The sequence below is a fragment of the Pinus tabuliformis genome, chromosome 6 (assembly GCF_031772625.1).
Source record: "Pinus tabuliformis cultivar Carrire ecotype Pingquan chromosome 6, CPIR1, whole genome shotgun sequence".
In the NCBI taxonomy this organism is placed as follows: Eukaryota; Viridiplantae; Streptophyta; class Pinopsida; order Pinales; family Pinaceae; genus Pinus; species Pinus tabuliformis.
Window position 1 is genome coordinate 1,402,374,091 of NC_142292.1, and position 72,089 is coordinate 1,402,446,179.

A 72,089-nucleotide genomic window follows, 5' to 3' on the forward strand; every position below is an offset into this window, starting at 1 on the left:
TTTGGTGAAGCTCAAACTAGTGAGATAACTATCGATCTGAATGCACCAAGATCGGGGTGCTTGTTTGAGACTGTACAATACTCGTTTAAGTCTACATACATGACACTCCTGATCAAATGTATCAAAACCTTCTAGTTGCTCGATGTACACTTCCTCCTCAATAAAACTATTGAGAAATGTTGTTTTTACATCCATATGGTGGATCTTCCACCCCATCTGCGCAACCAGTGCAAGAATTGATCTAATGGATGAATACCTTGCTACGAGAGAAAAGGTTTCCTCATAGTCAAGTCCCTCAACTTGAGATAATAATTTGGCCACAAATATGGCCTTATACTTCTCTATGCTTCCATTTGTTTCAAGCTTGACCTTGAAGATCCATCTCGAACCCACAATTGATTTATCGATTAGTCTTGGGACCACTTCCCAAACATTGTTCTTCGTGATGGATTCATATCCTTCCACCATAGCATCAACCCAAATTGGTTGCTCAACTACTTCCTCAAAAGAGGATAGTTCATTCTCTACAAGCTCAAGCATTAGAGCGATGTAGCCAGTGTACCTCTCAGGTGACCTCTTTTTCCTACGAAAATTTGAAGGAGCTCCCACATTCTCCCTCGCATCCTACACCAATCTATCAACTTCCCTAGTTCTTTTTCTACATTCTCTGGATGGTTCTTCTTGAGTGGATGTCTCCACTTGTCCTCCTCTCTGATCCTCCAATTGTGGCTAATCCACAACTTCATGAGGCTCCTCCTTTGGAGCTAAAATCTACTCTTCTCGTTGGATCTGAAGCTCCCTCTCAAGAGAGCACCTCATTGATTTAACCTCATCAAACTTTACATCCCTTTGCACAATTGTGATTCTGGGGGAAGGTAAGTACACCCGATAATTGTGTGGTGTTTCAGTGTGACCCACAAAAACTCCCAACTCTGGTGTTCGCTCAAGTTTCTTCCTTGAATCTTTGGAGACATGGCAATAAACACAGGCTCCAAAATTTCTAAAGTGAGACAATTTGACTTTCTCCCCAAGAAAGCCTCCTCTAGCATTCTGTTGTGGGTTGTGGGGTGTTGTGATCTCTCTTTGAATGCCTTATTTCACACAAAAATCCTTGAATTCATTCGAAACATACTCACCTCCATTATCCTTCTCAAAGCCTTCACCTTCTTCTTGGTCTCTTTCTCAACTAGTTCGTTGAATTATAGAAACTTTGAGAATGTCTCACCCTTCTTTCGCATGAAGAAGATCCAGAACTTCCTTAAGAAATCATCAATAAAAATAACATAGTACTTATGTCTGGCAGTGGATACTGTCGAGAAGGGTCCACAAATATCATAGGGACTCTTCCCAATATTGCATGCGCTTTTCTATCTCGATCATGGAATGTGGATTTCATACAACTTTCCAAGGTACAACCCTTGGAGGCATCCTGTTGCTCAAGTGATCCTTGCTGCATAATTTTTAAGGCACCATGATGCAAATGGCCTAATCTCCTATGCTAGATCTCACTGACATCATGACTTTTAACTTTCTCTACCTTACTACTTAATGCAACACAATCTTCCACATCAAGTTTATACAAGTTCTTCACACGAACCCTGATCTGCTTCACCTTTCCAGTAGCTATGTGCCTCAGAAAGGCTTTACCTTTATTGAATATTACATCATAGCCATAATCTTCCAAAACTGCTACAAAGATGAGGTTCTTCTTTAGGCCTGGAACAAACATGACATATTTGAGGTGAAGAGGGGATCTTGACTCCCTCTTAAAGGTTACTGTACCAATCTTGGTAGCATTGTACCTTCCATCATCCCCAAGCTCAATATGTATATGGAGATCTTTCTCCTCTAGGTCACTGAAAAACTCTCTACATGTTGTCATGTGGAATGAGGCACTTGAGTCCAAGTACCACACACTTCCCATCACAGTGTTGGTCATGCATGTGATGAGGGTAAAGTTTAGCTCGAACTATGATCCTCCTGAGTTCTTCTTGCTATAATTTTTGTGTGGACACTTTGTAGCATAATCCCTAAATTCATGAAAATTGAAGCATTTTACTTTGGACAAGTATTTCTTCTTGCCACCTTGGCTAGATTCTGGTTTGGTTTGAGATTCTTCCCTTTGCATTTATTTACCGTTCCAACCAATGCAAAATTTTCTTCATCCTCTCCCTTGGATGAACTTCCATCTCTAGTATTTCTCCTGGTCTCTTCTTGTACCAAATCATACCATAAGTGTTCCAAATTCAGTAACTTATCCCTTCTGTTCACCGAGTCCTGGTAGTTATGCTAGCTTTTGGGAAGGCATAGAAGAGCTAGGCTCACCAGGTCATCTTCTGCAACATTCACACCAACCCCTTCAAGATCATATCGAAATTGTGTAAACCTGGTGAGATACTGTGGAATAGTATCATTCTTCAGCATCTTGATATTTCAAAGTTTGTCTTTGAGGGTCAATTTTCTATGGTCACTGCTATTCTCGAATATCTCTGTCAGTGCCTTCCACATTGTGAAAGGAGTTTCTTTTCCATGGATATTTGAGACAATGTGGTCTCGCAGTCTCTCCAAGATTATTCTCCTTGCCATGGCTACATATTTCTTCCATTGGGCTAGGTTCTGGGCATTAGTTGATCCTGGTTTTAGAATGTATGTCTTGACATATTCTATAAATCCATTGTCATCAAGCACTTCCTCCATGCAATCCTTCCAGGCAATGAAATTCGAGCTACCTTCCAAGGCATACTCTAATCTCAGTCCATTGAAGGTCATTCTCCTAACTCTAAAGAACTCATGCTACAATGAAGCTGCAAATTCGAACCTCTTGAGGAAAAACTTCAAAATTCTTGTACTAATGTGAATCCCACTCTGATACCATGTAGAAATATGGTTATATAATTTATTTATTTTTGCATGTGGTTCACGAGCACCCTGGTCAGTGAGTGATCGCTACGTCCACGGAAAAATCTGGGCGATAGCATCGCCCCTCGACCTACTGCAAGACCTAACCCCAAGGGCTTCGGGTGGATTCGACCCTGTGACCTCCCGATGGAGAGGCACGGTTTTTGACCAACTGAGCTAACCCTTGGGGCTAATATGGTTATATAATTACAACTACTTAAGAAATTAAATCTAAATCAAGATACAACTCTACTCTACTACTCTGCGGAAATTAATTCACAATTTAGACCAACATTCGCAAACATGCATCAATCACATACACAAGTACATATATTTATCTAAGGTAAACCAATTGGTTAAAACCCCTTAAGCCTGCTTGCATTAATCATATGAATAGAGAATATATTACAGTTGCTTGCTCTCTTTGAGCTCAACCTGCAAGTGAATAACCTTTATCTCTGCTTAAATTAGAAACTCTGACCATGAATTAGTCAATTTTTTCCTCTGCTTGAGCCCATATTTCCTTTCACAAATCCTAAGGAACTAGGTCCCTATTTTTTAGGAATTTACCTCTAATTGATTGCGCAATACTCAAGGTTGGATTTGTGACTGCATGCAAAACTTGTACACTCAAGGCTAGCCTACAACTGATGTTACACTACCTTGGAATCTTCAACATAGTTGGGGAACTCGAATAATCTGCATGCACTATCTAGTTTTGATTGATTGATCAGTTACATGGATGATCACAGAGTTAGAATGTTGTCCCACTGCGCAACTGACCTGCAAATATTTCTATCAATAGTTAGAACTAGTTTAACTGAATACAACTGGAAATAATTGAACTGGATTCCTACAAATTAGTAATCACATATCCATAACTGAACTCCAATCCCTCTAACTATAATTTACTGAGCTAACTGAGTGATAAGAGCCATGTCACCTCAGTTAACTACCTCCAAGTTGCCTGTTGATGTGGAAATTCAAATTTTCTCAATTTGACCAAGGAAAAGTCAAATTGAGACATTCTTGATACACTTCTCAACACTCTTACATATTACAACACCTCTGGAACACTAATAGTGGAACTTGGAATTATAGAGAACCCGTAGATGCTTTTGTCAATTTCCTTATAAAATTACTTTTTCCTGCAAATTAGGGTTTTGATTCATAGTCTTTCATTTCAACATTGTGCTTTTCCATTCATTGAAGATAGCATAGAAGTTTGAAAGTGTGCTTTATTTCGTTGCAATTAGCATATACTTGCATGCCATTTCTTTTTCTACAATTCATTTTATGCAATTGTATTTTTCCTATAGGATAGCTTAGTTAGCTCGGTATTTTTGTATCAACCCTTCATTTCAATGCTTCCACATGCATAAAGATCAACAAGAGAAAAAGATAATTATTGTTGTACATATAGTGTTGACCCCTCTTAAGTTTGTACGAACCTTTTGTTGATAATTAAATTTGGGACCCTTAGGATTTGCAACATTATTATTCCAATACTAAGGGCCATAATATTGCATAGAAATCAACTTCCATTCTAATGTCCCCAAAAGAATAGGCTTACTGTAGGAAACATATACAAGATCTATTGGAGAAGAAGTTGGTTGGAAAAATCAAGATCATGTGGCCTTCCCCAACCTTCTATGTCAACAAGAATTCATAGGAGAAACAAGGTAAGCCAAGGTTAGTCATAAATTTCAAAAAAAAAGAAGCACTATTACCAGTTAGGTCTACAATACCTAATAAAGGGCTACTAGTTCACAAGATCAAATGATGTAATGTGTTTAGCAAATTTGATCTAAAGAGTGGGTTCTAGAAAGTAGGAGTAAATCTAGAAGATAAGTTCAAAACTACTTTTCTAGTTCCTCATGGCCAACACTAATGACAAGTTATGCCTTTCAATCTTAAGAATGCTATATTCAACTTTCAAAAATGGATGAAAGATATTTTCAATTATTTGGAATTCATTATTGTATGCATTGATGATTTTCTTATTTACTTGAAATATTTGAAATAACATATAAATAAATAAATATATATATATATATATTTGGAAATTTTTTATTAGAAGGTTTGAGGAACATGGATTAGTCCTATCTGATAAAAAGATTGAAATTGGGAAGACCATAATGGAAATCCTAGGTCTTATCATAGTATAAGGAGAAATCGAACTCCAAGTGCATGTACTACAAAATCTTGTTGCATTCCCTAATGAGATTAGAGATAAGAAACAACTACAATGGTTTCTTGGTTCCCTTAACTATTAGATACTTTTATGAAGAAAAAGGAGAAGATGCAACCTATTTATACAAGAGATTGAAAAAATAAGATCCTCCATGGACATAAGAAATGACAAAATAAATCCAAAGAATCAAATTCAAGATAAAATCCTTGACTTCCCTCAACTTACCAGAGGATCATCTTCCTTATATTATAGAAACAAATGGTTCTAATATTTCATGTTTATGGGAATTGCTCCAAGTAAGGAGTATGTTATCACAAAATCAAGCACTGAAGGGCTGCTGATCAGTAGACTCTGTGTAACTGTTTCAGACCAGACTTTTGACTAAGGCTTAGCCTCCTTAGCCTGAGAGGGCTCTCTCACAGATTATGAATATTTACTAATGACAAGAAAAGATGGCTAACTCTTATAAGACACATGAAAAATAAGCTGGCTGGACAATATTGAATTGATTCCCATTGGGCTTATGGAGTCTCTCATATCTCAGCAAACAAAAACACTATCTTTTCATAGAAATCAGGGCACTTTACATCTAAATGTTCAAACATAACTTTGAAACCACAGTTTGCCAAGGCATACAGGAAGTCAGAGCATGATTCATGAGTTCTGAGTGATTATGCATTAACAAAACTGTAAAAGAACCTTAAAGAAAGAATACCATCACACATTTGAACAAGAAGATCCATTGTGAATCCTGAGAAGAAAACACAGTCATTTGCATTACTGAAATTTGTTTATACATAAACCAAAAACAGTCTTCTCCAAAACATCCAACCATTTCTCTATCTCTGTTTCAGCTATTTATAAAGTTCTTCTACCTGACTCCCCTTCATCTGAGGGGAACTCGAAGTCCTTTTCTAATGACACCTATTCATCTTTAAACTAACTAATAAAAGTCACTTACTACTAACTGACAGCTCTAGAAACCTAAAACCACTAGGATTCTAATCCTACATCATGTTGGACATAGTATTTATTACAATCAAGATTCATTCTCTGCCAAGTGGATTACTATAGCTGTAGCTTTGATGGCTTTAATTACAATGAACTTCGTTCTTTGACATCTGCTCTCCTTCTCGCGGTAGCTGTGATAGCATGAGAAGAGTATGCAATGAACAAGCTAGCTTTGGATACTGGATGCATTAATGGTTCAATAGTATTCGGATAAAACCCCTGTTTTTCCTGTCTTTGTCTTCCACCACTCTTCGAAAATGTAGCAGCATGTCCCCAGCTCTTTAATAACCCAAGGTATGGAACGCTGCCATGTTTCTTATGTGTTGTAGGCTGTATTGATGGACAGGTGTGCAAGCCAAAACAATACTCCTCGTATGCAATTCTTTCCAAACCCTAATGACCGGTAATAAAGTGCCTTTATAGCAGTATCTTAACAGAAGTTGTTTACTGTTGAATATGTCACAGCTTTGATAGAAACCTTTATTAAGATTCATTCACTAGTCTCTCGACCTCCTAATACTTTCTACAGCAATTTTGACATCCTGTCTTTCAAGCCATTGATCAATTTGAGAGATGCCCTAAGCTGCAAAACAGTTTCTCGAATATCACCAAGTTTGCTGAAATCTCCTTTAGCTACAAGGCTGTTCAGAGCTGTTATTTTATTGGCAACATCCTTGTTGATGTCTTGTGATAGGACATTCTCAAACACTCCAAATGGTAGAACAACTGACATTGGAACTTTGACCCATGAAGGTACCTTTCCTCTCAAATATGCAATATTAAAAGATTTAGATCCCACCAGTTCACCATTAAATTCATCAGCTGACACTGCATATGTTCCAGCAAAATGCTTCTTCTTTAAAATGATTCTTGGGGTCTGCTCATTTGAAGATGACAATATTGCACAACCTCCTTGCAGGTTCCTGCTCGCACTGAAACATGGGATAGAACATCTGGCATATCAGCTGTCAGAACAGCAACCACACCATCTGGAATTTCTTTCTGTGTCTTGTCATTATCCAAATTTGAGTAATCTAAATGAAGCCTCAAACCCTTCAATCCAGCTAACCTAGCATAATTCACAGCTGCCACGAGATCACTATCTGTTGCAAGTAAAACTTTATCACCTTCATCATCCTCATACAGAATCTGAGGCAGATGAGCCGAATCAATGTCATCTCCCACTTGTTGAATCATTGCAGATATGAGCTCTGTCAAACTCTCACAGTTAAACCTATGAACCCGGCCTTTTTGATCCTCTAATTTAAAAGGGCAAAGGAATTTCCTAGGTTCAGAGATGGATAAGCAGCTTTTGCCATTTCTGTTGTCTCAGAAGCCATCCTTGCAGATGCATCGCTGTGGGAATCCTCATAATCTTCTGCTAGCTCTAATGCCAGAGTTGAATCCCAAAACTTCTGCATCATTGAACCTGCCATGTCATTTCCAACTGCTCCAGAGCTTCACACAGTGGCCATTGCTGCATTGGTAATTTGCAACACGTCTATACAGGCCACAACGAATCCATCTCTATCCACAACCGGCAGGTGTAAGAATTTGCCATCATGCAAAGTCATACAAAAAGAGCCGCATTCCATTCGTTACCTTCTCAACCAGCTCTTTGTGCGCCTTAGGCAACCCAAAAACACGATAATCGGAAACAGTCCTCCTTTGTTTTCGAGTTGCACATAAATATTAGCCCTTGAATGTCTTCCTTCACGCCACCAGCTGTGAATATTTGTCTTGAGTCCAACATAATGATATATTTGCCGACGGGGCATTAATTCGCCATTATCCACCAGGGTTCCGACATCTGAGTTCCGCTGCATCTAAAAGGCATGACTTTCAAAAAGTATGAGACCGTGTACAAGTCTTTGAGCGATTTTTACAGAATAATTAACCCTCATAACTCACACGTTACACCTAAGCTGAATGAGTCTCGGCACCCCATTAGATTGCGGGGCTTCTGAATTGTGTAACGTCGGCACCGCCCTGAATTTCTTAACACCTTTTTTCAAGAGATAAATTACAATGGTTTTCACATCCTCGTTCACTTCATAAAGGCCATCGCATATAGGGGTTCAAAACATTTCTCGCTTGAACTTATCCTCTAACAACAACGCATATATGCACAATATGCGAGCTCTTTTAATCTCTCATCCCCCAGGCATGATTCGATCAAAGTGATTGTAGATGGAAAATCATTTGGAAATGCGATAATAAGCTTTTCTGCTAAGCTTAAGGCAGCTACCTTGAGCTATGGTGTTTCTGAATGGAACAGACACTCTAAAATATCCCTGTAGTCCTTTGTCAAGTGGGAACTTGTTGGCATGTATTGACCAAGGCTTTTTTGTAGCTGCTACTCTTAAGTCTATTGGAAGATTTTCTGCTTGCACAAGCTCTCTCAGAAAAGGAACATGACACCCTGGGACAGAATGTCCATCTAGAAACATCTAAGCATAATGGCCAACTGCATCTTCTTCCATTGCTCTTAGTTCATCCTGCTTTGAGTAACACGGCCAGGACCTTGGGTGCCCACTTAATGATTTGTTTCTTGACATCTGTCTCTGTTGACTCCAAATCAGAGTAGAAGCGGCCCTCAGCTAAAAGTGCATTTTCAATTTGCTGATCCTGCTGTGCTTTTATAGCAGCTTTCACTTGATCCCTGTCTATATTTTTCCCTTGAAGACTACTAAAGCCGAGGCCAGCACCAATTGTCAATCTGTGTGGATCAACAAGAGAATTGTGGTGGTTTCCACGATGATAGCTAAGCCGGATAGGAGGAGAATCGGTACCATAACTACCATGAAATATGTTGATAGGCTCTGTACTGTATAAACAAATATGAATGGGATGATTATATATCTCCAACATTGCCTGGATTTCCAAATTATTACCATAGACCTTGTCTCTCCTTTTCTCTTGGAAAAAGCTGTGAAGCTTTCTGTGACAAATTGAGAGAAGTGATCTCTCTCTTTCTCCATATAGTCAATGCACATCTGTCTTGTGACATCATACACCTCTGGGTCACCATAAACCTGATCAGCAACTGCACGAAAAAGGCAATTACCATCTGCTATCATGCGCCTCACTTCAAGCCCCTTTGATGCCAACAGAGCCTGCACGTGTCAAGACCGATATGTAAAACCTTACACATGCTATTCCCGTAAAATTCTTGCAGAAAATATGACAGCTGGGATGAGATGTGCTATGGATCAGCACGAATTCCCCATTTTGTAGCGCAGTTAGTACAAAGTCGGTGTTTTCCGCTACGAAATCACGAAAACAGGTTGCGCTGCGAAACTGCTAAAGGATTTATGCGCACCGAAAACACTTTGTCCTTAAGCTAGTCTGAGCAATTTTGGCAACAGAATTTTCATTGATAACAAAGTAAAAAGGAGGAAATATGTATTCATGCATCAATAACTTTCAAAGATGTAGGAACCAAGTATCCCCCAAGCCTCAAATAAATTATGGTTGTAAAAAAGAGCATATTTAGATTTAGGTTCTTCCTCAAACTTTTGAAATTCATTGTACACATAGATTTAACGCACATGGAAGGAATGTTACGAAATGGAAGGATTGTAGAATAGGGAAATAATAGAATATTTAGATGGATTTTTTGGCTTGATGGTTATGGCTTTGACATACATTATAAACCTAGCAAAGAAAATAGTATCGTTGATATGCTCACTAGAGAAGCTTTTCAAAACTCAATATTTATCAAAGTCATTATAGAAAAAGAAATAGGGAAGCAAGTTGTGGATAAAACATCTTATGTAGAAAACAAGTGTGACAAAGGAACCTAAGTGCATTTTTTGTTGGAATTACTTTACACAAGCAATAAAAGAGTGTTTGAAGCTTAGTAGGATTTTAGAAAAATAGTTATATAATTATGATTTAGAAAATAATTATAGGTATTTTTCTTGGAATATAGACTTTGTAATCCATCTATTAGAACATGAACCATATATAGGTCAAATAATAATAGAGTTTCTAGATAATCATTGGGATTATGGTGACCATTGTGAGATCATCAAGTTTCTAAAATAAAGGAGATCAATATATATAGTTTTATATTGCTCTACAGTAGCTCATTTCCTTATCACTTCATGGTTTGCAATATTCTTGTCAGTATTTCACCATATGGTGTTCTAGAGTTAAAATGTCTCCAGAAATATATAGAAATAAGTGATGTTATATTTTAAGGTGCTCATAATTATCATTGGTATTATTTCTAAGTGAACTTCCTCAGAATTAGCATGGACTTGGTTGTTGAAGACCTACAAACTGGAGGAAAATGATGGCATGCATAATCATGTTTTGTTTCCAAGTTCATGCAAGACTATGGCCCTTGAGAACACATGGCTTTACCTCTTTGTAGAGGATTTTATCAGCTTCCTCCAGTGAATCTACATTTGTTTCCCAATGAATCTAATTCTAAAGATATACAAAATACTAGATATCTCCATCTTACTTACTTAGATCTTGAAAGATATTGATACCATACTCCTAAATGAAGTGTGGTGGAATGATATTTTTCTTTATACATAAAGATAATTATATTATAAAGTAGTTTTCAGAATTTGGTCCCCATATGGTCAGGCCTCTTGTTAGAGAATACAGTAGGGAAGTTAATAATTCAATTTCTCCTTAACTTTAATAATTGCTTGTGAACTTACTTTATCTTCTTATGTTTCTCCAAGCTAGGGCAAAACCCCTCCAAGGGGAAAACCCAGAAAATCTCTTATCTTCTTATAGAATCTGCTTCAAATGAGAAAACCTGGACCCAAAAATCAAGACCAAGACCTCCTCCTAGCACCAATTCAACCCTCCAAAAAAGCCTTCCAATAAGGTTAAAGTCACACTGAGTCAACAAGAATCAAAACCTTTCAGAGTTGCACCAAACTCGAGATTTAAGCCCCCAACTACTATATTTTAGACCTGCAGTAGGTCTGCAATTTCATTTCCTGCAGAAACTCAGTATCTTCACATGTGTGAGAGAAATTAGGCAAAACCTTGACCAAAAACTTAATTTTTCTTCCTTCTAGCTGCAACTTCATTTTTCCTTGCCTTTCTCAACTTCCTCCTTGAATTTTGCACTTCAGATCAAACTTATTGATTGTATATCGAATTGGTTTCCAAATTAGGTTGATCAACTTCTATTTATATACATTTTTGGAGGTCGAATAGCCCTCTCAGGCCGACTTGTCTCTGGTAGGGCCCACTTGTTCTAGGAGGCTTATTTTGACTTTCTTGACTCAAAATAAAAATAAAAAAATTTATGATATGTCTTTCCCAAATGGATCTTATATACATTACATTGACTCTCTTGACTCATTCAAATAAATATTATGACATGAAAAACTCTAGAAGCATGAAGAACATGCTTTACCTAGAAGACCAATCAAAAGAAACATGAAACTCATGCTTTAAAATTAATATTTTTCTCCTTTTTCTTGTTACATAATATATACATATTGAAATGAGTACAGTGACAGTTATGAAGTCCGAAACTAGTTACATTTCCCAACACACTCTCTTAATTAGGGAGGTATTCATAATTGTACAATCGGTACAAGGTTATTCTCAAGATTAAGAGTTCTCATAAGAAGAGTCGGATTGGCAAGCCATCTTAAAGCATCAACGTCATGACCAACATTGTCAACATAGTAAGGCCTTAACATGACAAGCTCTTTCTTATACAAGAGAATAATGTTGGGAGCATTTACATGAGATACCACACTACCTATTCAAGGCACATACCCCATCTAGATGTTCACTAAGAATGTCCTTTAAGGACCATTCTTATCTTGGATTCCCAATCCTTAGCAAATATCGATCATTGTCAACCACTCTTGTATGGATACCTATCCAATCCTCAAAGAATGTCAATCCATTTCCTATCTTGGATTTTTATATCCTTAAGGAAATCACAAATGCTTATCTAATCCTCCATTCTCCATTATCCCTCCATGGCCTTCACTTAGACTTATGGTTGTTAGTCCTGGTCAAGTGCATGACACGTGAAGGAGAGAATACGAATGTGATGTTTATCATCACTCCCTCTCAACCAGAGATTAAATCCCCATTCCCTCTTGATTAGGGAATAGATATTCGCTCCTATTTAAGGAAACTTCTTTATGCCCTCTCAAATATAAAGGATATTCGTAACTTCCTTTCGATTGGGAAGTCATAACCACAAACTCTTTAACTTGTCTTCATAAATGTATCAACTATCAGTTTTTCATGGAGATAGTTGCATGGCTCTGTTGATCAGAAAAAATGTCCTCCGTCAACATTAGGGGAGACCACTTGGTCGGGAACTTAAAGCAGCTCCTTTTCCGTTCAATCTGGCGGTTCCAACTGGTTAGGCTCTAGTTACCCTTAAACATAAATCTAATATAGTCTAAAAATAATGTAACCTAAACTAATTAATCTATTTACATCATACTATGATACATTTCCTTTATATCAATCTTTAAAGATGTAAATTAAAGGAATAGATCAACATAAAGGTTTGATCGAATTAAAGGCTGATCAAACCAAAATCTATTGATTTATTTGCCTCTTTAAGATAGGAATTGATGTAGAGCTAAAAATACAAATGAAAGACTAATCTAAAACATAAAATCCTATCTCGAACTAGAATGGGATAGCCCTCCCAATCCAAGAGAAAATTAAATAAAACAAGGGGAAGGACTAGTTTATGAATGAATTCATAATTAATATTCGATAATGAATTCCAAAATAGTTTGTAAACTCATAAAAGGTTAAAACATCTATGTAAATGAATCTACTTCAAAAATATTTATTAATCTAAGTCCATCTAAAAGCCTAAATTCATATTAAACATAATTCATTATAAAATTTGTATTAATCAAAAGAAATAGTTCATTTCAATTAATACATATAAAAGCAAAATACGGTTATAAATGAATAATAAATAGTTATCATTCACCACAAGTATAATTCAATGAATTAAATATGATTTTGATCTCATTCAACCTCTTGGAGATAGCTCATGCAAGACTCCAGCAACATATAACAATATGACTCAAAAATAGTGTTAGAGATCAAAGAAACATACTACTTAGAATGTATATCAAAACCAATTATAAAATTTGCCAAAAATATAAAAAATTAGCATTCTGGTAATAGTACACAAGAATGGGAATTTATTAAACAATGTCAAAATTACATTACAAATGCACAGTCCTAGAGCAGCTTAGACCCATAGTAAAACTTCCTGCAATAGTGAAAAGCAATTATAACATAGCCAGAAACCCTCTTTCAATCTCTACAACAACTCTCTCTGTGTTAAACAGTAGTGCATAAGCACAAATTAAATCATGGCAGAGCTCCCCTGTGGTGGATCACGACCACCCCCCTCCAAATAAGATTGAATTAAGAGGTATTTATATAAGATTTGCAGAGCTAGCAGTCTCCCCTGATTCTCTTAACAACAAAGTAATAAAAGTAAATGAATGGAGTCATTTTTTTGCAGTTGGAACTTTCTAGAAGAATATAGATTACCACAGTTAAATATTGTTAAGAAGATCACCCAGTTTGGTTAGCGCTCTGATAAGATTGTATAGCTTCCTTCGCACTGATAGTTGGAACTCACAGGCATGGTGATCTTTTAGTAACAGCTTCAACCACCTCTTCTCATTTTAATTTTTCTTTGTGCCACCTGAAGGAGTTTCTTTGACTGGATTTGTTTCTTCTTCAGCCCTGGAAGCCTCTTTGTCAAACAAAAAACATATTCAATGGTAAATAGTTGGTATTTTTATTAAGATAGCGAAAAAAAATAGATTAAACTATAAAAATGCATTAAACTATACTTATTCCAAGAGACCTTTTTAAATTAATTAAGTTTCTTTTACTTATACATGGCAAGAGTTGAGTGGTATCAGAGGTAAGCTCATCGGAACTTTTAAAATGAGACAAAATGAAATACTTGTGATATTGGGCGGCTCCAACATGGATCAAATCCGATGTCACATTCAACTCCCTTTAATAGCTCTATCGAGTCCATTATATCGGAGGTCTTGTATCAGATATTTGATATTGGAGGTTGAAAGGAGTGATAGTCAATAGGAAGTTTTGATATGGATAGGAGGGGTTTATCGGAGAATCGAAGTATTGGGAATATCAAAGATTGGAGATATGAGGATATCAGAATATCGACAAGGAACCATATCCGAGTATCGGTGAGGAACCATATCAGAGGTCGAAATGACATGGATATCGGAATATCGGCGGAGTGATATATCAGAGGTTTTTTAAAATGTGTTTCAAAACAAAACCTCGATATAGTTAGCTCTGATAAACAAGAGCGGAAGTAGTCACATGCAATGTAAAGGGAGGTAGGAATAATATAATGGAATGTGGGTCCTCATAATACTTCAGCCACTTTATAATATATATCACAAAAACCCATATTCGTTTGTTTGTATTAAAGCCATTTGTCATATGGTTCTGAGTTTATATTTGTATGTTTATTAAAAAGGGCTAAGCCACTTACCACATTATAATATGGTTATTATGTATGAATCTTGGTCTCGGGGGTTATGTTTTATTAATATAATCCCTTAAAAACAAAATAATAATTACAAGTTTATTAACTTTAGAGAAATGAATATTTCAATTAACTTAAAAGCCTAAATAGTAAAACTAAGGCTAAATTCGCAAACCATAAGATGAAACAAGCATTAATGAAAAAGATGACTAGGCTAAACTGAAGCAATAAACACTCAAAGCCTAAATGGATGCAAAAGGGTCCCCATATTTATTATTATTATAACAATAAAATAAAATGGGGTTATTGTTTTTTTACTACAACAATGGCGACACACTAGGGAGAAGGAGTTATCTTTGTTGTAAAGATTCGGAACCTAGTTTAAAAGTTAAGGAATTGTTAGTTAGATGATTCAAAATTCCAAATTTAGATACCCTAACAGTTCCATCTCTGTTATGCACCATTAATATATTAAAATCATATCCATTATTGTTCATAAACTTATAAGAATTTACGCCATGAATCTAGTGTATTCAGTAAATTTATATGTACAACTGTCAACTTAATCGGAAATTAGTTTTCAAGTAAACAAGATAATCAAGTAAAATACACTATTAATTTAACTTCCATACCATAGGCATGGCCATTGCTGCCAGCAAGGGTCTATAGCCTTGAAAATGATGCCTTTTAACCCTTTTAGGTGTCAGTGTCCCATCTATTAGGAATAAATGCATATTTACAAAAGCTCATCTTAAACGTATTTGAATGTCAACAGAAGATCATTGTCTTGGCTTGGTAACCATATAACGGCATGCCATTCACGATATCTAGCATGGTGAACAAGTCGGATCGTGATGAGACCTCTTGTCTCTCAACCTTGTGGTCGAAAGCCATTACCTTGGCTTGGTGACCAATAATGGTAATGCCGAAATGCTAGAACTTATGATCATGGTAGGTCAGCTTGTGATGAGACCTCCTATCCTTCAATTGACCATTTTTTTCTTTTGGTTTGACTATGGTTACTGTTAATCTCATAGAGATTACTTAATAGATGGGGTAGCATACTGCTCCTTAAAAGAAAGGGATGGTGTAAAAAGCTTTAAGCTAACTACTATTCACTTGACTAAATTTGTTCACCAAAAGAACTAATGACCTTAAGTAATTTTTGTTAAATGTGTTTTACTTTCTTTAAAGATATAGGTTAAAGATAGTTCATTAACAAATCACAGAAAGATTTAAACTCAAAGAACAAAAAACCAGGGACTCTACTGGTTAGGAAAGATGAAAATGAACATAAACAAAATCATTTTCATTGAAGTGATCCTTAGAGATTAGGTTCTGTTAATATAAATTAGATCATAAAAATGACTCGCCCAATGATTATGCGAAGTTGAAAGAGAAAACATTACTCCATTTTATTGTAAAATGCCATGAAAATACAATCCATCTAAGCCTAAAATGCTTATCAAAATCAGAAAGAAGGCAATCAAGAGAATGAACCTTGAGATACATCTCACAAGATAATATAGATAATTAACATAAAAATATTATTGAAATGATGATTATGTTGATTTTATCTTGTAGGGTGATTTGTTAATAAAGCTATTTTATTTCAAATCATACTTATTGATTTAGAGTTAGTGTTGTATTTTTGGACGAGAATTTTCTTACTTTTGCAAATATTGCTTAAGAATAGTGGGTGAGTCTTTATATATTAAGTTTTAAAAACAAGACCAACAATTGATTTCAACCAAAATGTAAGCAAAATTAGAAAGGGGAAACTCCCTAATGTCATATGATGATTGTTCTTTCGAAATGTTAGTTTCCAGCAAAGCTTAATCAAATTCATGGGAACCTGCAAGAAGAACAACGAAATATAAGAAAGAAATAATGATTAAAAGAGAAAAGAAAAGTTGAAATAAAGCTCAAACCAGATGACGATGAACATATAAATGTGTATGTGGAAGAATTCGATCTTAATTTTACCTGATGAATCTTCATTTTCTCCCATGTATTAATCAAAGTTCAAAACCATCTTCTTATTCAATTTAAATCTACTTCTAAACTAGTTCTAATCCTAATCTAAAAAGTAGACTAAAACTAAGTGAAAGTGTGCTTCCAATGAAGCCATTCAAGAATATTATTTTTTGCATGAATATATACATCAAACATTAGTATCAAAAACTTAAATCTACTTAAACCAACAGAAATAAATATGAAAACATTATGTACAACTATTGTTAATGTATGTACAAGAAGTAACTTATTTACATTCTCCCTCTCTTGGAGATTTTCTTCCAACCAGATCTCGATGGGATCATAAAAATATGGATGGAAATTAGTTAGAGATTGGAAGTGATATGAGAAGAGGATAACAGGTCAGATTGTGAAAATATTCTTTTAAATGCTATGACCTGCATCAAATTGTTAGTTTTATGTACATATGATGAAATGTTAGATGGTTGGTCATGTTGTAAAGGTACACACTTGAGTACAAGTTTATGTTGGCAATGCCTTTGAGAGGGAAAAAAATATTGATATGAGTTGAACATCGGACAAAATTGGAAGAGTATTGGTTCTTGATGTTCAGAAATAAAGTTCTGAATTTCAACTTTATCATTTTCCTTTAATGTATCTCGTGCATGTGCAATATCAAATAGTTTAACATAACAACATAGAATATCAAAGAATTGAAAATAAAAGAAGAAAAAAAAATAAAAAAACCAATCACTACTTACATTATAATTACAAGGTCAACTCTGGGACCAAAAAGGTTTGCCACTAGAAGAGTGTTCTAACAAAATTTCATCAAAACAAGTTCCCAAAGAAGAATTAGAATGAATTACGTTAGAAACCTATAAATCAGTTTCATCAAAATGTTCATAATCTAATTCGTGTTCAGCCAGAGAAGACAAAATTAAAGTGTGTGAATCTTCTTGATTGAAATATGTTTTTAAAATTGATTCTCTTTGTAAAAGATGAGAATCCTCGTCACGAACATTCGGGTAATCATCGTATATTACTTCCCTTTCCTGAGAATTATATGATTGATCTGAATTAACAACATCATTAAAAATGTGGGAGGAAAGTTCAGAAACAAAGTTAGTGAACAAAGAATTATCATTTGAATGAATGACAATCTCGAGGTGTTCAGAACTAGTTATAAGTCTAGCTTCAACTGAAGGATTATGAAGGCCATTATTTAATGTAATATGATGTGAAAATATATCTGGATACATAAAATAATGATTGCCAAAATATAATGACGGCTAAAAATGTTCATCATAGTAATTCACAACATTATTATCAACATTATAATCTTTGCTGAATGAATCCCTTTCAGTTGTGGAGGTAGAAACTAGTTCTAAATTTACCTTAAGAGAAGATAGATTTACGTGTTCATTATTCAAATCGTGTTCTTGATTAATTTCAATTGGGCCTTCTTGATGTTCACAGTAATTATTTGTTTGAACTTCGCCTTCAAATTTTATTCTATAATCGATTTCAAACATTGGAAAGAAATCAAAACAATTTTTGGAAGAAAAACGTTGTAATGTATTGTCATGTTTATTTACATGCTCAATAGTTGCAGATTCAAGATTAACTAATGAACTTGATGTATCTTTTTCTTCATTTACAGATTTAGTATCTTCATCATTAGAAGAAAAAAGATAAGTGAAATGGTCAATCAAATATTCGTCTGAAGATTCACCTTCATACATGCACAAATTTTCCAATTCAAAACACAAATTGTCATAATTATAATTTTGATGAGCCATTAGAAATACCTTCATGAAATAATTCCATGAATGAATTGATCTTGCTGGAAATACTTTGAACCATTTGCGAATACGTCCTTGAAAATCCAGAGTAAACAACCTGCAGATCTCATTATCATTAATAATATTATAAGACTCACATTTATCTACAAGACAATAAAGATGATCCAAGGCATAAATTTTATTCTCGCCATCAAACTTCAAACTAGACAAGGACTCATCTGCCTCTTGGACATGCCCCTAGTAGGTTTACATGAGTTGAAAGCATGACCCAATGTAGGAATGCATAGAAAATCCCTTGATTGGTTAAAGGATTTTTAGAACAAAACTCCAATCAGAAAATGAATCCTTGGCCCTCCTTCTAGCCAAAAATGTTGATCGACAAAAATGTCCTCCATCAACATTAGGGGAGACCACCCGGTCGAGAACTTAAAGAAGCTCCTTTTTCGTTGAATTTGGTGGTTCCAACTGGTTAGGGCTAGTTACCCTTAATCATAAACCTAATATAATCTAAAACTACTACAACCTAAACTAATAATTAAACTATTTACATCATATTATGTTACATTTCCTTTATATCAATCTTTAAAGATGTAAATTAAAGGAATAGGTCAACACAAAGGTTTGATCGAATTAAAGGTTGATCAAACCAGAATCTATTGATTTATTTACCTCTTTAAGAGAGGACTTGATGTAGAGCTAAATATACAAATTCAAGACTAATCTAAAACATAAAATCCTATCTCGGACTAGAATGGGATAGCCCTCTCCCAATCCAAGAGAAAATTAAATAAAACAGGGTGAAGGACTAGTTTATGAATGAATTCATAATTAATATTCAATTATGAATTCCAAAATAGTTTGTAAACTCATAAAAGGTTAAAACAACTATGTAAATGAATCTAATTTAATAAATAGTTATTAAGGTAAGTCCATCTACAAGCCTGAATTCATATTAAACATAATTCATTATAAAATTTGTATTAATCAAAAGAAATAGTTCATTTCAATTAATACATATAAAAATAAAAATACACTTGTAAATGAATAATAAATAGTTATCATTCACCACAAGTATAATTCAATGAATTAAGTATGATTTGATCTCATTCTGCCTCTTGGAGATAGCTCCTGCAAGACTTCAACAAAATATCACAATATGACTCAATAATAGTGTTAGAGATCAAAGAAACATACTACTTAGAATGTAAATCAAAACCAATTATAAAACTTTGACAAAAATATAAAAATTTAACATTCTGGTAATAGTACACAAGAATGAAAATTTATTAAACAGTGTCAAAATTACATTACAAATGTGCAGTCTTGGGGCAGCTTAGACCCATAGTAAAACTTCTTCCAATTGTGCAAAGCAATTATAAAAGAGCCAGAAACTCTCTTTCAATCTCCACAACAACTCTCTTTGTGCTAAACAGTAGTGTATAAGCACAAATTAAATCATAGCAAAGGGCCCCTGTGATGGATGACGACCTCCCCCCTCCAAACAAGATCGAATTCAGGGGTATTTATACATGATTTACAGAGCTATCAGTCTCCCCCGATTCTCTCAACAACAAAGTAATAAAGGTAAATGAATGGGGTTGTTTTTCTGCAGTTGGAACTTTTTGGAAGAATATAGATTGCCACAATTAAAGGTTATTAAGAAGATCACCCAGTTTGGTTAGTTTGGTACAGCTTCCTTCACACTTACAAGTGGAATTCACAGGCATGGTGATCTTTTAGTAACAACTTCAACCACCCCTTCTCATTTTAAGTTTGATTTGTGTCACCTGGAGGAGTTTCTTTGACTAGATCTATTTCTTCTTCGGCCTTGGAAGCCTCTTTGTCAAACAAAAAACAGAGTCAATGGTAAATAGTTGGCATTTTTATTAAAATAACAAAAACATAGAGTAAACTATAAAAATGTGTTAAACTATACTTATGCCAAGAAACATTTTTAAATTAATTAAGTGGCTTTTACATATACGTAGCAAGAGCTGAGTGGTATCGCAAGTAAGCTCATCGAAACTTTTAAAATGATACAAAACGAAACAATTTCAATATTGGGCCGCTTCGATATGGAGTGGATCTGATGTCACATTCAACTCCTTTTAATAGCTTTATCAGGTCCATTATATCGGAGGTCTTGAATCAGATATTTGATATTGGAGGTTGAAAGGAGTGAAAACCGATAGGAGGTTCTAATATGGATAGGAAGGGTTCATCAAAGAATTGGAGGATTGGGAATATCGGAGATCGGAGATATGAGGATATCGGAATATCGGCAAGGAACCATATCAGAGTATCCGCGAGAAACCATATCGGAGGTCAGAGCGACATGGATATCAGATTATCGGCAGAGTGATATATCGGAGGTTTTTTAAAATGTGTTCTGAAACAAAACCCCGATATGGGTAGCCCTTATAAACGGGAGTGGAAGAAGTCACGTGTAATGTAAAGGGAGGCGGGAATAATGTAATGGAATGTGGGTCCTCCATAATACTTCAGCCACTTTATAATATATATCCCTGAAACCTATATTCGTTTGTTTGTATTAAAGTCGTTTGTCATATGGTTCCAAGTTTATATTCGCATGTTTATTAAAAATGGCTAAGCCACTTACCACATTATAATATGGTTAACTCTATTATGTATGAATATTGGTCTTGGGGGCTATGTTTTATTAATATAATCCCTTAAAAACAAAAGAATAATTACAAGTTTATTAACTTTAGAAAAATGAATATTTTAATTAACTTAAAAGTTTAAATAGTAAAACTAAGGATAAATTCGCAAACCCTAAGGGAAGATGAAATGAGCGTTAATGAAAAAGATGACTAGGCTAAACTAAAGCAATAAACACTGAAATCCTAAATGGATGCAAAAGGGTCCCCATATTTATTATTATGATAATAATAAAATAAAATGGGGGTGTTGTTTTTTTTTCACTACAATACGCTCCTTTCTTCCTTTGTATCTCATCATGTTGAGCTTCTTTCTTCCTGGATGTTGTGGAGCCATCCTCTTCCTTCAATCTGGTGACAAGATTCAGGCTGTCAACCTTTCACATCACTTTCCTTTAGTCATCATCAATGAAGGAATTTTATTGAGCCTATCATTGCTCCCTCTAAATATGAGAGTGATCTTTGTTGATGTAGGAACATGATCATCAAGTTATCTTCTTATACTGCTACCTTTCAATCCCAAGATGATGATATAGACATCTTGACTTCATAATCTTTTAAGGATTACCAAAACCAAACACTCAATCCATATGTTCTTTGAATTGAGTTTACTACCAATAGTTGAACTTGCCTCAACTGTTATCATGCATTCTTGGAATATCCTTCCAGGTAGCAAAACAATATGTTAATCAGATAACAAATATCAAAATATTAATATTAGACTTACCTTATCATGATGGCCCCTTTCATCAAGGTATTTTCTTCTTTGATATCAACATCCTTTCACATGATCCTTCTCCATATTGTACAAGAATAAACGTGCCCATGGAACAAGCTTGATTATCAAGCTATAATATATTCCTTGGAGTTTTCATTGTTAACTCCCTTTTCTTTCTTTCGGAGACTGTGTTTCATGTTGATCAATATTGTTGTATTTATACCATGCAATCTTTTGATAGATTCTTGATCTCCATCCATTCCAAAGTATGTAAAAATTCTTCTTTTGATCATCATACAGTCATATGGTAGGCTTATTGAGCACACTTTTATAATCAACTCTTTCTTCAAGATAATTATAGATATGAATCTTACCCTAGAAGATAGTTACTTTAAAAATATGCATAGCTTTTATTTTCATATAATCATCTAGCCATCCCTTCTTGAACGAGCTTGCTTCTTGTACTTTATGGAGATAGGTTTCTTCTCCAAGAAAGACTTTCATTATGTCTTTCATACTGCAATTTTGACTAGCTACATTCCTTCATCATTTAAGAGTATTGTTTCTGTACTAGATGGAATATATACCAGTCATAATGTTTCTTCCAAGAATCTTACAAAATGATGATTCTTATAGGATCTTGATGATCCCTCTGTTGGGTCCCTATAATACTAGTGATTACCCCATTACTATTGTAGTTATACCCCTTATTTATATTTTTGTGCCCCTATTACCCCCATATTGTTATTTCTGTGCCCCATAGAAGCCCTCTATTGTTATTTTTGTGGCTTTATATTATTATTGTTAGGTCGGCTGGATTATATTGTGACTCCTTAGACTCCTATATATAGAAAGGAGGTTTTGTCATTTGTATCATCCAAGAATTGTTCATTTATGTAATGTAAAGGAGGTTGCCCCCTTGAAGAGGCTGAATTCTAAGGCGTTGATCTATCTTTTCTATCTTTTCTTGAGTTGGTTTCATAACATTTGGTATTGGAGCTTTGGATTCTAGGGTTTCGCTGCTCCAAACAGGTCATCGTGGCATTTTTGTTATAACTTTTTTTCTGTGACGTTTCAGAAGTCGCAAAAAAAACCCATTTGAGAAGAAATAGCGTTGAACCTTGGGTCCGAATTTCATATATTTTCGCCCAATAATTGCGGAGATATGCTCTGAGGAATTTGGTCTTTTTATAGACTCCTGAATTACATTCAAAACAGGTGACCTAGGGAAAATCGTCATAACTTTCTCTCTGGGGATCAGATTGAAATTTCGTAAGAAGGTACAGAAAGAGGACGGACTGTAGTTTCTTTTATATATTTTTCAGAACCAAAGGTCGAAAATTGTACACGTGGCACTTCATACAAGTTCACTCTTCTGGAAAGGTCTATAATCAGGTCATCTTGGGAGATTGTGCATAACTCTTTCTTGGAGAATCCAATTTGGATCAGCCTGGTGGCATTGGAAAGAGGACACAAAGAGCTACTACAGGTCACAATTTCAGAACTAGATGATTGGAAAGTACAGAGATACATCAGAGGCAATATCAAGCTCCTACAAAGTGAAAAAAGGTGTGTAGATTTTTTTAAATTTTTGCTTAAGCTTGGTTTGAAAATTTATTTTGAAGGAATTCAAAGGGAATAGTAGAGCATTATTATCGGTAACTGATGCCTCGAGGAAAGAAAATGCAAACACCTAGTAAGGAACCTGAAAGCTCTAGCATGACTCATGAAGAAGAGGAAGAAATGCAACATGATATATCAAAATTACAAGACCAAGTGCAACAACTGTCCCTTGCACAAAAAGGAACAGAATCTAAGATGGATGGTTTAAAGAAAGATGTAGAAGCTAAGATGGATGGTTTAAAGAAAGGTTTAGAAGCTAAGATGGACTGTTTAAAGAAAGGCGTAGAAGCTAAGATGGATGGCATGGAAGCTAAGGTGAATGGCATGGACGCTAAAATTGATGGAATGGATGATAGGATGGAAGAATTGAAGATAAATATGAATAAGTTGCTACAAGAAATGGTCACTAAGGATGAAAGAGTACTAAAGGAAACTCATGATGAGAACAAAAGAAATGTTAATCATGATTCCATAGACTCTAATGTTGGATCGAAGACTCACCATGTTCCAAAAATCGATATGAGGAAGTTTGATGGCAAGGATCCCGCCACATGGATATTACAGATGGAGCAATTCTTCGATCTCAATAATGTGCAAAACACACAAAAGGTACGTATGGCAACTTTATATTTGGAACCAAATCAGTTTGTATGGTATCAATGGCTTTGTTCTCGTAAACAGTTTATCACTTGGGCAATTTTTACGGAAGAATTGATAGCACATTATGAGGATACAAAAAGCAACACTTTTTTTAGCCAATTGATAAGTCTCAAACAAAAGGGTTCAATAATGGAGCACATTGAGGAGTTCCAAAAATTGAACATAAGGGTAAAAGATATTCCAGAGGAGCATAGGATTGATGTGTTCATAGGGTCTTTAAAGGATAATATCCAACATGATGTGCGCCTTTGGGAACTTGATTCATTAGAGAAGGCATTCAGGTTAGCAAGAAAAATGGAAAGCAAAATTATGGCAACTATGAAGCATACCATTCACAACTATAAAAACGGAAGTGTGGTTGCCCATAGTCTTCCACAACCTACAAGGTTGACACCACAACAATTGGAAGAAAAAAGAGCAAAAGGGCTTTGTTACAATTGTGATAGCAAATACACAAAAGGTCATAAGTGTGCTGAGAAGAAATTATTCTACATAGATTGTGAAGAGGAAGAAGAAAAGGAGCAAGAAAGGTCAAAAGAAGAAGATATATGTCGGGTCCCTATAATACTAGTGATTACCCCATTACTATTGTAGTTATACCCCTTATTTATATTGTTGTGCCCCTATTACCCCCATATTGTTATTTCTATGCCCCATAGAATCCCTCTATTGTTATTTTTGTGGCTTTATATTATTATTGTTAGGTCGGCTGGATTACATGGTGACTCCTTAGACTCCTATATATAGAAAGGAGGTTTTGTCATTTGTATCATACAAGAATTGTTCATTTATGTAATGTAAGGGAGGTTGCCCCCTCGAAGAGGCTGAATTCTAAGTCGTGGATCTTGTTAGATACCTATAGTAATAGGTTTCATATTTCATGATTGATTATTGAAAATCCAAATATGCTCTGCTTTGCTACTACAAAGATCCCATATTTCCAGAAAATCAGAGGTGTGTGAACTATTTCAAATATTGAGGACCTTATTACAATTTTTTGGGTGATTCAACAGTTCAAACTGGATCATGCCATGTTTCAATTTTGAGTTGTAGAATAGAGAAAGAAGTCTGTCCAAACAGCTTAATCTTGGCAGACAAATAGTTCAGGTAGAGAAACAAAGGTTCCCAAAAGTCTAATCTGGGACCTTGGAAGAGATAAGGGTAGAAGTAGATAGGGAGAAAAGGAAAAAAGCTAAAGAAAAGAAAAGGCAATTGAGGGTTGCAAGTCCAAATGTACCCTCCAAGAAGAAATAAAATGCTAGGCAAGTAGCTGGGTAGGTAGCAGGGGTTGCAGAAAGGTATCCCTATCATTGCAAGGTTGATGATGGTGGGCAGCAAGGCAAAAGATTACAGCTGGAAGCATGACTAATTTCCCTCACTCCCCTCCAATTTCATTTCTAACATTCCCTCACTAGCCTGAGATTCATGGAAAAGACTAAGTTTTCATAGTGGTTCTTGATCTTTAAAAGCCACATTTCTTATCTAAAGTTCTTTTCATTTTGATCTACTCTTGAAACCAAGCTTGTTTCATACAAACTCAATGATTTCCACATCCACTTACCTCCTCCTCCACAACTAACACTAACCCTATTGTACAAATCCCTTATATCGCCTTTCTCCCTAATATTACTAACACCAAGGTGTATAAATCCCAGCATTATCTACATATTCTCCTTTTGGCATTATAGCCAAGTAAATGGTCCAAGGAGACTTCAGTCCACCTGGGACTGTGGTCAACCTTGTCTTGGATGTGCTCTGACCCCTGGTTATGAGCAGAAATCCTGTCCCTCAAGCCCTTACCGTCTCTCTGCTGAAAGCGCACAGAAAACCCCCTTTTCCTATGAAAACCCCTGAAAAGGCCCAAAAAACCCAAAACTGCGAAAAAACCCACTTGCCTATAGTCCTCCGCCCAAAAATTAAACTGAATATTTTATTGCGCTGGCGGGACCCCTCCCCAACATGCTCGACCAGTCGGAAGGCCCGCCAGCCGTCAGATCTCCAGCGCCCAGATCTAAGGGTGGGCGGTCAATTTCAGATCTCGATGTGCCGACATTTAGCGTCCGGGGAAAGCGGTTTTACCTATCCCGTACAATGGACGCGTGGCGGGCGGTAAGGTTGTTCGGAGCCCTCCTCCCACTTACCGCCTTTGCCCAAAGGTGGTGCGGGGAACCCACTTACCGCCACCCCGTATACCGCTACCCCACACGTCATGCCTACACGTCATGTCCACGCCGCTCTGACGTCACCCCGCCGGTGCCCGCCCCATCGTCCCTTGGTCCTCCACGCGGGCCCGCCTTTGCGCCCGCCCGCCACCGTGTCCTGCCGACCTGGCTAACACCTCAGCATCCACGTCACCCCTCACCTGGGCCCCGCCATGACGTCATGCTGACGTCATCGGCGGAAAAGCGCCAAATTCATACTTTTGCCAAATTTACCGTTTTAAACGGCTAAACGCATATTTTTCGCTTATTTTGCATGCGAAGCTGAACTAGCCGTTGTCAAGCCTGCTGCCGCGAAATCTTGCATTCAGCCATCAAATTCGACAAGTAAACCGTTCAAAGTTCGAGGCTTGACTGCATTAAGCCTTTGCAACCCAGCCCGCAAGCTTCCAGGTCGATTTGCCAGGTATTTTGCCGTCTTCTCCCATTCTGCCCGTGAATTCCAATTTTCTGCAAAATCACCATTAAAGTCTGCTAAAAACTCTAAATTTAGCTCTACCTAAGCACCCAAATCAGACATAAGCAACCTGTGCCATCCATTAGCCCCAATTTAGCTCTGTACAAACCAGCTCGCGGGTTAAAACTGCAGAAATCGCCCTGAAGTACCCGGCATTGTTCCTTTTTGCCAAGTACTGGTTACCTACGCTCTTCCTGTACAAATACTAATACCTCAGTAAGCATTCCCTTAGACAATCCACATTCCTGAAAATCATCAGTACTTTGCTAGCTTCAGAACAACTTCACACCAGAAGAAGACATCACATCAATTGCACCTACCTGCTGCTCAAAGTCTTCAAGAGATTCATCAAAGCTCTGCATCCTACTGCACACTTTCAGACTGTATCATGGCAGCATCTGCATCCTCCTCCCTCAGTGTCACTCCACTGAGTCAAACCAATAAGGAACTGGAAGCTATGCCATTAGTTGACAAAGACTGTCTCATAAATGATTTTGAGGGAAACAGAAACTTTTTGAAGACCTTCACCACATTAAGGGAAGACTATAAGGCAGGACTTGGTACAGATGGGATATGGGAGTCAAACCTGCCCTATTACTGCCTCCCAGCTGTGAATGTTTTCCCTGAAATCATTCACTTATGTGCTCAAAATTATGATCAGAAGCACAGAGCTGTCAACACTCAACTAGGGAGGATTTTGTTCTATATAAACGCTGACACCATCAACAAAATGCTGCACTTTGAACAGACAGAGTTATTAGTCCCTTTCTCCATGAGATCTTTAATGGAAGCAGGTGAGAAGATGACCAGTGAAGAGCTGCAGAAGGTCACCAGGAACTACATGTGGCCTGAGAACCAGCCTACAGGGCCACCTCCTTATCCACATGAGCACTTCAATGACTCAGGCAGGCTGCTCCTGGACATGATAGCCTATGTGCTAGGCTACCAGAACAGCAAGCATGTGGATCTAGCCATGCTCGTAATGCTATCTGCCTACAGCCCACGACAACCCCCTGCCCGAAAGTACAACTTTGCCAAGTTCATAGCCAATAGGATCCATGATCAATTGTGCAAACTGGACAGACAAGGAGTCTTTAGATATTCAGCATACATCTACCACCTGTTCATGTATCATCACTCTCAAGCTTTCCCATGCTACATCAGAAGGCTGGACAGCAAAGGGGAGAGAAGATCAGTCATATTCTGGACCTCAGTCTATCATGAAATCACAAATTCACCCTACAGCTATTGTGAATTTGTAGATCAGTTTGTATACCCAGTCTCCAGCATACTTATGAAATCCCCTCCACCTAGAATATCAAATGAGATCAAGAAAGCTTTACAGCTTTCTAAGAAGTACAAAATAGGTGATTGGTACCTATATGAACACCACACTGTGTTCAGAGTGTATGGGTGTGAGCTCTGTCCATACAGACTACCCAAGTATGTTCCCATGAGATTATTTGCCTTGGAATATTACAGGCAATTAATCCAGTCAGACCTCACTCACTTCCACAGCTCAAAGAAAAAAGCACACCTTAACTACAAAAATGAGCTGGGCCCTTTTATCATGAATAAGAAGGAAGGATGGGAGGCTGCAGATTCGATCCTAAAAGACAAATATAAGTTGTCTTACAGTTTCCGGTGGGTCCCATATGACCCTCAAGGTTTCATCACTGCCAGGAGAACAAAGTACAGACTCCTAGCCATCAAACACTGCCACTATCCACATCTAGAACAGTATGCAAACTTACAAGAGTGGCAGTTGGATACCCTTGTTGAGAGCTTGTCTGAAGAGGAAAAAATAGCTAAAAATATGAAAGAACTTGAAAAAACTATTGACCTGGACTATGTGACCCAGGTACCTTTCAGGCTGCCTCAAACATCAGGAGGAGGAACCTCAGTTACCAGGACAGCGCCGCCAACAACAGCACCAGGCTTGGATAAGGGAAAGGGAAAAATGGACGCTGAAGATGAAGCAAAAAAGCAGCAGTCAGAGCAGGGAAAGCAACAACCAGAGCAAGAAACAGGGCAGCAAGAAGAACAAACCGGTCTGCCACAAACTGGGCTGCCAGAAACCACCTTATTGCAGACACCACCCCCTCAAGTGGAGCCCCTAACCACTTCAATTTTACAGACCCCGGCACATGAAGAAAGGGGGACCAAAAGACAAAGAGAAGAGTCCACTCCCCTCAGTGGATCCTCCCAACAACCAGAAGCTAAAAGGCAGAGGGCAGACTCCCCAGAAGTAGAAGACATTACTGAAGATGTCTTCAATGATACAGCCAAGGATAGGGAGGGCAGCCAACACACAGGGACTAGCTCCTTTCAGCAGGAGCAGAATTTACAACTTGGCTTGGAGGTATCATCTTCTTCTCAACAAAGCCAGAAGCTCAAAGGTGCTAAGGCCACCTTCAAAGAAATCAAGGCAGCAAATGAACTATTGAGGGCTGAGGTTTACAAACAATTTATAGATGCCACTCCAGCCCAACAAGAAAGATTGATGTCGGTCTACGACTTCAAAGAGGAGAAGATGATATTCAGCCATTTCAAACCTAAGGGGCCCAACCCAATGTCCACTGCTGATTTCATCAAAACAAGGGTGGAGGTCTTGGCCAAAGACATACATCCTATGGACCAAATTGAGCTCCATAAGCAGACTGGAGAAATGGTCTATGCCACCTTGGTAGATAAGGCCACACTAGCTCATGAGCTGAAAGAATCCTTGAAGCACACAAATACTCAACTGGATTTTGAGAGATTGTCTTCCAGGGCCAAGGATAACAGGATAAAATCTCTTGAAGAGATTATTGTTGATCTAGGGCATAACCCTAGTGACCCAACCGGGGTAAAAGCCCTCCTGAAGAAAAAAGAGGATGATCTCAATGCCATGAAGAGGAGATTGAAGCTGTCACCTACAGAACATCCTCAGACAGTTGAACTGCAAAAAGAAAAACAAGTTGATCAACAACTTGATCTACTATTGCAGCAGGATCAAAGGATCCAAGAGCTAGAGGAGGAGCTGGAGAAGTCATTACAGGACAAACAGGGAGAATCCACACTACCAACTCCCCCAACAGATTCTACAGCAGCAACAGGCTCTGGGGCAGCAGTGGCCCCTACAACAGCAAATACAGTTGACCAGCCCAGCATAGAAGGACTAACTAAGGCTGTTAAGCAAATGGAGCTACAAGCAGATGAGATAAGGAAGGCAAAAGAAAAACTGGCAGAGATAGATGCCAAGTATGACCAGTCTAAAATGACAGTGGCAGAACAGGGCAGACAGATCAAGACCCAAAAGGACAGAATCAAAGCCTTGGAGAAAGAGCTTGATCTCAAAAACACCATGGCTGAGATCAAGAGGATCTTATGGAATAAAATCACCCAAAGCATGATTAAACAGTGGAAATCACTCAAAACAATCCATGAACATATGGATTTAATTGTGCAAGCTCAGATAGATATCCAGAGGGCTAAGACAGCACTAGGAAATAGACCTGAACAAGCTAGCCAACTGATAGACTTTCTGAACAGGCAAGACAAAGATGAGCTGGCAGCAGTTGGAATCACCAACAGAACGGAGGCCATCCTTATGACCAAAAAGGTGCTAACACTCAGAGGATATGTGCAGACAGCAGAAAGGAGGAGCTATGAGATACAGACTGAAGTTGAAGACTTCAAGCTCAGAATGGGGATGCTACAGGCAAGAGGAATGCCTAGCCTATTGAGCGGTACAGGGAAATTGATCAACAGAGATCAATTTACAAATAGGATGGCCGCGTACATAGAAAATCAAATCACTGCATCCAGCAGTGCTTCTGAAGAAACTGTTCCTCCTACAGGACAGAGTTTGTACACTCAGCTTGAAGGGTCATTTTTTATTGAAAATGAAGTTAATCATCTATTTGAAACTCCTCCCAGTTTTTTCAAATACACAGAGCTTGATGAGACATTGATTAAAATGCGAAGGCATCAAATGCCCAAGGAGGACTGGTGGCAAGCCATGCTCCAGATTCTGCCACAGTAGTTTCAAAACTCCAGGTCCAAAGCCAGCTCAGGTCACCGCAAGACAAGTATAAAGTGGTCGGTGACTGGAAAATATCTAAAAAGTGATTCATCACTAACAGTGACAGCTAGCCACATTTTGAAACACACGCCTTCAGCCGACTACAACTGCTACAAATTCAACAGCATCTGACAGATTTTGACAGCTAAAGGACTAAGAGCTATTACTGCATTTACTTCTTCATTTACTTCTTTGGCTACTGCTCACTAGCAGTTGGCAGCATATTTATGAGGCATTTACTCTTCTTTCAGATATTTTTCCAAATGTAAATCTGTATATATACCCCCCTTAGTAACGCATAAGGGGTTGCTGGAATTTTCTCTTGGATAACTTCCATCTGCTGTAATATTTTCAGAGAATTAATACAAAGGAGGAATGGAACTTCCAGAAGTTTGGTGTATTTGATGTCTGGTGGTGAAGGATGCATGTTACAGGATTCCATGGGTGTCGCATAAAACTATAAGTATTTTCAAATCTTCTGTTATGTGTTTTTTGAGTCTTTTGTTCTCTTTGGTTGTTTAAATGTCTTACACTTGATAGTAAGGTAAAAGAATAGTTTCAGGATTTAATCAAGCATTACCCTGAACTCAAACCTGAACTGTCGTCTATGTTTTCTTCAGAAACAGTAATAGAAATTGCAATTCTTAACTGCTGCACTTCAATCTGTCTCTTTGCTGTAACAGACTATTCCCAGGGATTCAAATTATTGCCCCTGTGACCTCTGTTTTCTGCTCCAAATTCTGTCACGTGGAAATATGTAAACAATAAGTGGAAATTCTTAAATGCTTTCACTTCGTGCTGCCTGTTTCCTGTCACTTAGCCAAAATATGTTTTAACAAAGCACTCAAAAGGCCCTGTAAGTTCCATCTTTCATCTCACAGATTCAAACACATTAAGCCACAGACTCCATTGCCCAATGATATTCAACATATCTGAAAGCTACATCACTGAAGTCTAAGGGAATTTCATCAACCGAAACACAAACATAACCTGTACTCAATACCTAGCCTAAAACACCATCACTGTAGATATAAATCATAAAGAGAGAGCCCTCTCTGATCACTGTTTGGCTAGAAACAGTGATTAAAAGATTGGTTAGTGGTTACCCCGGCCGTATTCCCTTGGGAGTCATAGGGAACAACCTGGGTGTTAACATAATTGGCGACTCCACTGGGGACTAAGACTATTCAATCACTATCTATCTTCCAAAGCTTTCATCAAGCCTGAAACTAGCCAAGACATCTTAGGACTGTTTCTCTAATACAGGGGCAGTCTTAGGGAAGAGCTAACTAGGGAAACTTATCCTAGCCTTGAAACATATATAGTCATTCCAGAGTTCTTATTTTGCCCTTGTAAATACAAAACTTCTGTATAAAGTTCTGAAAGAACACTTAGAAGCTGGCTCCTAAAAGAAACCCAAGGCATACTAGGGCACACCCTGACCCTGATCAACCCATCATTGTTGATAACCCAAATATCATCCCAAAGAACATAAGGAAACAGCACAAGCAGGATAAACCTGCTGATTCAGATATAAGGTCAGACCAACCCATCCTCATTCCCACTCCTTGCAAAGTCCTTTTTCGTTCCACACCCAATTCCCCTAGTTCATCTTCAACCCCTCAAAGTCCTACCTTTCCATCTTCACCATCTGCACATACTCACTCAACCAGTTCTCCACTTGTTACCCATCCTATTAACCCCAGTACACCTGTAATCCCAGTTGTCCCATTTGTTCCTATCAACCCTATTAACCCTATAAACATGGCTAACAGATATGCACCATTGCAGATTCCAGCCAATGCTCCAGCCCTACCCCAAGATTATCAAACCAGACTCTCATTTTTTGATTCCCATGGCCCTTTGACGGCCATCCAGCATGCTAAAAAGATGCAAGACCACTTTGAGACCTATGAAATTGATGATGATAGTGTCAGGATGAGAATCTTTGTTCAAAGCTTAACTGGGGATGTCAGGACTTGGTTTAGGTCCTTAAATGCAAATTCAATTGCAACCCTGAAGCTTTATACCAGGAATTTACTAACAGATGGGAGAAAAAGAGAGATCCCCACCACATACTTGGTGAATATAACACTATTAAAAGAGGTCCCCAAGAGACAGTGTTAGAGTATTGTGCCAGGTTTAACAACATATACAATGCTATCCCTCAGAACTTAAGACCCCCTCCTGATTTGGCTCTTTATAATTTCCCTGATGGTTTTGATTCTGATATGGCCTATCAGTTGAGAGAAAGAGACCCTCCAACCCTTGCAGAAGCTCAAAGGGTTGCAGTCACTGTAGAGGCCAACCTAATTGCCAAAAGAAACAGGGCAAAGCTGGAAAAGAAAACTGGCTTCAAAGAAGAAACCTCGGGTTTCGACCAAAAGCTAGATGCAATTCTAAATAGCATGAAGAGGTTGGGGGAGAGAGTGGAATCAGTGGAAAGAAAATCATCATGGGAGGCACCACAAAACAATCCTCCTAGAAACCCAAATTTCAGGAGAGCCCAAAACCCCAATATAGGAAAGACTAATGCTGACCAAGATATCAGACCCCCTTTTCAAGAAAATTATGCAGAAACTTCTACTGCAAATCAGCTAAATGAGGACCCTGAAATCAATTTAATAGGTCTGGATGGCAAAAATCATGTATTCTTAACCCAAGAAGACCATGAGGAGGATGAGAGCAATACATTTCAAACTAAGTCAGGGGAATCCTTTGATTTTAAACAAGGATATGACACTGCTGTCTATGAAGTCCACAAACAATACAAACTAAGGAGTAGGACTGTAAATGTAAATCAACCCGAAAAGATAAAAGAAAAACAGCAAACCAAAGAAAGCTCAGTCACTGAACCTGATCATGTGCCAAACTTGCCTACAAAGGAAGTAGTGGTTGAAGAGGTTACTGAACCACTGTCACCATCAAAACAACCCATGGCAACCTTATCCTCTGAGCCTAACCCAAATATTGCCCCTCAAGATATCAATATTAGGGGCAGGTTCCAAAATCAAGATGAAATCCCACCAGAAGATGTAATAAACAAAGAAAGAACTGCTACCCGTGATCCCAAATTGCAAATTGACAAACCCTTTGACCTAGGAGTAGAGATTGGCAAGTTAAAGGTAGCAATTCCCCTCTCAGAGCTAGCAAAGCATGACATGTACAAACAACAGATTAAAAAATCCCTTCAGCTCACCAATAGCAAAGATGATGTAAATGTATTAGATGACACTCCAGAGTTACTATTTGGTCCAGAGGTAGATGGAAAAACAGTAGTCACAGGGGTTTTACCGTTTTATGTCAGCTTACATGTACATGACAAAATTCTGCACAATGCAATGTTTGACTCAGGAGCCTCTCATAATCTGATGCCAAAAGCAGTCATGGAAAGATTAAACTTAGATATCACAAGACCATACAAAGACTTGTTTTCTTTTGATTCTAGTCAAGTCAAGTGCCTGGGTCTAATTAAGGATTTGTGTGTGTCCCTGGTCCAATTCCCCAACAAGACCATTTTGATGGATGTTGTTGTTGCTGATATCCCACCCAAGTATGGGATGCTATTATCAAGATCATGGGGAGCAAAGCTTCAAGGCTCCCTGCAGTTAGACATGTCATATGCAACCATCTCTGTCTTTGGACAACCAAAAAGACTTTATAGGGAAACACTCATGAAGTATATGGTTAGCAGTGAAGAAAAACCCCAAAATTTCCCAATATATGCTGTTCATTCAGACATAGACTCTTACATCCTCTTTAATGACAGCATAGGCCTCTCGGACAGTCACATTAGCACGGAGACATTTAAACCAGAACAAAACATCATTCTAACAAGTAGCACCTGTCAAACATCAATCAGTACAACAAAACACTTTAGCTCTCCCCTAGGGGTCAAAGATGGTCAGGCAAATGATGAAGCTATCCTAGAAAACAAATGGGAGAAGAAACCCCAACTCATGCTCACACTACCACCCCATGAACAGAACCTCAAACCTCCTGACCAGCAAGGCATCTTGTGGGTCTTAGAATTTGATGGCTCGGTTAACAAGTTAGGAGCAGGAGCGGGAGTATGGATACATAACAAAGAGAAAGGCTGTGCAACAGGCAAGGCCTACAGATTGAATTTCAGATGCACCAACAACATGGCAGAATATGAAGCTCTATTACTAGGCCTCAAGATTGCAAAATCATTACAAGCACCTAGCCTCTCTATCAGGGGAGACTCTGATCTGGTCATTCAACAAGTAAAAGGCAATTTTGTCACTAATGACAAGAGGCTGAGATCCTACAGGGCTGCTGTAATCGAAATATTAGAGACCTTTCATGAGTTTGCTATCACAAAAATTCCAAGGGGCCATAACCTCCATGCACATAGCTTGGCAACATTTGCCAGCACTTTCAAATTCCCACTGGAACCTAATAATTGTTTCACAGCTGAGGTCAGGTACAGACCCTCTATTCCAAACAATGTCAGAGAATGGCAAGTATTTGAGGATGACATGCAAATAAACAATTTTTTAACCCTGCAACAGGAGTTCACAGGATTAAATATTGATCTTGAGACAGCAAGTCAATCACAAATGCTTGAGACAGCAAGTCAATCACAAATATTTAATGAAGCATGTCAATCACAAATACAGTTTCAACAATCTGCTCACCCAATGTCACCTAGGACAGCAAAACAACTACTCAGCCCAACCATTTTCAACAATGAAAACATTCAACAAATTAAACAAATGGACTGTGAAGAGATGAGTAACATTGAAACTGAAATCATACAACTCAAAGACAACTTCCTCCCAGTGGGCCTTACCCCATTAGAGGATATTTTTGACTCAAATGACATCCCTAGGAAGCCAAAGATGCAGCCATTAGATGCAAGAATTGAAGAATGCAATATTGGCACTATGGAAAAGCCTAAGATAATAAAGCTATCCGCCTCTTTGCCCCCTGATCAAAAGCCCAAGTACATTGATCTCTTTAAAGAGTTTCAAGATGTCTTTGCCTGGGGATATGAAGATCTCAAGTCCTATGACACATCTGTCATCCAGCATACCATCCCTCTCAAGCCTAATCAAAAACCATTCAAACAGAAATTGAGAAGGATCAATCCTGTGCTCCTTCCTTCCATTGAACAAGAGTTGCATAAAATGTTCAAGGCTGGTATTATAGCACCAATCAGATTCTCTGAATGGATCTCAAATTTAGTCCCTACCAGAAAGAAAACTGGTGAAATCAGACTTTGTGTAGACTTAAGGAATCTGAATCAAGTTTCACTCAAAGATAACTACCCTTTACCAAAAATGGATCACATCCTCCAAAGAGTAGTAGGAGCCTCAAGGATATCACTGCTTGATGGATTCTCAGGCTTCAATCAAATTTTAGTGCACCCTGATGATCAAGACAAAACTGCATTTACTACCCCATGGGGAACTTTCAAGTATGTGAAAATGCCATTTGGATTGAAAAATGCAGGGGCAACATTTCAAAGAGCAATGGACATTGCTTTTGCAAAAGAAATTCATGATTTCTTGGTCATTTACTTAGATGATCTTACACCCTTCTCAAAATCTGACCAAGAACATTTGAAACATTTAAGACAGATTTTCATAACATGCAGAAAATATGGCATTTCCTTAAACCCCAAGAAGTCTTTATTTGGTTTGGAAGAAGGGAAACTTTTAGGACACATCATTTCAAAAGATGGCATAAGAATTGATCCAGATAGGATACAAGCGATCCTACAAATGCCTCACCCTAGGAATGTCAAAGAGTTGCAAGGATTCTTAGGAAAACTCAATTTTTTAAGAAGGTTCATCCCAAATTTAGCAGAATTGATCAGACTACTAAACAATATGCTAAAGAAAGATTCAAAGGTTAAGTGGACTGTGGAAGCAAAGCAAGCCTTTGAAAGCATAAAATTGGCTTTAACCCAAACCCCGGTATTAACTAATCCTCAGTTTGACAGAGACTTTATTATTTTTTCTTTTGCCTCCCAGCATACTATTGCTGCTGTTTTATTGCAGAAAGATGATCAAGGGAATGAAAAGCCCATTGCCTTCTTCAGCAGAGCTCTTAGAGATGCTCCTTTGAAGTACCAAATAATGGAAAAACAAGCCTATGCATTAATCAAAGCTATCAAAGATTTTAGGATCTATATCCTTTACTCTCATGTTGTGGCTTATGTACCAAGTCCTATTGTCAAAGACATTCTCACCCAAGAAAACTTAGAGGGTAGAAGAGGAAAATGGATTGCAAACATACTTGAATTTGACATTGAAATAAAACCTACAAAGCTGATTAAAGGGCAAGGTTTGGCCAAGTTAATGACAGAAGCAAATTTCCAAGCCTTAGATATCAACCAACTGGACAGTGAAACAGAGATGGCGACTCCAAAGATCAATGTAGCCTTTGAACAATCTCCTTGGTACTCTGATGTCTGTTATGTGTTACAAAACCTGTGTGCTCCCCCAGGACTGTCCAGAACTAAGTCTAGGTTTCTGAAAATGAAAACATCTAAGTTTTGTGTGATGGATGAGAATCTACTCTGGAAAAACCATGAAGGTATTTTGCTGCACTGTCTTATTGAGAGTGAAACTGACAACATCATGCAAGAATTCCATGCTGGAGACTGTGGTGGACATCTATACTGGAAGTCCACTGTAGACAAAATATTAAGGGCTGGTTATTACTGGCCCACTATGTTCTCTGATGTGAAGAAATTCACAACATCATGCCACAAGTGCCAACTGTTTGAAGGCAGAAGACAGTTGCTGCCACTTCCTTTGAGGCCCATTTCAACAGAAAGACCTTTTCAACAATGGGGTTTGGATTTCATTGGGGAGATTCATCCCTCATCTTCAGGACAACACAGATGGATTTTGACTGCAACAGACTACTTCACCAAGTGGATTGAAGCTGCCCCATGCAGACAAGCAAATGATTCAGTGATCATTCAATTTTTGGAGAATAATATACTGGCTAGATTTGGCTGCCCAGATAAGATAATAACAGACAATGCTGCTGCCTTCAAATCCAAGAAAATGGTGAACTTCTGCCATAAATTTCACATCACTTTGGGCCATTCTACAGCTTACTATCCTCAGGGAAATGGTCTTGCTGAATCATCAAACAAAAGCTTGATAAACATCATAAAGAAAGTATTGGAAGAGAACAAAAAGAACTGGCACAAGAAACTAGTAAATGCTTTATGGGCAGATAGATTAACCACCAAAAGATCAATTGGTACCAGCCCATATGAGTTGGTCTATGGATTAGAGGCCAGATTTCCTTCATCACTAGGGGTGCCAGTTATGAAACTTCTACAAGAAAGTCAAGCAGAGCCAAATGATATGCAAAGAAGGATCAACCAGATAATCTGTTTACAGCAGACCAGAGAACAAGTTTTCAGCAGAGTGCAAATATTACAAGAAAAACTGAAAAAGGCCTTTGACAGAAGAACCAAAGCAGAAGATTTCAATATGGGAGACAAAGTTCTAAAGTGGGATGCAAGAAGAGAAGAGAAAGGGAAACATGGGAAATTTGATTCTTTGTGGAAAGGACCATTTGCTGTCCAAGCAGTACAAGGTAATAACACTTATTTCCTTAAAAGTTTGACTGTAACTGAACTGGATGAAGGTCCTGTCAATGGCAGGATGTTGAAGCACTATTATGATGGTTCACTATGATAGGGATCCAAAGGTTCATTGTATATATGCAGGCCCACATATGTTTTTGTTTGTAAAAAGATGTTTTCAAGTGCTGCACCTAGCAGCAATAGGCAGATAGAATCAAAGGTTCCCCAAGGAAAAGCACACAATTTTGACAGGTTGCATGCATCAGATTCCAAAGATTAAGATGGACAGTCAAGGAACAAGGCAATCTGACCTGCTGTTCTTGGTCTTTCAAAAGAAAAACCATCCCCATGTGGAGCCACTGTTAGATACCTATAGTAATAGGTTTCATATTTCATGATTGATTATTGAAAATCCAAATATGCTCTGCTTTGCTACTACAAAGATCCCATATTTCCAGAAAATCAGAGGTGTGTGAAGTATTTCAAATATTGAGGACCTTATTACAATTTTTTGGGTGATTCAACAGTTCAAACTGGATCATGCCATGTTTCAATTTTGAGTTGTAGAATAGAGAAAGAAGTCTGTCCAAACAGCTTAATCTTGGCAGACAAATAGTTCAGGTAGAGAAACAAAGGTTCCCAAAAGTCTAATCTGGGACCTTGGAAGAGATAAGGGTAGAAGTAGATAGGGAGAAAAGGAAAAAAGCCAAAGAAAAGAAAAGGCAATTGAGGGTTGCAAGTCCAAATGCACCCTCCAAGAAGAAATAAAATGCTAGGCAAGTAGCTGGGTAGGTAGCAGGGGTTGCAGAAAGGTATCCCTATCATTGCAAGGTTGATGATGGTGGGCAGCAAGGCAAAAGATTACAGCTGGAAGCATGACTAATTTCCCTCACTCCCCTCCAATTTCATTTCTAACATTCCCTCACTAGCCTGAGATTCATGGAAAAGACTAAGTTTTCATAGTGGTTCTTGATCTTTAAAAGCCACATTTCTTATCTAAAGTTCTTTTCATTTTGATCTACTCTTGAAACCAAGCTTGTTTCATATAAACTCAATGATTTCCACATCCACTTACCTCCTCCTCCACAACTAACACTAACCCTATTGTACAAATCCCTTATATCGCCTTTCTCCCTAATATTACTAACACCAAGGTGTATAAATCCCAGCATTATCTACATATTCTCCTTTTGGCATTATAGCCAAGTAAATGGTCCAAGGAGACTTCAGTCCACCTGGGACTGTGGTCAACCTTGTCTTGGATGTGCTCTGACCCCTGGTTATGAGCAGAAATCCTGTCCCTCAAGCCCTTACCGTCTCTCTGCTGAAAGCGCACAGAAAACCCCCTTTTCCTATGAAAACCCCTGAAAAGGCCCAAAAAACCCAAAACTGCGAAAAAACCCACTTGCCTATAGTCCTCCGCCCAAAAATTAAACTGAATATTTTATTGCGCTGGCGGGACCCCTCCCCAACATGCTCGACCAGTCGGAAGGCCCGCCAGCCGTCAGATCTCCAGCGCCCAGATCTAAGGGTGGGCGGTCAATTTCAGATCTCGATGTGCCGACATTTAGCGTCCGGGGAAAGCGGTTTTACCTATCCCGTACAATGGACGCGTGGCGGGCGGTAAGGTTGTTCGGAGCCCTCCTCCCACTTACCGCCTTTGCCCAAAGGTGGTGCGGGGAACCCACTTACCGCCACCCCGTATACCGCTACCCCACACGTCATGCCTACACGTCATGTCCACGCCGCTCTGACGTCACCCCGCCGGTGCCCGCCCCATCGTCCCTTGGTCCTCCACGCGGGCCCGCCTTTGCGCCCGCCCGCCACCGTGTCCTGCCGACCTGGCTAACACCTCAGCATCCACGTCACCCCTCACCTGGGCCCCGCCATGACGTCATGCTGACGTCATCGGCGGAAAAGCGCCAAATTCATACTTTTGCCAAATTTACCGTTTTAAACGGCTAAACGCATATTTTTCGCTTATTTTGCATGCGAAGCTGAACTAGCCGTTGTCAAGCCTGCTGCCGCGAAATCTTGCATTCAGCCATCAAATTCGACAAGTAAACCGTTCAAAGTTCGAGGCTTGACTGCATTAAGCCTTTGCAACCCAGCCCGCAAGCTTCCAGGTCGATTTGCCAGGTATTTTGCCGTCTTCTCCCATTCTGCCCGTGAATTCCAATTTTCTGCAAAATCACCATTAAAGTCTGCTAAAAACTCTAAATTTAGCTCTACCTAAGCACCCAAATCAGACATAAGCAACCTGTGCCATCCATTAGCCCCAATTTAGCTCTGTACAAACCAGCTCGCGGGTTAAAACTGCAGAAATCGCCCTGAAGTACCCGGCATTGTTCCTTTTTGCCAAGTACTGGTTACCTACACTCTTCCTGTACAAATACTAATACCTCAGTAAGCATTCCCTTAGACAATCCACATTCCTGAAAATCATCAGTACTTTGCTAGCTTCAGAACAACTTCACACCAGAAGAAGACATCACACCAATTGCACCTACCTGCTGCTCAAAGTCTTCAAGAGATTCATCAAAGCTCTGCATCCTACTGCACACTTTCAGACTGTATCATGGCAGCATCTGCATCCTCCTCCCTCAGTGTCACTCCACTGAGTCAAACCAATAAGGAACTGGAAGCTATGCCATTAGTTGACAAAGACTGTCTCATAAATGATTTTGAGGGAAACAGAAACTTTTTGAAGACCTTCACCACATTAAGGGAAGACTATAAGGCAGGACTTGGTACAGATGGGATATGGGAGTCAAACCTGCCCTATTACTGCCTCCCAGCTGTGAATGTTTTCCCTGAAATCATTCACTTATGTGCTCAAAATTATGATCAGGAGCACAGAGCTGTCAACACTCAACTAGGGAGGATTTTGTTCTATATAAACGCTGACACCATCAACAAAATGCTGCACTTTGAACAGACAGAGTTATTAGTCCCTTTCTCCATGAGATCTTTAATGGAAGCAGGTGAGAAGATGACCAGTGAAGAGCTGCAGAAGGTCACCAGGAACTACATGTGGCCTGAGAACCAGCCTACAGGGCCACCTCCTTATCCACATGAGCACTTCAATGACTCAGGCAGGCTGCTCCTGGACATGATAGCCTATGTGCTAGGCTACCAGAACAGCAAGCATGTGGATCTAGCCATGCTCGTAATGCTATCTGCCTACAGCCCACGACAACCCCCTGCCCGAAAGTACAACTTTGCCAAGTTCATAGCCAATAGGATCCATGATCAATTGTGCAAATTGGACAGACAAGGAGTCTTTAGATATTCAGCATACATCTACCACCTGTTCATGTATCATCACTCTGAAGCTTTCCCATGCTACATCAGAAGGCTGGACAACAAAGGGGAGAGAAGATCAGTCATATTCTGGACCTCAGTCTATCATGAAATCACAAATTCACCCTACAGCTATTGTGAATTTGTAGATCAGTTTGTATACCCAGTCTCCAGCATACTTATGAAATCCCCTCCACCTAGAATATCAAATGAGATCAAGAAAGCTTTACAGCTTTCTAAGAAGTACAAAATAGGTGATTGGTACCTATATGAACACCACACTGTGTTCAGAGTGTATGGGTGTGAGCTCTGTCCATACAGACTACCCAAGTATGTTCCCATGAGATTATTTGCCTTGGAATATTACAGGCAATTAATCCAGTCAGACCTCACTCACTTCCACAGCTCAAAGAAAAAAGCACACCTTAACTACAAAAATGAGCTGGGCCCTTTTATCATGAATAAGAAGGAAGGATGGGAGGCTGCAGATTTGATCCTAAAAGACAAATATAAGTTGTCTTACAGTTTCCGGTGGGTCCCATATGACCCTCAAGGTTTCATCACTGCCAGGAGAACAAAGTACAGACTCCTAGCCATCAAACACTGCCACTATCCACATCTAGAACAGTATGCAAACTTACAAGAGTGGCAGTTGGATACCCTTGTTGAGAGCTTGTCTGAAGAGGAAAAAATAGCTAAAAATATGAAAGAACTTGAAAAAACTATTGACCTGGACTATGTGATCCAGGTACCTTTCAGGCTGCCTCAAACATCAGGAGGAGGAACCTCAGTTACCAGGACAGCGCCGCCAACAACAGCACCAGGCTTGGATAAGGGAAAGGGAAAAATGGACGCTGAAGATGAAGCAAAAAAGCAGCAGTCAGAGCAGGGAAAGCAACAACCAGAGCAAGAAACAGGGCAGCAAGAAGAACAAACCGGTCTGCCACAAACTGGGCTGCCAGAAACCACCTTATTGCAGACACCACCCCCTCAAGTGGAGCCCCTAACCACTTCAATTTTACAGACCCCGGCACATGAAGAAAGGGGGACCAAAAGACAAAGAGAAGAGTCCACTCCCCTCAGTGGATCCTCCCAACAACCAGAAGCTAAAAGGCAGAGGGCAGACTCCCCAGAAGTAGAAGACATTACTGAAGATGTCTTCAATGATACAGCCAAGGATAGGGAGGGCAGCCAACACACAGGGACTAGCTCCTTTCAGCAGGAGCAGAATTTACAACTTGGCTTGGAGGTATCATCTTCTTCTCAACAAAGCCAGAAGCTCAAAGGTGCTAAGGCCACCTTCAAAGAAATCAAGGCAGCAAATGAACTATTGAGGGCTGAGGTTTACAAACAATTTATAGATGCCACTCCAGCCCAACAAGAAAGATTGATGTCGGTCTACGACTTCAAAGAGGAGAAGATGATATTCAGCCATTTCAAACCTAAGGGGCCCAACCCAATGTCCACTGCTGATTTCATCAAAACAAGGGTGGAGGTCTTGGCCAAAGACATACATCCTATGGACCAAATTGAGCTCCATAAGCAGACTGGAGAAATGGTCTATGCCACCTTGGTAGATAAGGCCACACTAGCTCATGAGCTGAAAGAATCCTTGAAGCACACAAATACTCAACTGGATTTTGAGAGATTGTCTTCCAGGGCCAAGGATAACAGGATAAAATCTCTTGAAGAGATTATTGTTGATCTAGGGCATAACCCTAGTGACCCAACCGGGGTAAAAGCCCTCCTGAAGAAAAAAGAGGATGATCTCAATGCCATGAAGAGGAGATTGAAGCTGTCACCTACAGAACATCCTCAGACAGCTGAACTGCAAAAAGAAAAACAAGTTGATCAACAACTTGATCTACTATTGCAGCAGGATCAAAGGATCCAAGAGCTAGAGAAGGAGCTGGAGAAGTCATTACAGGACAAACAGGGAGAATCCACACTACCAACTCCCCCAACAGATTCTACAGCAGCAACAGGCTCTGGGGCAGCAGTGGCCCCTACAACAGCAAATACAGTTGACCAGCCCAGCATAGAAGAACTAACTAAGGCTGTTAAGCAAATGGAGCTACAAGCAGATGAGATAAGGAAGGCAAAAGAAAAACTGGCAGAGATAGATGCCAAGTATGACCAGTCTAAAATGACAGTGGCAGAACAGGGCAGACAGATCAAGACCCAAAAGGACAGAATCAAAGCCCTGGAGAAAGAGCTTGATCTCAAAAACACCATGGCTGAGATCAAGAGGATCTTATGGAATAAAATCACCCAAAGCATGATTAAACAGTGGAAATCACTCAAAACAATCCATGAACATATGGATTTAATTGTGCAAGCTCAGATAGATATCCAGAGGGCTAAGACAGCACTAGGAAATAGACCTGAACAAGCTAGCCAACTGATAGACTTTCTGAACAGGCAAGACAAAGATGAGCTGGCAGCAGTTGGAATCACCAACAGAACGGAGGCCATCCTTATGACCAAAAAGGTGCTAACACTCAGAGGATATGTGCAGACAGCAGAAAGGAGGAGCTATGAGATACAGACTGAAGTTGAAGACTTCAAGCTCAGAATGGGGATGCTACAGGCAAGAGGAATGCCTAGCCTATTGAGCGGTACAGGGAAATTGATCAACAGAGATCAATTTACAAATAGGATGGCCGCGTACATAGAAAATCAAATCACTGCATCCAGCAGTGCTTCTGAAGAAACTGTTCCTCCTACAGGACAGAGTTTGTACACTCAGCTTGAAGGGTCATTTTTTATTGAAAATGAAGTTAATCATCTATTTGAAACTCCTCCCAGTTTTTTCAAATACACAGAGCTTGATGAGACATTGATTAAAATGCGAAGGCATCAAATGCCCAAGGAGGACTGGTGGCAAGCCATGCTCCAGATTCTGCCACAGTAGTTTCAAAACTCCAGGTCAAAAGCCAGCTCAGGTCACCGCAAGACAAGTATAAAGTGGTCGGTGACTGGAAAATATCTAAAAAGTGATTCATCACTAACAGTGACAGCTAGCCACATTTTGAAACACACGCCTTCAGCCGACTACAACTGCTACAAATTCAACAGCATCTGACAGATTTTGACAGCTAAAGGACTAAGAGCTATTACTGCATTTACTTCTTCATTTACTTCTTTGGCTACTGCTCACTAGCAGTTGGCAGCATATTTATGAGGCATTTACTCTTCTTTCAGATATTTTTCCAAATGTAAATCTGTATATATACCCCCCTTAGTAACGCATAAGGGGTTGCTGGAATTTTCTCTTGGATAACTTCCATCTGCTGTAATATTTTCAGAGAATTAATACAAAGGAGGAATGGAACTTCCAGAAGTTTGGTGTATTTGATGTCTGGTGGTGAAGGATGCATGTTACAGGATTCCATGGGTGTTGCATAAAACTATAAGTATTTTCAAATCTTCTGTTATGTGTTTTTTGAGTCTTTTGTTCTCTTTGGTTGTTTAAATGTCTTACACTTGATAGTAAGGTGAAAGAATAGTTTCAGGATTTAATCAAGCATTACCCTGAACTCAAACCTGAACTGTCATCTATGTTTTCTTCAGAAACAGTAATAGAAATTGCAATTCTTAACTGCTGCACTTCAATCTGTCTCTTTGCTGTAACAGACTATTCCCAGGGATTCAAATTATTGCCCCTGTGACCTCTGTTTTCTGCTCCAAATTCTGTCACGTGGAAATATGTAAACAATAAGTGGAAATTCTTAAATGCTTTCACTTCGTGCTGCCTGTTTCCTGTCACTTAGCCAAAATATGTTTTAACAAAGCACTCAAAAGGCCCTGTAAGTTCCATCTTTCATCTCACAGATTCAAACACATTAAGCCACAGACTCCATTGCCCAATGATATTCAACATATCTGAAAGCTACATCACTGAAGTCTAAGGGAATTTCATCAACCGAAACACAAACATAACCTGTACTCAATACCTAGCCTAAAACACCATCACTGTAGATATAAATCATAAAGAGAGAGCCCTCTCTGATCACTGTTTGGCTAGAAACAGTGATTAAAAGATTGGTTAGTGGTTACCCCGGCCGTATTCCCTTGGGAGTCATAGGGAACAACCTGGGTGTTAACAGATCTCTCTTTTCTATCTTTTTGTGAGCTGGTTTCATAACATTTGGTATCAGAGCTTTGGATTCTAGGGTTTCGCTGCTCCAAATAGATCATCGTGGCATTTTCGCTATAATTTTTTTCTGTAACGTTTCAGAAGTCGCAAAAAAAACCCATTTGAGAAGAATTGGCGCTAAACTTTGGGTCCGAATTTCAGAGCTTTTAGCGCGATATTTTCGGAGATATGATCTGAGGAATTTGGTCTTTTTGCAGACTCCTGAATTACATTCAAAACAGGTGACCTGGGGAAAATCGTCATAACTCTCTCTCTGAGGATCGGATTGAAATTTCGTAAAAAGGTACAGAAAGAGAACGGACTGTAGTTTCTTGTGGGTGAGTTTCAGATTCAAAGGTTGAAACAGTGACTCGTGGCACGTCGTACAAGTTCGCTCTACTGAACCAGTCTAAAAGCAAGTCACTGTGGGAGATTTCACATAACTCTTCCTTGGAGAATCCAATTTGGCTCAGACTTGTGGCATTGGAAAGAGGACGCAGAAGGCTACTACAGATAGCAATTTCAGAACTGGATGATCCGAAATTACAGAGATACATCAGATTCAATATCAGGCTTCTATAAAGTGAAAAAAGGTGTGTAGTTTTTTTTTTAATTTTTGTGTAAGCTTGGTTTAACAGAATTCAAAGGGCATAGTAAAGCATTATTATCGGTAACTGATGCCCCGAGGAAAGAAAATGCAAACACCTAGTAAGGAACCTGAAAGCTCTAGCATGACTCATGAAGAAGAGGAAGAAATGCTACATGATATATCAAAATTACAAGAACAAGTGCAACAAATGTCACGCTCACAAAAGCTAACAGAAGCAAAGATAAGTGGCGTGGAATCTAAGATAAATGGCGTGGAATCTAAGGTAAATGGCGTGGAATCTAAGATAAAGGGCATGGAAGCTAAGATGGATGGCATGGAAGCTAAGATGGACGGCATGGAAGCTAAGATGGATGGCATGGAAGCTAAGGTGAATGGCATGGACGCTAAAATTGATGGCATGGATGATAAGATGGATGAATTGAAGAAGTTGCTACAAGAAAGGGTCACTAATGGTGAAAAGGTAGTAAAGGAAACTCATGATGAGAACAAAAGAAATGTTAATCATGATTCCATAGACTCTAATGTTGGATCGAAGACTCACCATGTTCCAAAAATCGATATGAGGAAGTTTGATGGCAAGGATCCCGCCACATGGATATTACAGATGGAGCAATTCTTCGATCTCAATAATGTGCAAAACACACAAAAGGTACGTATGGCAACTTTATATTTGGAACCAAATCAGTTTGTATGGTATCAATGGCTTTGTTCTCGTAAACAATTTATCACTTGGGCAATTTTTACGGAAGAATTGATAGCACATTATGAGGATACAAAAAGCAACACTTTTTTTAGCCAATTGATAAGTCTCAAACAAAAGGGTTCAATAATGGAGCACATTGAGGAGTTCCAAAAATTGAACATAAGGGTAAAAGATATTCCAGAGGAGCATAGGATTGATGTGTTCATAGGGTCTTTAAAGGATAATATCCAACATGATGTGCGCCTTTGGGAACCTGATTCATTAGAGAAGGCATTCAGGTTAGCAAGAAAAATGGAAAGCAAAATTATGGCAACTAGGAAGCATACCATTCACAACTATAAAGACGGAAGTGTTGTTGCCCATAGTCTTCCACAACCTACAAGGTTGACACCACAACAATTGGAAGAAAAAAGAGCAAAAGGGCTTTGTTACAATTGTGATAGCAAATACACAAAAGGTCATAAGTGTGCTGAGAAGAAATTATTCTACATAGATTGTGAAGAGGAAGAAGAAAAGGAGCAAGAAAGGTCAAAAGAAGAGGATATATTCCAGGAACAAAGCCTAGATGAAGAACAAATAAATCCGACCATATCTTGTAATGCATTGGCGGGAATTACCACTCCTCAAACCATCAAGATAGAAGGACAAATCAAGAAGAAAAAGGTAATAGTGTTGATTGATTCAGGAAGCACCCACAATTTTATTCATTGTAGGGTAGCAAAAGAATTGAATTGCTTCCTATATCCAGCACCAGAGTGTCAAGTGATGATTGCAAATGGAGGAACAATAAATTGCTCTGGAAAGTGCCATAATATCAAGCTATCCATGGGAGAATATGTATTGACTAGCCCAATGCTTTCCATTCCAATGGGAGGTGTGATGTTGTACTAGGAGTCCAATGGCTACAATCCTTGGGTACAATAGCTTTTAATTTTCAAGAACTTTTCATCAAATTTTCTTCGGAAGGAAAGGAAGTTGAATTAAGGGGTATTGCAGGGAAACCAGGAAAGATAATCAGCTCTAATGGTATGACAAAGCTTCTAAAAAAGGAGCAAAGAGGTGTAATTGCACAATTATGTTCGCTAGATGTTTCCACATTGGAATCATCTATTTCTCCAGATCTCCAAAAAGTCCTGGACAATCATTCCAAGGTATTTGAGACTCCCAAAGGTCTCCCACCTATGCGTGATCATGATCATGCTATTCATCTGATTCCAGGAAGTGTTCCTCCAAACATCAGGCCGTACAGATATCCCTATGTCCAAAAAAGTGAAATTGAACGTATGGTTGCAGAAATGCTAGAGGCTGGTATAATTCAACCGAGTCAAAGTTCTTTCTCAGCTCCAGTAGTATTGGTGCACAAGAAGGATGGATCATGGCGCATGTGTCCAGATTATAGGGAGCTCAACAAGCTCACTATTAAAGATAAGTTCCCCATTCCTGTCATTGATGAATTACTGGATGAATTGCATGGATCAATTTACTTCACCAAGTTGGATCTTCGTTCGGGATATCATCAAATCAGAATGAAGATTGAAGACATTCCAAAAACGGCATTTAGAACTCATGAGGGTCATTATGAATTTTTGGTCATGCCTTTTGGCCTTACCAATGCACCTTCAACATTTCAAGGTTTGATGAATTCAATTTTCAAACCATTCCTTAGAAAATTTGTGTTAGTATTTTTTGATGATATACTAATCTACAGCAAGTCTTGGAAGGATCATGTTGAACATGTTGACAGGGTGCTACAACTATTGGAGGAGAAACAATTATATGCAAAAAGATCCAAATGTTTCTTTGGAGTCCAGGAGGTGGAATATTTGGGTCATATTGTATCTCATGAAGGAGTTAAGGTAGACCCTAGCAAAATTAAAGCCATTAAGGAATGGAAAATCCCCACATCCATAAAGCATCTGCGAGGATTTCTTGGGTTGACAGGGTATTATCGCAAGTTTGTTAAGAATTATGGGAGAATAGCAGCACCTCTAACAACATTATTGAAGAAAGATTCATTTTCATGGACTCCGGAAGCAACAAAGGCCTTTGAACATCTTAAAGAGGCAATGTGCCAAGCACCGGTCTTAGCTACACCGGACTTCACAAAAACCTTTATTGTGGAATGTGATGCTTCAGGAAATGGAATTGGTGCTGTTCTAATGCAAGATGAAAGACCCATTGCTTTTGAAAGTCGTCCAATCAAGGGAAAGTTTTTAAGCAAAGCTATTTATGAGAAGGAAATGTTGGCAATACTCCATGCACTTAAGAAATGGCGACCCTACCTAATGGGAAGACACTTCAAGGTAAAAACGGATCATGATAGCCTTAAATACTTTTTAGAACAAAGATTATCCTCTGAAGAGCAACAAAAGTGGGTCACAAAGATGTTGGGTTATGACTTTGAAATCATCTACAAAAAAGGGAAGCAAAATGTGGTGGCAGATGCACTCTCAAGAAAGGATGAGGATGTGGAAGCATTGTTGTGTGCCATTTCTATTATCCAACCAGATTGGATAAACGAAGCAAGGGAGGAATGGAAGAATGACGAAGAAGTGTGGGCACTTATTCGAAAGCTACAACAAGATTCCAGTACTTCTGATACATTTAGCTGGAAAAATGATTCGTTATGGTACAAAGATCGCTTATACCTCTGTAAGAATTCCCAGCTAAAACAAAAGATTCTTATGGAATTGCACACTTCTCCCTTAGGAGGGCACTCAGGATTTTTAAAAACTTACCACAGGGTTAAGAAGGAATTTTTTTGGGATGGCCTTAAATCAGATATTCAAAAGTTTGTGGCGGAATGTTTGGTTTGCCAACAAAATAAAGTTGAAACAATTAAGACACCGGGTCTATTACAACCTTTATCCATTCCAAGCCAACGTTGGGAGGAGGTTTCAATGGATTTTATCACAGGTTTACCCAAGTCTGAGGGAAAGAGTGTCATCATGGTGGTAGTTGACAGACTTACCAAGTATGCACACTTTTGTGCATTATCACATCCATTTAAAGCCAGTACAGTTTCTACTGCATTTATGGAAACAGTTCAAAAGCTACATGGAAACCCAAAGATTATTGTAAGTGACAGAGATCCCATTTTCACTGGAAATTTTTGGACAGAATTATTTTCTTGTCTTGGTACTCAGTTAGCTCATAGCTCATCTTATCATCCTCAATCTGATGGGCAAACTGAGATAGTAAACAAATGTTTGGAAGGATATCTTCGTTGCTTTGTATCTGATAAACAGACACAATGGGTCAAATGGTTGCCTCTGGCTGAATGGTGGTATAACACTTCCTTCCATACAGCAACAAAAATGACCCCATTTATGGCACTTTATGGGTATCAACCACCATCCATCACATCATATTTAAGAGAAAATTCTAAGGTTCAGGCAGTGGAACATCACATCGAACATCAACAACAAGTCCTCCAACTCTTAAAGGATAACCTCGTGTTGGCACAAAATAGAATGAAACAACAGGCAGATCAACATCGCAGTGAAAGAAGTTTTGATGTAGGTGATTGGGTATTCCTACGGCTACAACCATATAAGCAAATGTCCCTAAAGCAAGCTAAGAAGGATAATAAATTATCACCAAAGTATTATGGTCCGTACAAGGTGTTGCAAAAGATTGGTACTATGGCATACAAATTGGAGCTTCCTGCAGCTTCTCGATTGCACCCAGTTTTCCATGTTTCATGTTTAAAGAAGGTTATAGGTGACAAGCTTCCAATTCAAACAATATTGCCAGAACTTGACGAGGAAGGAAAAATTATATTGGAACCGGAAGCAGTCACAGAAACAAGAACTCGACAGCTACGAAATCGATCAATTTCAGAGTATCTTATCAAGTGGAAGAACTTATCCGCTGAAGATTCCACATGGGAGGATGAGAATTTTATGCAGAAGTATCCAGAACTACTCAAGCGTTGAGGACAACACTTTTTTGAAGGAGAGGGGCATGTTGGGTCCCTATAATACTAGTGATTACCCCATTACTATTGTAGTTATACCCCTTATTTATATTGTTGTGCCCCTATTACCCCCATATTGTTATTTCTGTGCCCCATAGAATCCCTCTATTGTTATTTTTGTGGCTTTATATTATTATTGTTAGGTCGGCTGGATTATATGGTGACTCCTTAGACTCCTATATATAGAAAGGAGGTTTTGTCATTTGTATCATCCAAGAATTGTTCATTTATGTAATGTAAAGGAGGTTGCCCCCTCGAAGAGGCTGAATTCTAAGTCATGGATCTCTCTTTTCTATCTTTTTGTGAGCTGGTTTCATAACAATATATTTCAGGAACAAAGCCTGGATGAAGAACAAATAAATCCGACCATATCTTGTAATGCATTGGCGGGAATTACCACTCCTCAAACCATCAAGATAGAAGGACAAATCAAGAAGAAAAAGGTAATAGTGTTGATTGATTCAGGAAGCACCCACAATTTTATTCATTGTAGGGTAGCAAAAGAATTGAATTGCTTCATATATCCAGCACCAGAGTGTCAAGTGATGATTGCAAATGGAGGAACAATAAATTGTTCTGGAAAGTGCCATAATATCAAGCTATCCATGGGAGAATATGTATTGACTAGCCCAATGCTTTCCATTCCAATGGGAGGTGATGATGTTGTACTAGGAGTCCAATGGCTACAATCCTTGGGTACAATAGCTTTTAATTTTGAAGAACTTTTCATGAAATTTTCTGTGGAAGGAAAGGAAGTTGAATTAAGGGGTATTGCAGGGAAACCAGGAAAGATAATCAGCTCTAATGGCATGACAAAGCTTCTAAAAAAGGAGCAAAGAGGTGTAATTGCACAATTATGTTCGCTAGATGTTTCCACATTGGAATCATCTATTTCTCCAGATCTTCAAAAAGTCCTGGACAATCATTCCAAGGTATTTGAGACTCCCAAAGGTCTCCCACCTATGCGTGATCATGATCATGCTATTCATCTGATTCCAGGAAGTGTTCCTCCAAACATCAGGCCGTACAGATATCCATATGTCCAAAAAAGTGAAATTGAACGTATGGTTGCAGAAATGCTAGAGGCTGGTATAATTCAACCGAGTCAAAGTTCTTTCTCAGCTCCAGTAGTATTGGTGCACAAGAAGGATGGATCATGGCGCATGTGTCCAGATTATAGGGAGCTCAACAAGCTCACTATTAAAGATAAGTTCCCCATTCCTGTCATTGATGAATTACTGGATGAATTGCATGGATCAATTTACTTCACCAAGTTGGATCTTCGTTCGGGATATCATCAAATCAGAATGAAGATTGAAGACATTCCGAAAACGGCATTTAGAACTCATGAGGGTCATTATGAATTTTTGGTCATGCCTTTTGGCCTTACCAATGCACCTTCAACATTTCAAGGTTTGATGAATTCAATTTTCAAACCATTCCTTAGAAAATTTGTGTTAGTATTTTTTGATGATATACTAATCTACAGCAAGTCTTGGAAGGATCATGTTGAACATGTTGACAAGGTGCTACAACTATTGGAGGAGAAACAATTATATGCAAAAACATCCAAATGTTTCTTTGGAGTCTAGGAGGTGGAATATTTGGGTCATATTGTATCTCATGAAGGAGTTAAGGTAGACCCTAGCAAAATTAAAGCCATTAAGGAATGGAAAATCCCCACATCCATAAAGCATCTGCGAGGATTTCTTGGGTTGACAGGGTATTATCGCAAGTTCGTTAAGAATTATGGGAGAATAGCAGCACCTCTAACAACATTATTGAAGAAAGATTCATTTTCATGGACTCCGGAAGCAACAAAGGCCTTTAAACATCTTAAAGAGGCAATGTGCCAAGCACCGGTCTTAGCTACACCGGACTTCACAAAAACCTTTATTGTGGAATGTGATGCTTCAGGAAATGGAATTGGTGATGTTCTAATGCAAGATGAAAGACCCATTGCTTTTGAAAGTCATCCAATCAAGGGAAAGTTTTTAAGCAAAGCTATTTATGAGAAGGAAATGTTGGCAATACTCCATGCACTTAAGAAATGGCGACCCTACCTAATGGGAAGACACTTCAAGGTAAAAACAAATCATGATAGCCTTAAATACTTTTTAGAACAAAGATTATCCTCTGAAGAGCAACAAAAGTGGGTCACAAAGATGTTGGGTTATGACTTTGAAATCATCTACAAAAAAGGGAAGCAAAATGTTGTGGCAGATGCACTCTCAAGAAAGGATGAGGATGTGGAAGCATTGTTGTGTGCCATTTCTATTATCCAACCAGATTGGATAAATGAAGCAAAGGAGGAATGGAAGAATGACGAAGAAGTGTGGGCACTTATTCGAAAGCTACAACAAGATTCCAGTACTTCTGATACATTTAGCTGGCAAAATGATTCGTTATGGTACAAAGATCGCTTATACCTCTGTAAGAATTCCCAGCTAAAACAAAATATTCTTATGGAATTGCACACTTCTCCCTTAGGAGGGCACTCAGGATTTTTAAAAACTTACCACAGGGTTAAGAAGGAATTTTTTTGGGATGGCCTTAAATCAGATATTCAAAAGTTTGTGGCAGAATGTTTGGTTTGCCAACAAAATAAAGTTGAAACAATTAAGACATTGGGTCTATTACAACCTTTATCCATTCCAAGCCAACGTTGGGAGGAGGTTTCAATGGATTTTATCACAGGTTTACCCAAGTCTGAGGGAAAGAGTGTCATCATGGTGGTAGTTGACAGACTTACCAAGTATGCACACTTTTGTGCATTATCACATCCATTTAAAGCCAGTACAGTTTCTACTGCATTTATGGAAACAGTTCAAAAGCTACATGGAAACCCAAAGATTATTGTAAGTGACAGAGATCCCATTTTCACTGGAAATTTTTGGACAGAATTATTTTCTTGTCTTGGTACTCAGTTAGCTCATAGCTCATCTTATCATCCTCAATCTGATGGGCAAACTGAGATAGTAAACAAATGTTTGGAAGGATATCTTCGTTGCTTTGTATCTGATAAACAGACACAATGGGTCAAATGGTTGCCTCTGGCTGAATGGTGGTATAACACTTCCTTCCATAAAGCAACAAAAATGACCCCATTTATGGCACTTTATGGGTATCAACCACCATCCATCACATCATATTTAAGAGAAAATTCTAAGGTTCAGGCAGTGGAACATCACATCGAACATCAACAACAAGTCCTCCAACTCTTAAAGGATAACCTCGTGTTGGCACAAAATAGAATGAAACAACAGGCAGATCAACATCGCAGTGAAAGAAGTTTTGATGTAGGTGATTGGGTATTCCTACGGCTACAACCATATAAGCAAATGTCCCTAAAGCAAGCTAAGAAGGATAATAAATTATCACCAAAGTATTATGGTCCATACAAGGTGTTGGAAAAGATTGGTACTATGGCATACAAATTGGAGCTTCCTGTAGCTTCTCGATTGCACCCAGTTTTCCATGTTTCATGTTTAAAGAAGGTTATAGGCGACAAGCTCCTAGTTCAAACAATATTGCCAGAACATGACGAGGAAGGAAAAATTATATCGGAACCAGAAGCAGTCACAGAAACAAGAACTCGACAGCTACGAAATCGATCAATTTCAGAGTATCTTATCAAGTGGAAGAACTTATCCGCTGAAGATTCCACATGGGAGGATGAGAATTTTATGCAGAAGTATCCAGAACTGCTCAAGTGTTGAGGACAACACTTTTTTGAAGGAGAGGGGCATGTTGGGTCCCTATAATACTAGTGATTACCCCATTACTATTGTAGTTATACACCTTATTTATATTGTTGTGCCCCTATTACCCCCATATTGTTATTTTTGTGCCCCATAGAAGCCCTCTATTGTTATTTTTGTGGCTTTATATTATTATTGTTAGGTCGGCTGGATTATATTGTGACTCCTTAGACTCCTATATATAGAAAGGAGGTTTTGTCATTTGTATCATCCAAGAATTGTTCATTTATGTAATGTAAAGGAGGTTGCCCCCTCGAAGAGGCTGAATTCTAAGGCGTTGATCTATATTTTCTATCTTTTCTTGAGCTGGTTTCATAACACCCTCTTTGAAAAATGACTTCCTCTAACATGATGTTAGAAAATGCTTGGATGAACAATAATATGAAATATGGTTCTAATCTTGCCATTCTATTTAAACTAGATTATCTTTCCCAAATCAAATTAAACAAGTAGATTCTAATTTTTATACTATCATGTGCTTATATCTATGATGCAATGCTTTTATAAAAATCAAGACTTCTACTAGAGAATGAAACTATGAATGTTATTCTACTTTCTACTTAATAAAAGAAAGACAAATTTCATAAGGAACCTGATAGTGATTGAGCTTCCTTTAGTAGTAAATATCGTTTGGATATTCTTCTTTCGGCTTCTTCTCAGGTTCTCCCTTGTCTTCAGCTATGTGTGCTTCACTTATTCCATTTCTTTTGTTACTAATTTCATCTGTATCATTGAATCTTAGACATATCTGGATTCTTCTTGTACTTTCCAAACTTCCCTTTCTTCAACTTATTGGTCCTAGTAATAAAGGCTTGAGACCTTTCATTGATTCAACATCAACCTTTACCTTGATCCTAAATTCTTCCAAGGTACATTGAGCCCATAACTCATTAAATGGTGTAGTATCTTTCTTTGAGTAGATGTTGCTTGCAAAACTACTCCAATCAAGTGGAAAATCATTTATTATACAAAGAGTCATTTTAGAGTCAGAAACAGTCTCCCCAAACCCTTGAAATTAGTCTCGTATTTGTGAGCTCTTCATCAGATAGGTGGCCATGTCTTCAACTTTTGATTTCATTATTTTATATAGTTGATTCCTCAAGGAAATATTTTGACCTGATGTAATTTTGGAGTACAACTTTACCAACTCATCATACATAGCCTTGGATGTCTTCAAATCGGCAATAAAGGGAACAATATGATCCTTACTGGATTCAACAATGATCCTTAGTGCTCTTACTCCTCCCTTCTTGTATTTTGCTAACTCTTGAGTCTTCTCTTTGTCTTGTATAACTAATTCACCGAGGACATATTCCATGACTTCATTTTCAATGAGTGTTTAGTCAATCCTCTCCTTCCATGCTAGGAATTTTTTCAATCCAATGAGCTTTTTTCTTTCCTTGCAAAATTTATCCATATGATATGTAGATTGAGACATAGAAGATAATATAATTCTTACTTTTTTAACCAAGAGTCCTCCTTTTTTATGATGTCTCCAACTATCTTGATGTTTTCAAGACCTATAAGGAGACTTCAAGAGATTCCCTAGAATGATGACTTCTAGGATTCCTTTGGTAATGATAATCCCAAAACTTCATGTTGCTTCCTTCTTCTTCAAGATAATGAACTAGAGTGTCTTTAATAAATAATTGTCCTTCCTTCCTACAATGAGAGCTTGATGATGAGGTCTTCTTCATTGAAAGCTTGATATAGTAACCCTCCTTCTAGATCAATGGGTCTTCTTCTTATTTCCTTGTGTCCTTCTGCAAATGATTCCTTTTGACAAACAAACCCTTCAAGATGATCCTTCCGCTGCATTTTCTTATTCACCTTAGCTCTGATTCCATGTTGGAGAATACAATAGGGAAATTATTAATTCAATTCTCCTTAACCTTAATAATTTCATGTGAACTTTATTTTAACTTCTTATGTTTTTTAATTATATCTTCTCATCAAACAATTATCAAGAACAAAAACAATAAAGACAATTGACACAAAAATTAGGGTCCAAGCCAGTGCAAAACCCCTCCAAGGGTAAACCCAAAAAATCTCTTCTCTTCTTATAGAATCTGCTTCAAATGAGAAAACCAAGACCCAAACCTCAACACCAAGACCTCCTCCTAGCACCAAGTCAGCCCTCCAAGAAACCCTTCCAATTAGGTTAAAGTCAACAAGAGTCAAAACCTTCCAAAGCTACACCAAATCAGAATTTCGCCCCCCAGTTATTATATTTCGGACCTGCAGTAGGTATGCAACTTCAGCCCCTACAACAACTCAGTATCTTTGCACGTGTGAGAGAAATTAGGGAAAAAATTTGACCAAAAACTCAATTTTTATTCCTTATAGCTCTACTTGTTTTCTGTAGGAATTTACAGGGTAAGTTCCTCAGACAGAACACCAAAGGACACCGCTCACAAACAAATCGCAGATCAATACACCAGTATTTTGACGTGGTTAAAACCCTCAAAGAGGGAAACAGTCCATGGCATGAGCCAACGCGGCCACTTCAGGCAATTTATTAATAAAAGAATGAAAATTTACATAAGCTTCTCTCATGGACGGTTGCCCTACAAATGACCCTACATGCTCTTTAAATAGAGATCATGGACCAATCGGATGTTAAGCCACGGATCAAGTGTCGGTAATACCGAGGAGAGAATGAACGTCGGAGCACTACATATCGTGACCGTCGGATTGTAAGTTACAAAATGTACATAGTAAGGAAACACACTTTACCTAACTCTATACTAGACCAAGTTATACTTAACTATTTCCTATGTGTCGGAATATCCTAACATCCCCCCTTAAGAACAACTTGGGATAGGATTGAAGGATTTACAAATATGACACAATAGGAGAAGGAAGGAGGCACTAGAACCTATCCCCCCTTAGTGACAACTTCCTGAACTCCAACCATAAATCGAAGTTTAGTAAACTTCGCCTCTGTGAGAGCCTTTGTAAAGATGTCTACAACTTGATCATCTATTGAACAATATTGCACTTCAAGAACATGGTCGTGAATGAGCTTTCTGATGAAGTGCATGTGTAGTTCAATGTGTTTGTTGCGCTGATGTTGGACTGGATCTTTGCATAGTTGAATGGCACTTTGATTATCACACCAAAGTGTAGTCAGATGTTGCTGCTGAAAGCCAAACTCTGACAGGATCTGACAAAGCCACAAGGCTTCCTTACTAGCTTCTACGGCACCACGATACTCTGCTTCTGCTAAAGAAAGAGAAATGGCACCTTGTTTCTTGCAAGCCCATGTAATAGGTCCTGAACCAAGAGTGAACACATAACCTGCAGTAGACTTCCGATCATCAGGGTCACCAGCCCAATCGGAATCAGTGAAACCAACCAATAGAGGAGCTGCTTCGGCACTGTAATGAATCCCAAATTGAACTGTACCTTGAACATAACGAAGTATTTTTTTAGCTTCTTTCCAATTACTTTCATGTGGGTTTTGCATAAATCGAGCAACAAGGCCAACGGCAAAGGAAAGGTCAGGACGAGTATGGGTTAGATACAAAAGTTTTCCTACAAGTTGACGATATAAGGTAGCATCAACTTTAGGAGAAGTACAAGTGACTGAAAGTTTGACTCTAGACTGAAAGGGAGAAGGGGCTGGCTTACGGTCTTCCATGTGAAAATGGCATAGAATATCACAGGCATACTTGGACTGGGAAAGGGAAATACCTTCCTTGGATTGCAAGACTTGAAGACCAAGAAAATAATGTAAGTGTCCTAAGTCTGTCATTTCAAACTTCCTTTTAAGGCTAGACTTCACATGGTTTATAAGGTTCGGATCACTACCAGTTAGGATAAGATCATCAACATAAAGAACAAGAATGATAAGAGACTTGCCCACTTTCTTGGTGTAGACAGTATTATCAGAATGACACCTAGAAAAGCCAGTTTCTAAAAGAAAGTTATCCATTTTGGCATACCAAGCTCGAGGAGCTTGCTTGAGACCATAAAGGGATTTCTTAAGCCGACATACAAGGCTGGAGTCTGTTTGTATAAAGCCAATAGGTTGTTCCATATAGATTTCTTCGTGCAAGTCCCCATGCAAGAAGTCAGATTTAACATCCATCTGATGGACTTCCCATTTGAAAGAGGCAGCAAGGGAAAGAACAAGGCGGATAGAGTTCATTTTGGCATCAGGGGAGAAGGTTTCAGTGTAGTCAATGCCTTCAACTTGTGAAAAACCCTTAGCAACAAGACGAGCTTTATGTTTATCAACTTTCCCATCTGGTCCATACTTGGTTCTGTAAACCCATTTGCATCTAACAAGTTTTTGTCCCTTTGGTAGAGGAACAAGATCCCATGTATCATTTGCCAATAATGAATGATATTCTTCATTCATAGTTGCTTCCCAATCTAGATGGCCTGAAACTTCTGCAAAGGTGTCAGGATCATAATTCACCGAAGCTTGAGCCAGTAAAGAAGAGGCTCTATCAAACTAAGAACGTGTACGTCGCTGATCTATAGGATCACCGGCAAGATCACCTGCTGCATCCCGAGTAGCACGGACCCATTTTGGAAGCTGAGGAGCTGAAGGAGGATCTTGAGAAGGTGGGGGAGGATCTTAAGAAGGTGGGGGAGGATTGTCATCCTCGCTTTCATCATCTGAAGAGGAAATATTTTCAAAATTAGAAGAGATAGGGAGAGGTGGCACATCCACCGAACTAGGCTCGTAGGCCAATATATTTTCAGCAAACTTTACATCTCTTCTAATGATAACATTTTTGGACTTAAGTGGAATAAGTCTATATCCTTTGACATCTTTAGAATATCCAACAAAAATACATTTTTCACTCTTAGGTTCTAAAGCTTTATGTTTCTCATCTGGAATATGGGCCCATGCTTCACTTCCAAAAACACGAAAGTGACTTACATCTGGTTTAATTGAGCTCCATGCTTCTTCTGGAGTGATATTCTTTAAAACCTTAGTAGGAGTGCGATTTATTATGTAATTTGCACAGTTAATTGCTTCTGCCCAAAAATTAAGACCAAGTCCTTTAGATTGAAGCATACAATTAGCCATTTCCTTTAAGGTGCGATTCTTCCTTTCAGCTACACCATTTTGTTGTGGAGTATATGGAACAGTATGTTGCATTTGAATTCCATTCTCAGTGCAAAAGTTGATAAATTTGTTGTTAACATATTCTCCGCCATTATCAGATCTTATCTTAAGAATTTGATGTCCAGATTGTTTTTCAACAAAGGCCTTAAAGGCCAAGAACATGTTAAATACTTCACTCTTGAGTTCTAAGAAGTATACCTAAGTGCGTCTAGAGAAATCATCAATGAAAGTTAAGAAATACTTGTAGCCAGATAATGAAACAGCTGGAAGTGGACCACATAAATCACTATGCATGAGCTATAAAGGGGTTGAGGCGTGCCAAGAGGCACGTTTTTCAAAACTATCCCGATGATGTTTTCCGAGTACACATCCGGAACAAACACCATCTCTGCAAGATACCATTGGAAGACCTGTCACCATATTTTCTTTACATAGATTCTGAAGGGAGCGATAGTTTAAGTGACCAAATCGCTCATGCCAAAGTTTGCTCACTTCATCGTTATGAGCAACAAATACTGAGGGAAGATTTGATGACCCAAAGTTGTGAAACTTATACAACCTTGTAGAATCATCAGCAATGCCGGTAGCTAAAATCTGTCTAGGATCTCTTAGGTCCTTAATTACAACATCGTGAGGTGAAAATCAACGATTTTACCTTCACCTGAATGAGTTATCTGATATACAGATGGAAGGTTGCAGGATAAGGTTGGAACACATAATACATCATTAAATTGACCATTGTCTATATGAACAGTTCCAGTCCCTACAACACTAAGAGATCTATCATCACCGACATATATATTTTTGGTGTTACAATCATTTAAATAAGAAAACATGGCTTTGTTTTTGGCCATGTGATAAGAAGCTCCAGAATCAATGAGCCACTCATGAGAATGAGAAGAAGAAGATACATTTAGTGCATAGCCAGACTGAGATGCTTGACAACCACATGCAGAAAGTGCCATTCCTGAAGATGAAGTTGAAGTTGAAGAGTGCTCCAAATGGATATTATGCTTCTTCATTGTTGCTTCCAAGGCTTCCATATTCTTAAAGCATTTGGATTCTAAGTGGCCATCTCGATTACAAAAGTTGCAATGTCTATCAGTCTTCTTCCCTTTGTTTTTATTTGTCTTATCATTTTTTTGAAATGATTTTTCATTTTGAGGCTGAAATTGCTTAGGACCCTTGTTTGGTTTAGGACCATTCCTTTTAGGATACAAGTTCTTAGGATTCTTTGAATTTGATTGCTGCTGGGCGGCTAACGCTTTCTTAGAAGAGTTTCCAAGATTAAGAAGACCAAGGTGTAAGATTTTTTCTTGTTCTCTTATTAAAGAATCACAAAAGGAATCAAAGGAAGGGGACTTGTAGGCTTGTCCTTGAGAAATGAAGGCTTCTCTTGTAGAATGGAAGGTGGAAACAAACACAGAATAGGTTGGTCCCTACTTAGTAAGAATGGAATAGATAAAGCTACTATCTTCTTTCTTAACCTTAACACCTTCCAAGAGAAGTCTAAGGGTCTTGAACTTGGACAAAGAATCTTCAATGCAAGAAAAATTATTGGGGTCCAATGTAAGCAACTCATTTTCAAGTTGATGGGCTCTAAGTTCATTTTTAATTCCAAAAACTTTAGTGATATGTTTCATTGCTTCCTCAGGAGTATCAAGTTCTGCAATATGGAATCTAAGATCTGGAGAAATAGACATCCCTATCAACCCCCGTGCTTGATCTTGCCTATTTTCCCATTTAGCTGCCTTATCTTCATCTTTCGGTTTGGTTTCTTGGCCTGAGGCTATTATGTAGAGACCTTTACTTCTAAGTAAATCCACAATGTAGGACCACCATTGGAAGTAGTTGGTGCTGTCAAGAATAACTTGGCATGGACTTTCCATTTTAACAGAAACTGAAGCTATAGATGCTGAAACTAAGTGTTCCAATGGAAAGATCTCGAAAAATTAGGCTGGTTCAAAAAAACGGCACTGAAAACGGCTTCCGGATGAAGAAGTTATGGCTTTTTGAAGAAAATTTGATGAAGATGTCGACGAAGTGCGGGAATGTGCGGAAATGAATGATAATGTTAAAAAAAAATCCACCCCCTTTCCAAACTTAATCTAATTAGCTCAACAAAAAGAAGACTTGAACTCAAGACCTCTACTCTCATAAAGTAGCTTTGGACCAAGTGAGCTAAACTAAAAGTTTAGTAATTTTTGGAAAAGAGGAAGGGGGGTTTTGTTTCTTTCTTTCTTTCTTTTTTTTTTTTTTAGTCGCTGAAGCTTTGTGCTGCGTGCTTACTTTGAGAAAGCTCTTTTTCCCTACAAAACAAAAAACACAAAACCCAACACGGACATACAAAAAAGACGAACCTTACAGCTCAAAGTTAGCTTTAGCCGGAAACTAAATATTTTCCTCAATGTTTCTGATTTTCCGAGATCACACTAAGGCGCAGCGGAAAAGAGCATACGCATCAGAAAAATCCTTCCTTTCTATTTCTGATTTGCCCAGATCACACAGAGTCACAGGGCAAAGAGCATATGCAGAAATGAAAGGTATAGATCCGGTAATTAAAAAAACAAAAAGCTAAATAAACCGAAACCGAAATAAATAGAGAGAAAATAACTGTAAACTGCAAATAAACATTGTATACCTCCAGATCTTAAAAATGACGTAGCTAGGGCTAACAGAAACCTTTTCGCGTGAAACGAAAGGGGTTCCTCACTGGAATAGATGCTCCGAACACAATAGAGCAGTCCTCTCGGCCCGAAAGTAATCAGAAACATTAGATATAGGAAACGACAGTCGGATGCAGTTCTACCGGCTTCAGATTTGGATCACCAATGGACGCGGCCCTCAAATAGCTCTGATACCATGTAGGAATTTACAGGGTAAGTTCCTCAGACAGAACACCAAAGGACACCGCTCACAAATAGATCGCAGATCAATACACCAGTATTTTGACGTGGTTAAAACCCTCAAAGAGGGAAACAGTCCATGGCCTGAGCCAACGCAGCCACTTCAGGCAATTTATTAATAAAAGAATGAAAATTTACATAATCTTCTCTCATGGACGGTTGCCCTACAAATGACCCTCCATGCTCTTTAAATAGAGATCATGGACCAATCGAGTGTTAAGCCACAGATCAAGTGTCAGTAATACCGAGGAGAGAATGAACCGTCGGAGCACTACATATCGTGATCGTTGGATTGTAAGTTACAAAATGTACATAGTAAAGAAACACACTTTACCTAACTCTATACTAGACCAAGTTATACTTAACTATTTCCTATGTGTCGGAATATCCTAACATTTTCTCCTTACCTTTCTCGACTTCTTACTTGAATTTTGAACGTTAGAGCAAACTTCTTAATTGCAGATCAAATTGGTTACCAAATGAGGTTGATAGATTTCTATTTATACTCATATGTGGAGGTCGAATAGCCCTCTCTGGGACGACTTGTGCTGGGAGTCTTATTTTGACTTTCTTGACTCAAAATAAATTATTTTTGATGATACAACTTTCCCATATGGGTCTTATGTACATTAAATTGATTTTCTCGACTCATGAAAATAAATCATATGACATGAAAAACCCTAGAATCATGAAGAACATGCTTTACCTAGAAGATCAATCAAAAGAAGGATGAAACCCATGCTTTAAAAATAATAATTTTCTTTCTTCTTTTTCTTGTTACATAAGATATAAATATTGACATGATTACAATGACAATTATGAAGACCAAAACTAGTTACATTTTACAACACCTCTAAGGGATGAGATAACTAGTGGTTGTCCCCATTGGCTCATATATGTAGGAATAATTGTACTAGAAAGTAGTTGTAAGGATTTGGTCCTCATATGGCTAAGCCTCTAAGGGATGAGATAACTAGTGGTTGTCTCCATTGGCCCGGATCCATAGGAATGATTGAGTCTAGGCTTGTATACTTTTGTTAGTTAGTTTATTAAATTCTCTCCAATGCAATGGCTTGTGTGCCAACGAAATTTTATCACTTGTTGCTAGTTAAAAATGACCAAAAATATATTGTAATTTATATAAATAAGGACCTTATTCATTCATTTAGGCATCAAAGTTTGGATTTCAAATTTTGAGTTCTTTGTGCTTGTACTCTATGTATTCTCTCTCCTTACACCTTAGAATGATCATGGATATCAAAAGAAAAATTGTTGTTTGTAAAAAGCGTTTGCATTCTATATGCTCCTCCATTTAAATGTGTCTACAATATGTGTATGCACTTTCCCTGCAACTAGGAGTGATCTTGGTCCCATTTTTTGTGAGTTTGGGTTACCTTTTCCATGCTTCTGTTGCAAGGGATTTGTAGATTGGAACTCTCGCTTATTCCTCTACTTCATTTTTTGCTCAATTTTGAAAACATATTGATAAGTGGCTTCTATAGAGGATATTTCCAAGAAATCCACATCCATTTGAATGTACTTTTGTATACCACTATAATACTTGAACGCCATTTGTCACTTGGAGTCCTTGATACCCAACTTTAAGCACAAGGTATGGAAAATATTGGTGTACTCTAACACTGTTTGGTCTCTCTCCCAATGTAGAGTTGTCCATCTCATGTATTAGTCATCATAGTTCCATGTAGCGCATAATTCCTCCTTGAGGGTATTAACAAATGTCAAGTGGTTCATGCCTTGAATATAATAGACACATCTTCATTGTATCTCTCCGAGTAACCTTCCCACCAATATTTGACATGGGGAAGGTATTTAGGAGCATAAAGGTGATCTATTCATTGTCAATTTTTTTTGGACAAAGTAATACCCCTCTAACAGATTTTACCATTTTCCCAAAGCATATGAAATTATTTTTCCTTCAAATAAAGGGATATAAAATTTAACTTGAACATTCAAGGGTGTCGCACCTTCGAAATCACCAGTTATTGAAGGTACCTCAACCACTTTAAAAATTTGTTGAAGGGTCTGAGTTAAATTTCCCATCATATCATTTCTCTATTGCATGAGTTCTTCTTTGAGAAACAACTTGATATGATCACTTGCACCATCATCTCTCTTTTCTTCTACCATTGGAGTTCGGTTGGGTTACTGAGAGCAATCATTCCCATGTGAAAGTAGCTTGAGACCCAACTTTATTTACCTTGACCTTGTTAGGAACATGTATTGAGAAATAACAAGTAACATATTGCTTTGATATCATTGATCTAGGTTGTATGAGAAATGAAATGAAAGGCAGGAAAGGAAATGAAAACACACATATAGAAATATAATAGAGAACACAATAATGCAATGAAAACCCAACTTCTATTGTAGAATAAAAACTTGCTAGAATGGTGGTAACTACTTCTTAAAACAAAGAGATATGAGTTACATGAATTTTCAAAAAACTTTTACAAGAGGCTGAAAGAATGTCCTTTTACATAAATAAATAACCTTATAGCTCCAAAATCATAACCCTATAAGATTAAGCACCAAAAGTTTTACGAGCTATTATATGGTTAATTGGTACATCAACTTACTATGGGCATAAATTTTTCATATAATATCCATTCAGGGCGAACAATAGCTTGTTGGAAAGAACTATCTAAGGATTAAACCTTTCAACTTTGGCTGGGGTATTCCATGGAAATCCATGGTCCACAAAATTTCTAACAAACATTGTTAGTGCCTAAAAATGGCCTTGGAAGTTTGGGACCCAAAAACCATAGAATAAATTTCTAGAAGATAGAGAATCGTTGAGTCAACGGAAGAGGTGGATGGTCACTGATATCCACTTAGATCAAGAAAGGTGTTGTAATCAATAAAAAATATTTTGATTTCCTACGAAGAGCATGTGTACTTCCTCTATTCGACAATACAATGACCAAGGAGGGAGAAGAAGATGAATTTCTAGAAATCAAAATAGCAGTTTAGATTGGGAAAGGAAACAATAATTGTTCCTTGGACCATCAATTCTCTCTTGCTCTAAATTGAATGGTTTGAGAAAAGTAGTTGTGTTGGCCCTTATGTGTCTTAAGGGAATAACTATGGAAAATATATTGGGATTAAGGAGTAAATAGGTTGTACACACTAACACTAACAGTCCATTAATGAATGGGGATCCTATGTAGAACCATAAAGAGGATGAAACTAGAAAAGGGTAAAATTCTCCTAAAATGCACTTGATTAACCAAGAGAAGTGAATGGCCTAGCATGATGATAGCTTGGAAGGATAACAATGGCTCTCCTATATTAGAAAGGAGAAAATTTCCCTCAATACAATGATAGTTCAATGAATTTAGCAAATCCATAGAGAAGTGAGTCAAGTACACCAACACATAGCACCATGAGACAATGCTTGTGGCTTGCACAATGTCATACAAGGAATTTTAATAACTAGAGAAAACTCAAGCATACACAAGATATATCATGTCATAACAATAAAGGTTATTTTACCTTGGAAATTTGACATTGAATGAAAATTTCATTGGGCTTAGGAATTACATTAGAAATTCAACATTGAATGGAGATTTCATTTGGATTGAGAGATAAGTAAAATAAGGTGAGGCATACATTGGTTGGTTGTGTGTTTTGTTACTCACTGTCGTTATAGAGTTATTAATGGCCATGGCTCAGAGGTACCTTAACTCATTGTGGATATATTCCTCGGATCCTTCAACCCTTTATATTTAAGAAGGTTTCCCTCTTCGAGCTTCTACTTATGTTGTTATCTTCCCCATCTCTCCTTACATATCCTTATTCCCCGTCCTCATTGCAGCCTTCATTATTTTAATGAGTTTCCTTTAGAAGATGAACCAATAGAATTTTCATTTCTCCTACCATTTAAAAAAAAAATCATTCATCTTTATTACAAAATTATAAAATATTTAAGGTGAGGATCCAATTCATATCAAACATCCCCATTTGCAATCTTTTGGTCACAAAAAGCTTCAATTCCTTCAATATTCCTCCTTTCCTATCATCAAGTATGTAAAACCTCTAGGAAATCGTGCTTCCAATGTAGGATGGAAGATAAGATATGAGTAGGGGATGCCTTTGGAATAACCCTGTTACCCATATCATGCTAACAAAGGACATTCACTATTATAATAGGTCATTGGACAACCATTGCTCCTTGGATAAAGGTGTTAAAAAATCCTCCTTTCCCTTGAACTCGAGCCTCCAAGATTTCTTTCTATTTGGTTCTTGGGATGGATTGTTGGGTGAAGCCTCCAACATTGGCCTCATAATTTCCAATCAAGATATAGTAATGGCAATAGTTCTTGCATGAGCTACTTCGTCTTCTAGAGTACTAACAATTGCTAGCTTTATGACCCCATTTCTTACAATAGAAACAACCTATGTCATACATTTTACATTTGTGTCGGTGCTTGCAAAATTGGTTACTTTATCCCCCAAGAGATGGGGAGATATGGATTGAAAAGCGATCAGGTGATCAATTTTAAGCTAAAAAATGAAAGTGCCCAGAAATTCTTGAAGCCAACGGCAAATCGAAGTGCTTGTTGTTCTGAATCCAATGACGTTCATTTCACCTCAATCTAACACTGTATGCTCATGTTATCGCATGTTGGTCGTTTGGCGAAACACATAAAATTTGAGCAGGGCAGTTGACTAGGCAGCTGACTAGGATTCTGTACTATTGATTCAGTGGAGTGACTATGCAGGGTATGACCCAATGACAGGCTGACACTTGGCAAGTTCTAGTTCATTGATTGATGGTTGAATTTGATTGGTTCGTACTATGGTTTATGTGGACCAATGAAGTGGTGCCATGTGGCCCAGTCATGGGTTGCGACATGGCACTCCAACAGAGGTCAAAAATTTGTTATGGACAAACAGGCCTCCAGGAGAGTCAAACATAAGACCTTCAAACTAGCAGCACAATACCCTACTGCAACACCTAAGGTATTTCTTAATAGCTATAGTGGCGCATTTCTATTTAAACTTTATGCATTGAGATGTTGGGGGAAGGGGTCGGGGCTAAGTCCTCACCTCCGGTCACCTTACCGCCCACAGAATTGAAAGAAGAGAGGAGTCAAGGGCTCGAGCCTAGCCCCGGCCCAAGGTTTCATGAACCACCATATGCCCTTGGCGGGAAGAGTTTGGAGCTCGCGGAAGTGGGGGGTTAACCCTTAAGCCCGACCCTGGTCACAACTCCAGCACACGACCACAACACAGAGTTTTGGGAGTTAGGTGGAGGTGATACGAAGTGGGGGCCAACCCTAGGGTCATATGTTGCCCACAAGACCACACGCCAATGGAATTGGGGATCTGATGGTTAAGGCAGGTCGTTGGCCCAACAATTGGACCTATGGCACTACATATGACCACGTGCCCGAGATTTAAGGGCTTAACCGGTGGGGGCAGGCGTTAAGGTCCATCCCTCGGCCCTATGTGGCCCATATGACCATAAATTTCAGGCTTATGGGGTCATTGGGAAATTTAATCATCCAACAGAATGCACCGGTGGAGAGCGAAATTGTTGCTCAATTAGCCAATTTTAGGGCAGATTTGTAGGACCGTTAGACAGAAGGTTGAATTTGTAGGATGATTAACAGTCAAGTTCATGGGAGAGCTTAGGAGCTCATATCTTTTGGAGTTTCTATGTTTTTTGGATGTTATGAATCCATTGGTGACCTCTAATTTCTAATTTGAGCACATCTATAACGTATTTTTTTTCCGATTTGAAACTACAGGTGTATGGATAAGTCACAGTTTGGAAGCAGTTCTGGAAGGTATTTGGGCATGGAGAAGACCTTGTAGGGTTATTCTCACCTTCAGAAGTCTATTATAACAGTTGTAACTTGCAGGGTTCAACTCAGGTTTAACTTCTCTCACCATGAAGTATTATTTATGTGCTTCAATGTGGAATTCAAGTGTTCACATGCTTGCTTTAGTTCATTCTAGTTGGAGTATGTCATCTTTGTACGAGATGCTTTGTGTTGCTACTATTTGTGAGAGTTCTTTGTAGGAGAACATTACCTTGTGGGGGTAATAACCACATGTTTACCTGCAACAAACATTTATGTGCTTCATTTGATACTAAATATATGAGTGGTCTAGCCACGTTGATAGGTCCGGATATGTAGCCTAGGAGGGGTGAACTCTATCAACAAACCTTTTGTTATTCTCTTCATTATGCCTGCATGGATTATGTGTTATTGTGTTAATTATGTTTAGTTACATATGAAGACTAACTCATGACTTGAAGAGACATTGGAAAAATTTGTTGTTTCAAGACCCATTTTTACCTTGCAAAGTGTCAACACGGTCCTAATTTTTGTTTTATTTGATTTTGGAAAAGAGGAAGAAATCACCTATTCCAATTTCAGATTAGTTTGGTATCAGAGCACCAATTGACCAAGTTGCAAGAATGGGCAGCAAAAAGAGTCTCCAAGAGCTAGAGGAGTAGAATTTGGCTCTTCGGATGGAGAACATAGAATTGAGAAGGATGTTAGAGATAGCTAAAGAGGAGAAGAGGCACATGCGCTTTGTATTGTAGAAAGTACTTAATGAACAAGTTACAGAAAGTTCTACTCATGTACCAGTAAGAGAAACCTCCATAATGAAGCCAGTATGTGGTCATGGTTCAAATAATGGTTTTGGACCATATGTGGAAGATGTTGCATGTACATTTTGCAAACATCTTCAAGAAGCACACCATATGCTAGTGGATAAGAGTGGGTGGCTAGAGTCATCTACAAGTTGGCCATCATCGTCATCATCAAAAGCTGAAAAGATGAATGACAAGTTTAAGGAGGTAATTGGCATCTCAAGTACCACTCCTTCCATTTATGTGCATAACACTTCTTTTGCAACGTTTAGGCAACATACCAAAGGCATAGGTATGAAGTTGCTTTCTTATATGGGATATGAAGGTGGAGATATTGGCATAAAATGTCCAAGGTATTACCAATCCAGTTATGGTTGAGGAGATATCGAAGTATCAAAGATTGGGATATGACTAAAGGGAGTTTGGAGAATGCTCCAAAAGGATTGAGGCACATCAACCATTTGAGGATGAGATGTCACCACCTTGTGACAATTTTCATTCATCTCCCAAGAAAGATGCATGCTTGAAGGGACCTTGCATGGTATCATCCACTCCACTTCGTCGAAGCTGCAACCCTAGAGACAGGTATAACTCTCAAGAGTGTTTTCCAATGCATGGAAATTTTGTATACTTGTGGAATAAGTACCCTTGTACATTTTGTAATGCACTTGACCATTGGGTGGCTATATGTGAGTAATGTATGATAATGGTTAAAATAATGAACCAAATTTTAGGCATCAAGAATAATGACTCTCCTTCACATGAGAGAACTTCTATGTCAACAAACAAGAGGAAGTTATTTTGTATTCATTGCAAGGTGCATGGACATGACACTGAATGATGCTAGAAGTTACATCCATAGCTTCATTCAAATAAAGGTAAAGAGATTATGCTACATAATGCAAGGGAAACAAGAGGTGGAAAAGTGGGCTCATTGAAATCTTAAGTAACCTTCAAGACAAAGAGGATGCAAGAAGAGAACCCATAAATCTAAGAGAGACAAAGTTTGGGTAGACTTATTGTAAATTTGTTTTGTAAATTTTGTAATTCCTTGTTGTCATTCCTTGTTTAGGTAATTTTGTAAATTGGACAATCATTATCGCTATGTTCAACAAGTAGATGTTTTTCATGGATGTATACATTGGCTTGTTTTGTCCACATGTTTAAGGACTTTTGTGAATGTACAATATTGTCATTCAAAGTTGTCTACAAGTTTGTCATATGTTCACTGATATAAGTATTCAATTTGAAACTTGTGTGAATAGAATATTTGTTTTCAAGATTGTATAAGATGAATATGTTTTGTAGTCAAGGCCAATCATATCATGGAAAATTTTGCAGCAGTGTATTGTTTATGTACAAGCTCAACTTGAAGATGCTAAAGCAAGTTTATGTTGCTTCTGAATTCCATGATGGAGTCAAGTTTGCCTTCAACAGTTTAACTTCAAGATGAAGTGTTTTTGAGCTGTGTAAAGATGATAGTACATAGAATGTCCATATTCCACCCATCAGTATTTTGTTCCTGCAACAACATAAGAATGTTAGCTCAATTCTTTCCAAGACAGCAAATCTTCACGAAGAAGATAGATGAAGTGACTTAATTGGGGCTTGAAGGGATCCAATTGAAAATTATGCATTTTGGATCATAGTTTTTGGGTGGTTTTGAGTTCCAACCTCTTTATATTGACTAGGGAAGTAAACTTTTGGAGTCCAAAAGTTCCTAGTGGGGAGGTGTGATCAGGTGATCAATTTTAAGCTAAAAAATGAAAGTGCCCAAAAATTCTTGAAACTAGTGCCAAATCGAAGTGCTCATCATTCTAAATTCAAGGATGTTCATTTCACCTCAAACCAAAACCATATGCTCAAATTATCGCGTGTTGACCGTTTGTGGAAACAACTAAAATTTGAGCAAGGTAGTTGAATGGGCAGATGACTGGGATTTCGTACTGTTGAGTTAGTAGGGTGACTATGTAGGGTATGATCCAATGACAAGTTGACACTTGGAAGGTTTCACTTTGTTGATTGATGGTCGAATGTGATTGGTCCGTACTGTGTTTTATGTGGACCAATGAAGTGGTGCCACATGGCCCAGTCATGGGCTACCACGTGACACCGTTCAATATTTTTTTATGGCCAAACAGGCCTCCGGGAGAGTCGAACACAAGACCTCTGAACTAGTAGTACAATGCCCTACCATAGTTCCCAAGGTGTCTCTTAATAGATATAGCGGCACTCTATTTAAACTTTATGCATTGAGATGTTGGGGGAAGGGGTCGGGGCTAAGCCCTGGTCCCCGGTCACCTTACCACCCACAGAACCATAGGTAGAGAGGATATGAGGGCTCAGGCCTAGCCCCGGCCGAAGGTTTTATGAACCAGAATATGCCCTTGGCATGGAGAATTTGGAGCTCGCGAAAGAGGGGGGTTAACCCTTAAGCCCAACCTTGGTCACAACTCCAGTGCACAACCATAGGATGGATTTTTTTGCACTAGGTGGAGGTGCTACGAAGTGGGGGCCAGCCTCAGGTTCATGTGACGCCCACAAAACCATGCGCCAGTGAAACAGG

The 72,089-nt window shown here is 38.4% G+C and overlaps 1 pseudogene; it reads right to left on the reverse strand.

Annotated features, from left to right (window-relative positions):
* Window positions 1-8,596: 8,596 nt before the first annotated feature.
* Window positions 8,597-56,218, reverse strand: LOC149263907 (OVARIAN TUMOR DOMAIN-containing deubiquitinating enzyme 6 pseudogene; annotated as a pseudogene).
* Between the last annotated feature and the right edge of the window lie 15,871 nt (window positions 56,219-72,089).